This window comes from Humulus lupulus, chromosome 1 (assembly GCF_963169125.1).
Source record: "Humulus lupulus chromosome 1, drHumLupu1.1, whole genome shotgun sequence".
Taxonomy (NCBI): domain Eukaryota; kingdom Viridiplantae; phylum Streptophyta; class Magnoliopsida; order Rosales; family Cannabaceae; genus Humulus; species Humulus lupulus.
In genome coordinates, this window is record NC_084793.1 from 277,781,149 (window position 1) to 277,853,237 (window position 72,089).

At 39.3% G+C, this 72,089-nt stretch overlaps 2 protein-coding genes across 2 annotated transcripts; one reads left to right on the forward strand and one right to left on the reverse strand.

Annotated features, from left to right (window-relative positions):
• Positions 1-34,154: 34,154 nt before the first annotated feature.
• Positions 34,155-38,328, forward strand: LOC133807067 (leucine-rich repeat receptor-like serine/threonine-protein kinase BAM1). The gene is made up of 2 exons (XM_062245213.1): positions 34,155-36,882; positions 37,324-38,328. Exons 1-2 carry the CDS (start codon positions 34,299-34,301, stop codon positions 37,812-37,814), a joined length of 3,075 nt encoding a protein of 1,024 aa, XP_062101197.1. The 5' UTR covers positions 34,155-34,298; the 3' UTR covers positions 37,815-38,328.
• A 30,015-nt stretch (positions 38,329-68,343) lies between these two features.
• Positions 68,344-69,336, reverse strand: LOC133777679 (uncharacterized). Its single transcript, XM_062217369.1, has one exon. It carries the CDS (start codon positions 69,334-69,336, stop codon positions 68,344-68,346), a length of 993 nt encoding a protein of 330 aa, XP_062073353.1.
• Positions 69,337-72,089: the final 2,753 nt, after the last annotated feature.

The following is a 72,089-nucleotide window of genomic DNA, read 5'->3' on the forward strand; positions in this document are numbered from 1 at the left end:
GTTGTGCCATATGTGCTTTCAAGGCCTGAAAAGCTTGCTCGCAGTCTTCTGTCCATTAAAATTTCTTATTGCCCCTAAGTAGATTGAAGAAAGGGACACACTTATCCGTTGACTTTGAAGTAAATCTACTTAGGGCTGCAATCCTCCCAGTTAAACTTTGTACGTCTTTAATCTTCTCTGGCGATTTCATGTCGATCAGGGCTCTTATCTTGTCAGGGTTGGCCTCGATTCCTCTTGAATTAACAATGAATCCCAAAAACTTCCCTGATCCGACTCCGAAGGAACATTTGAGAGGATTTAGTTTCATCTGGTACTTGTTCAATACATCGAACACTCTTGCAAATCCTTCACATGTCCTTCCGCTTTTTTCGACTTTACCAGCATGTCGTCCACGTACACCTCCATGTTTACACCGATCAATTCTTTAAACATGTGGTTAACTAGTCGCTGGTAAGTCGCACCTGCATTTTTCAATCCGAAGGGCATTACTTTATAACAGTATAATCCCGTATCAGTCCGAAAGCTGGTGTGATCCTCGTCAGGGGGATGCATACTGATTTGATTGTAGCCTGAGTATGCATCCATGAAGGAGAGGATCTCGTGTCCTGCAGTAGCATCAACCAACTGATCGATCCTTGGGAGTGGGAAGCAATCCTTTAGGCAGGCTTTATTGAGATCTGTAAAATCCACACAGGTTCGCCATTTGCCGTTAGGCTTGGGAACCAATACTGGATTAGAGATCCACGATGGATAAAACGCCACCCTGATAAACCCATTCTCCTTTAATCTCTTAACTTCTTCTTTTAAGGCTCTCGACCGATCCTTATCGAGCAGCCTTATTTTTTGTTACACGGATGGAAAATTCTTGTCTATGTTCAGGACATGGCTGATGCCTGCAGGATCTATTCCAGCCATGTCTTTGTGCAACCAGGCAAAGACTTCCTGGTTTTTCCGCAAAAACTCCACCAGTGCATGCTTCGTGATTGGTTCTAAGTTTTTCCCGACCTTTACGACTCTATTCGGGTCTTTCTCGTCAAGTTGGACCTCTTCCAGGTCCTCAACGGGTCCAACGTTTTCTTCAAAATCCCCAAAGCGAGGATCTAAATCTCTATCCTCACTTTGGGCAACGCCCTATTTGGTGACTTCTTCACCGGATTTGGCTTGTGTATCAATTGTCATCTGCAATCTATCCGGGAGGGTGCTCTTTGACGTTCCCTTCTTCGCCTTCGTGACTGAGGCGTTGTAGCACTCCCTAGCCTCCCTCTAGTTCCCCAACATGCGTCCTACCCCTGCGTCTGTTGGGAATTTCATGGTTAAGTGCCACATAGAGGTGACGGCCCGTAGATCAACCAGTATAGGCCTTCCAATGACTGCATTGTACGCCGAAGGATAATCGACTACTATGAAAGTAGCGAGTAATGTCCTAGTAGCAGGCGCTGTACCTGCTGTCACTGGCAGTTTGATTGACCCTGCGGGAGCGAGTCCCTCACCAGAGAAGCCGTATATTGTTTAGTTGCAGGGCTCCAAGTCCTTAACGGACAACTTCATGCATTCCAGCGAAGACTTATACGGGATATTCACTTAACTTCCTGTATCAACCAGCACTCTCTTTACCATCATGTTGGCCATTTGGATATCCACGACCAGCGGATCGGAATGTGGGAACCGGACATGTTGGGCATCGCTATCAGAGAAGGTTATTTCGCCCTCTTCTGACCGAGCCTTTTTTGGCGCGCGGTCATCCACAGTCATCATCTCGATGTCCTGGTCGTGGCGCAGAGTCTGAGCATATCATTCTCTGGCCTTTCCACTATTTCCCGCGAGGTACGAGCCTCCACAGATGGTTAATAATGTGCCAGTCACGGGGTCAGGCTGCAAAGGTGGCGAGCATTGGCGCGTGGGCGCTTGCTCGTTGCCACCTGGAGCTTCTCGTTGGGAATTTCCCGAGGCCCGTATATATCTTCTCAAGTGTCCTTGTCTAATAAGGAACTCGATCTCATCCTTCAGCTGGTTGCATTCGTTGGTATCATGTCCGTAGTCGTTATGATAACGACAGAACTTGGTGGTGTCTCTTCTCGAAATATCCTTTCGAATGGGGGCAGGCTTCTTATAAGGCACGCTGGAACTCGTGGCCTAATAAACTTCTCCCCGAAACTCAACTAGGGCAGTATAGTTAGTGAACTGAGGTTCATAACGGTTACCCTTGGATCGTTTATTGTCAGAGGCGGAAGGCTCGTTGTGTGGCCTTTTCCCCCCATTCTTGCCATTGTCGTTGCCGTTCCCATTGCCTTTGCCGTTGCCATTGGGCTTGGACCCATTGGCGGCTTTGGCAGGCTCGGCGAACCCCTTGTCCTTGCCTAGGGGCTTTCCTTCGTCGGTGATGGCATCTTCGAGCTTGATGTAGCGATCAGCCCAATCCAAGAATTCATGGGTAGTTCTAACCCCATGTTTTCGGAGGCTTTCCCAGAGAGGCGTGCGGCGCTTAACCCCTGCGGTTATGGCCATCATTTTGCCTTCGTCTCCCACTGTTTTTGCTCCAGCAGCTGCTCGCATGAAGCGCTGGACGTAGTCTTTCAGTGGTTCTCCATCTTGCTGGCGTATTTCAACCAGCTGGTTCGCCTCAGTCGGGTGCACACGACCCGCGTAGAACTGTCCGTAAAACTCCTTTACAAACATTTCCTAGGAAACTACTTGCATGAGGGAATTTAAAAAACAACTCCTGTGCGGCATCAGAAAGTGTTGCAGGGAAGATCCTGCACCGAGCGTCTTCGGACACTTTCTGAATGTCCATTTGTATCTCAAATTTGTTGACGTGAGATACTGGGTCACCATACCCGTCAAAGTTCGGAAGCGTAGGCATCTTAAACTTGCTAGGATTTTCTGCCATAGCTATCCTTTGGACGAAAGGAGTGCCTTTCCTCCTATCGTGGTCAATGTACGATGTTCTTCCCCCGACCAACTGCTGCACTGCCTAGTTGAGGGCATCTATCTGGGCCTGCACAGCCCTAGGAATCGCCGTGGCCTCCGGTGCTGGGGGGACGTACTCGCCGTGCCGCTCGCGGCGATCATTGAGTACATCTCTCAAGTCCTCGTCTCTCCTCCACTGCTCGCTAGCTCTGAGTCGGTTGAAAACGTTATTTTGTCTGGGCTACCCGTCTGTCGGGCTGGTCATTCTGAGGTAGCTGGCTCCTGCCTCCACCTCTTTCTTCATTTCTCCAACCGGCATTCCCTCTACCTGAGTCGGCCTCATTATAACCATGGCCATCTCTGAATCTTGATTGGCTATGGTGGGATCGACTATTCCCTCGATTGCCTTCTCGGGCTGGAACCTCCCGAGCGTTAGAGGGTGGTCTGCATTGGTCGTTAGGTCCCCGTGCATTATCATTCCATGGGGGGCCTCGAACCAAAGAGCCTAACTCTGAGTTCCTCCTGTTACCAGGAGGATGTTGTCCTCTGTTCGAAAGGTTTGACTCATCGCCCATATGGCGTTTAGGACTATGAGGAGGAGGCGGGTTAGATGGTGCAGCGCCGGCCGCCTGTCCAGTTTTCCTGGTAGTTTTCGCTATTGATCTCCTCAACGATGTTGTATCAAGCTCTCAATGAAAGCACTTGAATGTTGACCCAGATTGTAATGCCCCAAATTTCCTAATAAGGTTTAGGACTTTGATTAGGAGGCCGGGAGGGCCATAATTGATCTATTATGCTATTTAATAATCATATGCATGTTCATGTGAATTATATTATTATATGATGGTAAATGCATGCATATGGGTGTATTTATAATCATAAGGGCATTTTGGTAATTTGGCCTATTGAGGGCATATTTGTAAATTGGGTGCATATTGTAATTTGTGAATGATATTTTATTATTATGGAGATATATTCGAGTTATTCGGCATGAGACGATCCTAGATTATGAGTTAGCGGTTTTGTCATAACGGGGTCAATTTTGGGGTAATAGAAATGTTTATTTGATGATAAATTGGGAATATTTGAGATCAGGATGGAATTCTGGAAGTTTTGACTATAATGTCCCCGGGGGTGTTTTCGGGACCCCGAGCTTTAGGTTTTGTTTGAGGTTACTTAAGCTTGAAGTAGCTTGTCAGATAAGAACGTACGTTAGAAAATCTCTCTCTTCCTTCCCGATAGCTTATTTACCGTTCAAAGCCTTTTTGAAGGAATCTCGAGTTCTAGGAGTCAGAATCAAGCGAGGGTCGAGGCATAGCGATCCTAGGAAAGATTAGAAGCTTCTTAACCGAAGGATTTAATGGAAAACAACCCAATCAAAGGTAATCTAAGTTTGAAGTTTTTAGTTTCTAAAGTTTTTAAGCTTAGAATTGGACTTTGTGAATTGTTGAGTTTTTGGTTGGTTTGAGCTTCAGGTTTTAGTGGTTTTGGACCATTGGGAAGTTTGGGAACTTTGATTTGATGATTTGGAGATGTTTGGATGGGTTTTTGGAAGGTTTTAGAAGTGGAAAAACGAAGAAAAATGGCTGGTGCGAAGTTGGGCCGCGGCCCTGTTCTTGGGCGCCGCAGCCCTAGCTTGAGGAAAGTGGAGGAGACTCTGCCAGGGAGGCGGGCCGCGGCATGGTCCATGTAGGGCCACGGCCCTTAAGGGAAAAATTTCCCAAAAGTGTGTTTTTGTAATGGAAACTTAACTCTAAGGGCCTAGGATCGATCCTACTACTTAGTTTAGTGGGATTCGATGTTCCGGAGGCTTGGGTTGGGTTTGGAAGTATTTAATTACTCATTTTGATGAGGTTTTATATTTGGTTATGACTAGGTGACCGCTAAGGGCTTAAAGGTTGATCGTTCTCAAGGGTCGTTCTTTAAATCGTTCTAGCTCGAATCTGAGGTAAGAAAACTGCACCATGTGTATATGTGACATGCATGGCTATTAATGATGCATGTTGGTTGATTATTGAGTATGACATGCATGGCTATTATTGATGCATGTTGGTTGATTATTGAGTATGACATGCATGGCTATTATTGATGCATGTTGGTTGATTATTGAGTATGACATGCATGGCTATTATTGATGCATGTTGGTTGATTATTGAGTATGACATGCATGGTTATTATTGATGCATGTCGGTTGATTATTATGTGTGACATGCATGGCTACTCTTGATGCATGTTGGTTGACTATTAAACGTGACATGCATGGCTGTTATTGGTGCATGTTGGATTGCTAGATATATTGCATATGATGCATGACAAACTTGTGACTGGGACATGCTTTGTATACTGGGTATGATATTGTTCAGAGCTTGTGCCTCTGTGGTTGTGCATGGTCCTAATTGTACTAGTATCTGTTTAGTAAGCATGCTGAACACCTTGTTTACGAGTATTGGGCATGTGATATATAATTGGTGGCATGACTTACTTGTGTATGGCATTAATGCTAGACCGACCCTAAGGTCGATGAACAAGCATTGAATGGCTCTATGGCATTAATGCTAGACCGACACTAAGGTCGATGAACAAGCATTGAATGGCTCTATGGCATTAATGCTAGACTGACCCTAAAGTCGAGAATCATGCATTGAATGGCTCTATGGCATTAATGCTAGACCGACCCTAAGGTCGATGATCACGCATTGAATAGCTCCATGGCATTAGTGCGGGACCGACCCTAAGGTCGAAGAACTTATAAGCGCTTGCCTAGTCTATGACCAGATGTTTATAGCCAAGGTATATGACCCCGGTGACTGTTTGTCACATGGCTAGGGGACGATGTCCATAGCACGACTTTAGAGTCGGGAGGAAGGTTATGTTAGTGACCATTCACCATGCACCTGTCCTAATCAAACTTATGAAAGAATCACTTATCAGTTAAGCCCTGGTGACCCTATCATCACATGGCTAGAGGGAGCTATGCTCATTATTGTGACTTTTAGCTATTGTCACCTATTTGCTTGGAGTGATAGTCCTGAATGGTTATTATGATTATTGTTGATATTATATCATGCTTTATTGTGTTTTCTTGCTGGGCTTTGGCTCACGGGTGCTACGTGGTGCTGGTAAAGGCAAGAGGAAGCTGGACCATCCTTGAGTTGAAGAGCTTAGGTGATGATGTGTACATATGCAGCTGCTCGTCCTCCACGGCCGAGGTTTAAAGTGGAACTAGGGTTGAACCCTGTTTTGCCGCTTAGAACGGCCTGTTGTAAATATTTTCTGTAATAGACTCTGAAATTATATTTTTGGGATCCCAATGTATATGTTAAACGTTCTAGTGAAACGTTACATCTTAACCAAAGTTTTTAATCCCTAAACTGCTAATCACACTTAGTTCACGATTTTGGCCAAATGACTCGATTAGCGAGTTTAGCACTATTTGCAAGGCACACTATAATGGTCCCTGGAGTTGGGGCGTTACACAGATTTTGGCCAACTGACGCAGAGTCAAATTTGCCTGATGTGGACAAACACGTTAGAAAGAATGTGATGGCGAAATGATAAAGAACATAAAGGTTTATAGTGGTTCGGCCCCAGAATCTGGTAATAACCTACGTCCACTTGAATTGTTATTGATATAGGATTCAAGAAAGTGATCAAAGAACTAGGGTTCAATAAGTTTCACTCCCTTCTGAAGAACAAGACAATGTATCAAATAGAATCACTCTAGTCTCAAATAATTCGAAAGCCAAAAATCCCTTCCTTGAGCTATCTTTCTCTATTTATAGGCTCAAGGGGGATTACATTAATTTGTTACAGATATTCTTTCCTAAATAATCGGATACTCAGGAAATCATGGGAGTCAATTTCGGGATTGACTAAGATCTTTATAAAAGTATCATGAGGCACGCGAAACCTGCGACAACACTGGTCGCGGGTAAGCTTCGACTGCCTTTTACTTGTAATATCTCTTTTGGTCGATACCCTAGCATAATGCCGCCAAGTATCAGCCACGTGTCCGCGAATCACCTGCCACGTCATCCGTGCCTGTTTTTTGGATAACAATAACATATATTTTTTTTAAAAAAACTAAGTATTTAGAATAATATTACAAATTTCTCAAATTTATGCATATTGACTAATCATCATTAATGTTGATTTGCTTATAAAATATCCTCTGTGTAATATCCGCCTTTTCATTTTATAGATATTTTGGTAGTTTGGTCTGTGATGGCAAATCGATAATTTATAATTGATGCATATGTGAATTGTTTTCTTTTAAATTTCATGATAATATGTGATTTGTTTTATAATTATGAAAGACATATGTATGACAGCAACAACACTGGTTCCTTCAAGTATCAAGGGTCTTAAGTGCCAAAGATATTGAAAACAATGGGCCAATGTCGAAATATGAGTTTTGTAACGCCTTACTTCCTTAGAGCCGTTACTAAGTAAGTTTGAAACGTGCTAACCACTCCCTAATCGAGGTTTTAGGTTAAAATGTGTAGCTAATTAAAATGCAACTTGCTTAAATAAGATTTTGGTATAAAAATTCGGTCGTTCTTTTAGATCATGAAAATGGTTACATTGGGATCCCATATATATTATCTAAAAACATATTTACAACTCAAAAGGTTACTTAACAGTCGGCCTAAGCGACAAAATCAATGTTCATGACCAGTTCCTCAAAATACCCCAGCTGTGGCGGCCAGATAGGCCAAACATGTACGCACTACTCCATACCCTCTAACTCATGGTTGATTAATCTTTTCCTTGCCCTTAACTGCACCACAGAGCACCCGTGAGCCGAGGCCCAGCAAGAGAACCTTATAGCACAACATACTATATTTTATCCTAGCAGATAAACATTTATTTAAACCGTTATTAGAATACGAAATGGCACAGTAGCACAGCAACATCATATCATAGCAGAACAACAACACATAGGAACATAAACATAGCATCATAACAACATATTAACACATAAGCACAATAGCACAACATCTTAGCTGCACAATATCATAGCAGTTCAGTAATACAACAACATATAACGAAGCAGCCAACAAGCTAAACACATAGCGACCATGCCATCCCAAGCACTTTACCAAGCCCAGGGTCCGCAGTCCACACCGTGAGGATATCCCAGGTATTTTTTAGGGTCTCGCCCTGGCAACTCGCACTTCGCGTGCTAACGTTGCTCCCGGCCCCTTGCCGTACTCGGCTCTTGCCTCTCTCAGCTTCTGCCACTCCCGGCTTTTGCCACTCCCGGCTCTTGCCGATTAGTCACATTCACATATATGACATGGCAAACCACAAGCAATACACACAGTACAACACACCACATAGCTCTACGGGTACAAACAGCTCTCTTACCTTTGTCCCGAGCTTCCAAGTATCGATATCCCGACACAGTCCCTAGTCCGAGCCTCGCCGAAACCCTAGTCACAACGCATCAACAAAAACCATCCATCAAGGTCTAATCCATTAAATAACTTTGGGTTACCACTCTAATCCCCGGTACCTTGAATTATATCAATCCGAATGATAAAATTCATCCCGAGCCTTAGCAATTAGGTTCCCAAGCCAAGAACCCTCAAGACACCTAGCATTTTGAACTAGGGTCGCGGCCCAACCCCTTAAGGGTCGCGGCTTGCCTCAAAACAGAGGCAAAACACCTCCCTGGAAAGAGACACGGGCTGCGACATGCTTAGCCAAGCGCCGCGCCGCACCCCAAAATTAGAGGCTTCCCTAGGCCTTGCGTGCACACGGGTCGCGGCATGCCCCTCCTAGGGCCACGGCTCGACCTGCAAACCCAGAAAACCAGCCTTTCCTTCAAGTTTTCCCCGAGCTTAACCCCATATCTCACACCCCAAACTTCACCCAACCTCAGAAATAAGCCCAGAATTCATACTCATACAGCCTAAACATTCTAACAAACTCATGAACCAATTCTTATACCCATCAAACATTCAAAATCAATCCTAGAAACCAATCCATGCATGCCTAAGTTCTAACACCCAACACCAGCAGAATTTCAGCTTGTTCATTAAGTTTAAAACTTACCTTTGAGTTTGATTAAATCCCTGAATTAGTCCTCTGAGTTCCAGCTTTGAATTCCTCCTTTGCTTCCAAGAAAATCAACTTTCTTCCTCCTCTTCTTCTCTTAGCTTTTCTTTTCTTCTAGAGCTTCCTAAGGTGGTTCCAGCATATGTCTAGGTAAGGAAAACATAAAGGATTTTACCTCTGCCAGCTCCAGCTATCTTAAAGCCAAATTCCCTTTTTTGCCCCTTAAACCTATCCTTAACCCTTAAGTAATCCCAAGGGCAATTTAGTCATTTTCCCAAATCTCGTTAAGTCCCCGAGGGCAAAGTAATAATTTCCCCAGTGTTCCCTCCTAAACATTCTAACCTCAAATATATCTCCAAATATTTATTTCCATAACCCGGTAACCCCATAAAACGTCCAATACCCGAATTACCCCTCGACTCGCCTCGAGTCAAGTATTCGACCCAGTTGTGACTTTCTAGCTAACCGCTCCCTAGGACTGTCTCGGATCGTGCAACATAGATACATCACAAGTATACCACTATTATTACAACTATCACATTTATGCCCTCAACGAGCTAAAATTACAAACATGCCCCTAATAACCAAACGGGGCCCACATACATATTTAATTCACATAAACATGCATCTCTAATCACATACTCATAAATATTAACATATTATAATAATAAATCACTTATTGCCCTCCAGGCACGCTAATCAAGGCTCTAAGCCTTATTAGAAAATTTGGGTCGTTACAAGTTTTATGGTAGAAAGTGTAATTAAGGAAAGTCAAAACTATTAGCATTGATAGAAAATACAAAAATGGGCTTAAATAATTACTGAGGAAAATTAGAGAATGAGGATAGTATGGTAAATTATTTTTATACGATTAATTATCAAAAATAAAAGTAATAATGGGAATTAGGTTTAGAATTCTTACGATAGGCAAACACTTTCATTTTACATTACGCGATAGAGTGTCAGACCAAAATCATCCTTCATGTTCTTGATTTGGAATTCTTAAGTCTATGAGATCCAAAGGAGAGCAGGGATTTTGTAAGTGTTTGAACTAAGGATCACACTAGGGAGCAAGGCATTGAAGATCTAACCTCATAATTTGTACGGTGAACTCTTTAAACTTTGTTACTCAAGTTATGACAAATCTAGGTTTTGATGTTGTAAGATTGATTTAATTATTTTTGGGAATATGAATGTTTATTAGAGGTTTAGGATTGTTTATATTTGGGTTCCAAGGGTTAGAAACATGTTAGGAGAGCTGGTTTGGTGATTTGACGTCAAAATTTTGCGATTTCGGTCGATCCCTAGGTTTAAAAATCGTATCTACGATTTCCAAAAATAGGAGCCTAGCGCAACTGGGCCCAGCCCTAGCGCGACCGCACTACTCAGCTAGATAGCCCTAGAGCTCTGTGGGCGTGATCGCGCCCAAGCATTGGCGTAACTGCACTAACTTCCCAGAAATGCATAGTTTTGATATTTTGATGCACCCATTTGATACAATTGGTACCTTTTTCGATTGGGGTTTATTGTAGTAAAGTTTTAAGACCTTCTTAAGAATATTTTGAGTATTAATTAGCCTTAAGAGGGTCATGGGTGTATTTTTAATATGGTTTTGGTTTGGCTTGAGTTAAAGGTTTTGATGTTATATGATATGATAGGCTCGCCAAGGATACTTGAAGGCACATGTTTATGTGTGCGGAGCGCTGCTAGACCTGAGGTAAGAATAGTGGACACCTGCACACAGGGTGTACGCTCGACGTACTTCAGTGTGGTAAATTTTTTATGTTACATTATAAATTATGTTATAAGTTATGCTATGAGTTGTATTAGGAATTATGAATTATGTTATTAGTTATGTTAGGAGCTATGTTATGAGTGATGCATGTTGTGTGTGAATGAAATATGTAAGAATATGTGGTATGTTTGCGTGTCATACTTACAATATGAAAATGCATTTCACTGTACAATAAATTGCATGCTTATGTTACAAAAAAAAGGCATGCTTATGTTAATTCGTGATTGATTGCACAACTGACTAAATCAACACTGGTTTACGGCCGAAACAACACCAGTAGTACGTGTTATGAACTGAACATGTTATGCTAGTATAAGTTATTTTATGCCATGTTTACATTACGCTATGGTTAGGTTAGAATAGATTACATTATACTATGATTATGTTACTTGCAATATAATTGATTATGGAACTTTGTATGATACGGTATTGTTTATGGGTAGTTATGTTCTAGGTTGTGATGATAAGAATTAGTTTATGTTTCTGTTTTATGTTTTATGCTTTATGTATTATGTCTTATAGTGTTGGGTTTGGGGGATAGTGTCATATATAGCTCTTCTTGATAGGCGTTAACTCACGGTTACTCTGTATTGCAGATAAAACAAAAGCGTAGTTGACGAGACGATGAGTTAGAGCAAGCTCGGTCAGATGTGTGCATGTCGTGATTGTCAACCTGAGGGTCAAAGGGGTTGCTACTTATTTATGATTTTAAAAGTCTTCAAGCCATGGTTTTATGTTGAGTTTTAATAATTTGTGTCTTTACCAACGATATGTATGTAAGATATGGTTTATTTTTTTAATAGCGAGATCTCGAGTTGCATGTTTTGTAAATGATATTTATTTCATGTTTGTTTTCAAATAAATTTTGATAAATATTTTATAATAAATTATTTAGTTTATGTCGGGTCGTTACACTCTAGAATTATTCAAAGAATCAGTTTCATTCTAATTGTCTTCTTTAAATATCCTAGGAGCCTGCTCATTGTCACTTTGTGTCGATCACCCTTCTGGATGGTGCCTGCGCTTGAAGGTTTTCGTTGAAACTCCATTCCTCGAGTTGACTAGGCTTTTGTTTTGTTTTGTTTTGAGTAGAGATCTTTCATATGCACATTGACAATATATTTTGGTGGTGTTTTGGTTGTGCATAAAGCATGTACGACTAGTAAAACAAAAGTAAAAATGTTTTGTTTTTCAATAAGATATTTTTATTTTTATTTTATTATAATTAATATAATTTTTAAAAATCTCATATGAATATTTTTTTTTAAGTAATATTAATATTATTTTATTTTTAGTTTCAAAAATAAAAAATATGTAATAAAGTAATTTAATTATATTTATTGTAATAAAGTAAAAGTACAGGTGTTGTTTGGTAACACTTAAAAATTAGTTTTTTATTTAATTAATTAAAAATTTGACAATTAAACATAAAGTGTGTTTGGTAATTCTATTTTTATTTTTAATTAAAATTTATTAAATTTTAAAAATAGAATTTTTTTCACTTACAATTTTTTTAAACAGTTTTCAAATTTTCCTTTCTTTTTTTATTTCTCTTCTTCAAATCAACACTCCATATTGTTAAACAAAAAATAAAAATAAAAATTATCAAACACGTTTATTATTTTTTATTTTTAAAAACAATAAACAAAAATAGTTACCAAATATATTTTTATTTTTTAAAAATAAAGAAATAAAAATAAAATAATATTTCTATTTTTGTGTTTAAAAAATTCAAAAACAAAAATTTTACCAAAATGGCCCAAAATGTCTTATATTTAAAAAAAATTGTGTGCCGTAGGATTAAATTTTGATATATTTTATTTTATAAAATAAAAAATGATCATTTAAATATTGAAAACAAAATGAATGATTAATATTAAAGCTGATCAGATAACCATGTTGACAATACACACTATTGTGATTTAATTTATATATATTTATAACAAAAACACACACCAAATAAAGAAAAACACAAATCGATGATGAGTCCTTTTCTGTCACATTATGTTGGGATAGTATTGGTAACCAATCATATGTTATTATCATTATTATTTTTATTTATTCCTCAACATCAATAACATGCTAAATGTTGTATTTCATTGCATTGCATTTCTTCAAGGAAGGGGTATGTAAGTGGGAAATTGATGAAAAAAATGGTGGGTATGGTGTGGTGTGGGGCTCAGCAACACACCAAAATTATTAACCCACAAAACAAATAACAAGTGTATTGATCATACAATTCAAGGCAGGCACTATCATACTTATTTTTCAAAAATTCATAACATGGGTTTGTTTTGCAGGCTTTGATGTTTTAGTGCTTGTAATCATTTTGTTTAAAAAATTAATTATCTATTACCAATTTCATCATTCACTTCTTCTAATGGGTCTTCAAGGCCCAGAAGGCCCATTAAAGCATTTCTTTTGTATTTTTATTTCAATATCTATAAACATTATCGACTCAAAACTCATTAACGGGACTGCCTTCCCTAATTTTGTTTTCTTATAGTTGTTGTAGCTCACTATTATTACAAGCCACTAAATCCAAAAAGGATTGGTATGAATGAAGTGAGGTGGAGGAGGAGGAGGCACTCAACTAAAACAGTAAAACGTATCAGATTCTATGCACATAAACCGAGTTTTATTTACTGTAACTAAACAGGATTACAGTAGGAGTTAATTTTAAAAAAACACTTCGAAATGATTTTCAGGTAAGAGAAAAAAAAGAAGAAGAAGATAATGGAGTTAAACGTGAGGGGACAAAAGGAACACAATCCAACACATAATAAGTAAAATTGATCAAAACAACGTGTTTTCAGGGATGAAAGAAGCTTTGGGCTTTGAACTTTTTCAACTTAGCCCAAAGTTATTATTTATTTATTTATTTACTTATTAGAGGTTTTTGAGTAAAGCGAATCTTTCCACACCCACTTCCCATTTCAATTTTCAACTACACTCCCCCAACGACACAATAATAAAATACAACCCACTCTTTTTTGTTCTAACTTCTAAGCTCTTTCCTCATCCCATACCAAATTTTCATGCTACTTTTCTAATATATACAAAATATATATATATACATTTATGTGTGTTTTCAACAACTACGAAGCTTGGGTCCACTTATGTTAAACTTAGCCAAATTCATCCACATGGGTGAGATTTGGGAAAAAGCTATAGAAAGTAATAGGATAAAAGCATAAAAAGAAGTTTAAAAAGCTAAAGTGACACCAAACAAAAAATTGATCCTTTTACTCTAATTTTTTTTAAACCCAAAAGAGACTAACTTTCCCTAACTAAGGTCACATGAAAAATACACAGACCGAAAAGAATACTATGCCAAGAACGAACGTTTTAATACACAGTTCTCAGCTTTCTATAACCCAAAAAGAAGATTATGCTTCACTAATGAGGCACCCCTATAATTTTTATTTATTTTGGGATTAAAGTTTGTTCTTAATAAGAACAAACGGTGCCAAAATCATTGCCTATTTGAATTTTTATTGGTTTTTAAAAGTTCAAACATGCCAAAAATGTTGGTAGCTAGACTTGACAGCCCAATTTACCAACATACCCTCGGAATCACATGACCTGCTTGTTACCCCCGAAAGAGACATCTTACTCCAATGACTCAAAGTAAATAAATTGCCGACGATGCAGAGGGGCATTACAGTCATTTCACGGTAAACAAGCCATCTTCTTCTATACTCCTAAAGAAACGATGAGATTGAGAACAACATATAGTGTCCCTTTCTTTGGCGCGAAAGGGGATTGTGAAAGGAGGAGTGATCCGTCATTTCGCTTTCTAGGCCCTTATTTATGGGTCCACTCGTCTCGGTGGGTTTGAAAATGGGGACCATCTGACTGAGCCGTTCTTCTCTTTGTGGGTGTCCTTTGAGACTCACCGTCAGCCCTCCCTGTCTGACCCTCCTCAAACTCCAGCCCGTACTAGGCTCAGAGATTCAACACTTTGCGGGAGGGTAATTATGTAATTTCACTACCTGGGCCTATTATGTAAGTAAGTAATAATAATCAACAATGATAGTTTTTCGTATAAAAGAAAAAGATAAGAGAGGAATAAACGGGCGAGGTTCTACTATAACAACACCCACAACTTGTGTGTCCCTCCATGTCAGTCAACTTTCTTTGACCAGCTTTATCCAAAGTAACCAAATTATTACTATTTAATAATTACTTATAATTATCATAATTTTATTTTTCATACTTTATTTTTCCTAATGAAGGAAAGGCTTGGTTTCGACTCGAACCAAATGGGGCCCAAACATTGTGATCCATTTATTTGTCTCTTGGATTTGCATACTTGATAATTCCATAGTAAAAAGTGGGTTCCAAAATTTTCCACTCAGAAGAATATTTTCACCGTCTGATTATCATTAATCAAAAAAGTGAGAATTGTGTAGTATATACTTTTCTTCCAGAGCAAAAAAAATGACACGTTTATTGGATTTTTTTGTCCTTAGCGTAGTTATGATATGTTACATAAATTTAAATGAATAATGTGGCCAATAGTTTATATGTTTTTGAGGCTTTGACTGGGGAATCAAAATCTCACACCCAACCCCGAAAGCCCAATATTTATCACAAAATTGTTCTTTTGTAGAGAAAATTGTTCACATAAACATTATGTACACAATATCGCAATTATTTCGGGGAAAAAAGAGTAATTATTTGAGAAGAGAATCCGAGGCTTGAATTCCAAATTCCAGGGAAGAAGTACATTTTTTATTTAATTTAATAAACCAATATACTATATATTTATTTTTTTCTAAAACAAAACTTAGGGAATTGTATGATTATTAATAAATGTTTAGTGGGATCGAAGAAACGAAAATTCGGGTGGAGAGTGACGTATTGAGAGAAAAATAGCAGACCACGTTCTAAAACATAATATAAAGTAAATACGTAACCCAAGGAATATTCTTAAAGTTTTTATACATACTTCTATATTCACATATCTTACTCGTTTAAAACAAATAAAATTAATTACACCCCCTCGTTTCGATTCAATATCAATAAATTAATAGCTTTTATTTTTTTCGAGGAGCTTGACTTATTTGTATTATAAATGAAAGCAAGTGCATTTACATTAATTGTTAATAAATAATTATAAATGCGTATTTTTATGGAGAAATAGAGAGCAACAAGTGTTTAATTTTAATTAAGAAAACAATAATGAGTGAGACAACATTTACTGTCTTAATTTTTAACTTACTTAATACTGTATATTTTTTTTTTTGGTCCATATCATTTTATATGTTTTAACTAAAAACAAAGTATTCTCTCTAACAAAATTATAACAAATTTTGTGAATAGACCAAAGATTGCTTTTGATATAATTCTAGTCAATTTTTTTTATAAGATTTTGATAAAAACCTCAAAATTAGCATTTAATTAAATTAAAAATATATTTATTTATATTTTAATTTAATTTTGGTTTTTTTTTAAATTTATTTTGTTATTTTGCTTCATTTTAAATTTATTTAATTTAATTTTAACTAATTAATTAATATATTTTAAATAAAAGTATTTCGAAGTATTTTTTTAATCAACATATTATCAATAAATTTGGTAAAATTAGATGAAACGTTATCTATAGTTTGTTTTGACAATGAATGCATATTTTCCCCGCAAGGACCCGCCCCTAATGGGGCAGGGAATCCTCGTCTAAATGAGGAACGGGGCGGGGACGGGATAATTTTCAATCCCCGAATGTTAAATCAAGCAGAGACGAGGATAGCATTCCCCACCCCGACGGGTCCCCGTTTAAATTTTTATATATTTTTGTAATATTTTATATGTATTTTATATATTTCTTTATGTGTTATTGTAGTATAGTAGTAACTTTTTTAATATTTTAAATTTTATTTAGGATAATGTTTAATATTTTAAATAATTAATATTGTAAAATATTTTAATTTACATATAATTTATGACTTTTATTTTAAAATTTAAATTTTATTTTTTAAATAAATGGGTTTCTCGTAGGGATTCCCCGCCCCAATAGGGGATTCTCTACCCCGCCCCCGACTGGGAATAAGCAGAGATGGGGTGGGGACGGGGATTAAAAATATAAATGGGGACAGGGACAGGGGAACACTCTCCACCAATTCCCCTGTGTGCATCACTAATCATATGATTTGTTGTAGAATCTAAAAAGCATAGGGTTAAGGCACTCTCGATAGGGAATGAAAATTACCGTTTTCTTTAAAATATAAACGTGGTTCTACATTTACATAACACTATTCGTTCTCTAAAAAAAATTTATCTTTTAAAATCATTACATCTTACAACAATTGGTACACATTATAGCATATAATATGTGAATCAACAATCCTAATACATATTGAGATCTCAAACTTAATATTAACCCACCAAAAGTAGTGTTACACCCAGATTTTGGGATTGAGGAATTACGATCCTGAAATCTAGGCTCGTTAGGTGTAAGCTTGAAGTAAGTACGGTCGTCATATGATCCTTCAGTCGGACCGTTTTGCTGTAAATGATGATCTCGAAAGCTTAAGGAGTGTGTAGCCTCGAATATGCTGTGAGCTCGCAATAGCCATGGTTCAACATTTGTATATATTTCTTGATGCTTCTTTTGCCTTCAGACAAGATGGTTCGAGCTTGAGAAGTGTAAGCTCAAATGCGATGACTTCGTCAATGGTTAATTGTTATAAGCTCAGGCGAAGTAAAATGACGAGCTCGTGATAAGCGAATAGTCTCGGAGATGTAATGGATTATGTATCTGAGCTAATTAGTTACATATGATGTATTTATTGTAAAATCCCTATGTTTAAGGGATATTATATAATTTGTTAACCAATCCCACATTCTATGAGATGTTTCTGTGTACGTAGCAAATAATGCATTAAATGACATTATATTATTTGATTTACAAAATATCTTTCCGAAATATGTGGGAACGAATTCTGAAACATTCTCTATAAATAGAGAAGGAAACTCCATTTGTAAGAGACCGAAATCTTGAGATCTTGAGGGAAAACTCTGGGCAACTATTCTCTGAAAAATTTCCAGAAGACTCTTAAACGCTAATAATACAGACTCATGGACTAGGCAGATTTAACTGCTGAACCACGTAAAAAAAGATATTGCTTTCATCTTCTTTCATTTCCTCTGATATATTCTTGTTTAATTACTCTCTTTTTTAAGTTGACGAAAAACAACGTCAACAGTTTGGTGCTTTCATTGAGAGGCATTAAACAATGTGTGAATCTGTTTAGTCAAAGAGCCTCTCAAATTAGCAATGGCTGCAAATGATCCCAATATACATGAGGAGGAAATTCTAGATGAAGATGAGTACCCCCGGCGCCCTGGAAAGCAGCCTATGGTGAATTCTGATCCCGATGAGAGGAGTGACTTGTCTAACTCTCGGGGACCACATGCTCCCAGGGCCGACGAGGACATGTACTACAATCCCGAGAGATATGTCCCAATCGTGGAACTCAAGAATTGCCAACTGCGTAAACAGTTGGCAAAAGCTAAAAAATGCAATGAAGAGCTAGCCAGACTAGCTGCTGAAGCACAGGCGGCTTAGGCCCCGCCACCGCAAGATGCCCAGGCTCCACCTCCGCGGGACGCTCATGTCCCACCTCGAAGGCCTCAGGGGTGACCGCATAAGAATGCGACCACCAGAAGAGGAGCAACCTCCGCCTCCAGCAACGCAGCCTATCCCACCAAGACCCCGGAGAAGTAACCGGGCTGAAGGTGCTGCTAACCCAACTGCCGAGGCACCAACAGGAATAAGGAATAACTGAGCCCCCTCAGAGGCTCGGACCTGAAATCCTGGTGCCACGCAGAATGTACCAGAGCCTGATCGGGCGAATTTAGGACCATCTAGGCCCCACAATGGACGACAGCCACCTTCTCCAATAAGGCACCCGCCGTCACCAATAAGGCACCCCTCGCCAGATCTGAGGGATGCGCAACCGGCCCGCCATGATAGGGAAAGACGAGCTGGGCGTAGACATGGGAATGAAGAAACTACTCGGGAGCGTAGGGGTCCCCATCCTACGAGAAGCCAGATGTCCCGATCTCAAACTATTGAGACAAGGGGACCAGCAGGAAACCCATCTTGTAATAATCATGCAACGAGCCATGTTAGTGAAAGCTTGGGTGACACTAGGTCCGTAAGCATTTATGATGTTGAGCCAAGGAATGTCGGGAATCAAGGAGATCACCCTGACCTACAGGAGCACTTAAACCATAATCTGGGGCGTGATAATCCCCCAAATCCAGATCTACGATATCATCTGAACGGTCGCAAGCAGCTGATGTACAATCCTGCACCGAGACGGGGAACTGGAGTTGTAATCAACGATAACCAGCTCCCTCTAATTCAGGCCAGGCATCCTATAGATCCAGTTCAAGAAAGGATTGAGCAGTTGGAGAGAGCATTCAGGCTCTTACAGAACGAACGTAGTCGGGAACGAGACAAAGAGTTCGATGAGGAACTCGAGCCCTTTGCCCCACATATCTCTAACACCCTGTTTCCTCAAGGATTTAGAATTCCTCATGTCCTGCCATTCGATGGAAATTCGAATCCATGCAGCCACTTGAGCACGTTCAACACTATTATGCGAGCCATCAATGTGGGCTACGAGCTCAGGTGTATGCTGTTCCCAGCCTCTCTCACGGGACTAGCAAAAAACTGGTATGAAAAATACAAGAGGCATTTGATTGCCTCCTAGGATCAATTGTCGAGATATTTTAAGAAATAATTCAAAGCCATGGTCGACATTAGACCCGAGGCTTCAGCCTTGACCAATGTTCGATAGCAGCCAAATGAGTCACTAAAAGGTTATCTCACAAGGTTTAACTTGGAAGTCGTTCGAGCTCGTGATGTCGACGACAATGGCCATTTAATGGTCGTTCGAGCCGGAGTAATGCCTGGGAGTCCTCTCTGGGAAGACTTGCAAAGAAATCCTGTAAGGTCCTTAACCTAGTTCAATCGAAGAACTCAGAGGTTTGTTAATGAAGAGGAGGTGAGGTCAGCATTGAATATGACCTCTCAGCCCATAACTACAACAACGAACGCTAACTCTGCCTCGACCTCGGCGGATCCTACAACTTCAAAACCCCCCGGGGACAATCCTTCCAAGAGAAAGAAAAATGAAGGGAATAACCCCGAGGCATATGGGGGAAAGAAGAAGAAAGGAGAAAGATACTTCTCCGTATACAAGGTGTATACCGAGCTCAATGAGTCTTGGGAGAATATCTACCTGGCTAATGAAAACCAAGTTCCTTTTAGGCGACCTGATCCCATGAGAAACCAAAAGGCAAAAAGAGATTCTAGCAAATATTGTAGATTCCACAGAGATATCGGGCATACAACCGATGAGTGCAGACAATTAAAGGATGAGATCGAATGTTTGATCTCAAGGGGGTATTTCGGACACTATGTAAGAAACCGGAACCCCAATCAGGCTTCTACCAGCCAGAGGCCAGCAGCTGCACCGCCTGCCCAGAATAATAACTCCCGACCTCGAGAAGATGAACGACCCCCTCCAATTGATGGAGAAGATGTTATAACCATCTCGAGGGGACCCCATATAGCAGGATCAGGCAGGAATGCCCAAAAAAGATATGTGAATGAGTTAAAGACTGGTGACGAGTCCCCCTACAAACCCGAACCCAAAGCTCCAAAACAACAAAGGGTTGAAACTCAACCCATAACTTTCACTGAAGACGACGCCTCTCACGTACAGTTCCCTCATAATGACCCTCTGGTCATCACCCTTCAGCTCGCGAACAAGAGGGTACACCGAGTCCTAATTGACAACGGGAGCTCGGTGAATATCCTTTATAAGGCTACTTTAGAAAAGATAGGACTCGCGCTTCGCGACCTAAAAACCTGTGCAACTACATTGTACGACTTTTCAGGAGAAGGGATTACCTGTATGGGGTCCATTGAACTCCCTATAACCTTGGGAGATTACCCAGACTCTGCAACCAAGATGATGGAGTTCGTCATAGTGGATCTCCCATCAGCCTATAACGTACTGCTCGGGAGACCCGCCCTAGTAGGGTTGGGGCAGTTTCGTCCGTTAGGCACCTGGCCATCAAGTTCCCGACTTCTAGTGGTATCGGGACTCTGAAAGGGGACCAGCTCGCGGGGAGGGAATGCTATATCAGAGGGATAAAGCAAACAAGTGCACAGGCACTTGTCATAATTTGGAATGAGGACGGGACGATCTTCGAAATCGACGAGGAAATCGACCCTAGAATAGAGGAAAGAGCTGACCTTGAGCCATTGGAGGAGCTCGAAGAGGTCAAGCTCGAAGAATTCGATCCCCTAAAGACCGTGAAGGTAGGGAAAAATCTTTCTGAAAAATCAAAGTAGCAATTAATTTGCTTCTTAAAGAAAAACCAGGATGTTTTCGCATGGTCTCATTCGAACATGGTAGGGATAAGTCCAAATGTAATGAGCCATGCACTCAATATTGACAAGAGCTTCCCCCCGAAGCAGCAGAAACGTAGACTCCTGGATGATGATAGAAAGAAATCCTTAAAGGAAGAGGTCGACAGGTTAAAGGCAAATCGGTTTATACGAGATGTCTTTTATTCTGATTGGATCGCCAATCCGGTATTGGTCCTGAAACCCACCGGAACATGGAAAACTTGCATCGACTACTCCGACCTCAACAAGGCATGCCCAAAGGATTGTTTCCCCATACCTCGGATTGATCAGCTCGTAGATGCCACAACTGGGCACGATCTTATGTCATTTATGGATGCTTATTCTGGATATAACCAAATCGCCATGCACGCACCGGACCAAGAGCATACGAGCTTTGTAACTGATAAAGGGTTGTGCTACTACAATGTTATACCCTTCGAACTTAAAAATGTTGGAGCAACGTACCAAAGGCTTGTGAACAGAATGTTCTCCGAGAAAATAGGTAATAACATGGAAGTTTATGTTGATGATATGTTAGTCAAATCAAAATATAACGATAACCATGTAGACGACCTCGAAGAATGCTTTGCCGTGTTACGAAAGTACATCATGAAACTCAACCCCCAAAAATGCTTTTTTGGAGTGTCGTCGGGGAAGTTTCTAGGCTTCATCGTAAACGCGCGAGGAATAGAGGTTAATCCTGACAAAATCCAGGCGTTAATCAATATGCTCTCGCCTCGATAACATAAATATGCTCAGAGTTTAACTGGACGGATGGCGGCATTAAGCAGGTTTGTTTCTAAATCTACAGACCGTTGTCTTCCATTCTTCAACCTTTTGAGGGGAGGCAAAAAATTCGAGTGGACGGAGGAATGCGAGCTCGCATTCTAGGACCTAAAGAAACACCTCGCGGAACCTCCGATCTTGTCAAAACCTATGACGGGAGAAGTCTTATACCTGTATCTCGCTACAACCGAACATGCTATCAGTGATGTGCTCGTCTGAGAAGACAAGAAGAGACAAAAACCAGTATACTATGTCAGCAAGAGGTTACTGGGGGCATAATCGAGATACTTGTTAATGGAAAAACTGCTCTTAGCCTGATTCATTCATCTCGAAAGCTCCGACCTTACTTCCAAGCACACCCCATCCATATGTTGACTGACCAACCACTACGGAAAGTCTTGTCCAAACCAGAGGCCTCGAGCAGATTGTTAAAATGGGTTGTTGAGCTTGGACAGTTCGAGATTACTTATCATCTGAGAACGACCATAAAGGGCCAGGCCCTGGCAGACTTCATCGTGGAGTGTACATGAGTGTCTGACGTGAAGTTATAACCTCAGCCCGCGAGCTGTGGAAACTTTATGTCGATGGATCTTCCAATGAAAATGGATCGAGGGCAGGAATCATATTAATCACTCCAATTGGAAAACAATTTCACTCCGCCTTAAGGTTCAGCTTCGAAGCATCTAACAATGAGGCTGAGTATGAAGCTCTATTGGTAGGACTCTGAATAGCCAAGGAGCTCAAGGCCAAAGCAATACATTGTTACAGTGACTCGCAATCGGTGGTCAACCAAATCCTAGGGGAATATCAGGCTCGTGGCACAAGGATGGCCGCATATTTAGAGAAAGCTAAAGCAGCGCTCGAACATTTCGAGTTCTATACCATAGAGCAGGTTCCCCAAGAACAAAACTTAAATACAGACGCCTTAGCCAGGCTCGCCACGTCCAACGAAGTCGACACGCTAAATGTAGTACCAATAGAGCACTTGTCGACTCCCAGTATCAACGAGCCTGAAAAGGAAGATGTATGCATGATTGACTTCGAACCGACCTGGATGACCCCAATAGTTGATTACCTCGAAACCGACATCCTCCCAGCAAAACAGAACAAGGCTCGGAAACTGATGTATCAGATTCCAAGATATACTATTGTGGAAGGAAGATTATATCAAAGAGGATATTCTATGCCATTACTCCGATGTGTGACTCCACCCGAGGCAAAGAAAATCCTAGAAGAAATTCATGAAGGATTTTGTGGAGACCACACTGAGGGGCATAGCCTATCGAAGAAAATCATAAGACAAAGATACTTATGGCCCACTATCAAAGCAGATGCATTCGAGTATGTAAGGAAATGTGATAAACACCAGTGTTTCGCTACAATTCCACGAGCTCCTCCATCCGAGCTAACCATGATGACCTCCCCATGGCCATTTGCGGTGTGGGGAATCGATCTCGTAGGCTCGTTGCCAACTGGCAAAGGTGGAGTAAAGTATGCAATGGTCGCGGTCGATTATTTTACAAAATGGACCGATGCCGAACCTCTGGCAACAATTACCTTGAAAAAAGTCCTGGACTTTGTGATAAAAAACATCATCTACCGATATGGAATGCTAAGGAAAATAGTATCAGATAACGGTACTCAATTCGACAGTGAATTATTCACCCATTTTTGTGAAAAAAAATGAAATAATAAAAAGCTTATCCTCCGTTGCCCATCCCCAAGCAAATGGCCAAGTCGAAGCAGTAAATAAGACTCTTAAGAATTCTATGAAAAAGAAGTTAGAAGAAGCTAAGGGAAAATGGCCCGAGGAGTTACCCCAAGTTTTGTGGGCATATCGAACTACAGCTCGCACTTCAACAGGGCATACCCCTTTTTCCCTGGCATATGGGTGTGAGGCCATGTTACCAATCGAGGTCGAAATACCCACTATTCGTAGCCATGCTTATGATCAAGCCTCGAACCAATCCCAACTCGAAGTAAGTCTGGACCTTATTGAAGAAAGGCGAGATGAGGCTCAACTAAGAAATGCAGCATATCAGCAGCGAGCTACCCAATATTTCAATAAAAAGGTTCGGGATAGGAAGTTCAGATTGGGAGACTTGGTGTTAAGGCATGTGTTCCTAGCTACAAGGGACCCGGCTGCTGGCGTACTTGGCCCTAATTGGGAAGTACCTTACCAAATCGAGTTAGTTATCTGACCTGGAGTCTATAAATTGGCAAGATTAAACAGAGAATTGATACCGCGAGCTTGGAATGGCGAACATCTACGACCTTACTATCAATAGTGTAGGAATGATGTCTCATTGTAACCCAGCATGTTTGTTTTTACAAAAAAATTTGTTAATAAAGTGTTCGATTTTGATCAAAAGTCATTCTTGTTTTTATATGTTGTATTTTTTGGCAGACTCTCTTAATTTTATAACCTATGGTCACACTCATAGGATATTAAGGGGGCACCAGTGGCATACATATCATAAGTTCGAAAAACTAAACAACATAAAAGAAAAGTGTCTGGACCATTAACCCGACATAGAAGTTAAAAGTGTAAGCTCGAAATAAGTATCTAGATATAACCAGATGCGCGAGCTAAGATAATTTGGACGTAACCAGATTATTAAAAATAAAGTATCTGGATATAACCAGATGCGCGAGCTAAGATAATTTGGTCGTAACCGAATTATTAAAAATAAAGTGTCTGGATATAACCAGATGCGCGAGCTAAGATAATAAAGTGTCTAGATACGACTAGATATACGTACTAGTGTGATCTGGATATAACTAGATAAAAAATATATAAGTGTATGGATTACGAACCAAACACGACCTAAATAGGTTTGGAACAAAGCAGCTAAAACTGATCGACGCAAGTGGGAAAAAGATAAACCTATTTCGAACTAAGTTGATACTGAGCCTGGAGTATTTTGCAACAAACGCTTCGACCTCATAACCTTAAGGAACTATATGAGGAAAAGGAAAAGTGTCTATACAAATCAAGATACAACTAAACTACTTAGCTTACATATCACTTAAGTACTTTCGAGTGCGTGGTAAAAGTAAGATCCGACCTTGACACAAAACGAGATCGGATGTGGATACATCGAGCAAACTATGCATGAATGCATTGAAACGCGAGCTGAAATCCAGCAGATGTTTGTATGAATAAATAAACATAAAAGGCAAAAATTTAATATAAATTGCTTAAAATATTTCGATCTGAGAAATGGAAGGAAAAAATATTAAAATAAATACCAAGCGTAAGCTTGAATAAACAAAAATAGCTCTTTTACGAGCTGTAAATTGTTTTCGCCCCAAGGGCATAAAAAAGAAAGGCCCTAAAATAATACAATTTTTTTTTAAATGGGGTGCAGCCCATGATCGAGCTCTAGGAAGCAGAAGCATCCCCCTTGGCAACACTTAACCCCTCCTTAGCCTTCTCAGCTTCCTCCTCAGCTACCTCTGCCTCCAGCCGAGCTTGCCATTTAGCCAGAGGCTCGTCCTCAAGGGTGCCCAAGAAGCTCGTGTCGAGATCGGCATTGTTGGCCCAAATCCTGTACATGGTCATGTTAACTGCTCAATCCTTCCTCTGCTTGAACTCTTCGAGGAGGCGAGCCTTTTCACCCTCCCTTATCTCGAAGGTGGCTTTTTTCTCCTCCTCGAGCTTGGCATTCAGCTTCTCAAGCTCCTCAGCCCTGGAGCTCTTATCTTTGAGCTCGACATTCAGCTTCTCAAGCTCCTCAACCCTGAAGCTTTTCTCTTTGAGCTCAGCCTCCAGCTTCAACTTTGCAGCTTTGAACTCGTCAGCGAGCTTAAGCTGGAGATCCTTCGACTCCTGAGCATAGGACATGCTCGCATGAACCTCGTTGTTTAGCTTGTAATTTAGCTAAGCAATTGTAGCAAGAGCCTAACATACAAACAAATCAAGTTAGAACATGTTCCAGGTAAAACTCCAAGTAAGGAAAGTCTGAGGAGATGAGCTCAGTACTTTTGTCATAAAGGGCATTGGAGTCCCGAGCGTTGACCAGGAATAGTCATTGAGGAGCCCCAAAATTGCTGAAGCTTTGGCCCACTCGAGACAGGACATCGGAGCCTAGAGTGGCTCCATGAGTCCCCGCAGCGCTGTCGATGACATACTCATCGGAATGATTCGAAATCGACAGCAAGCGCTCTCGAGTAGGAACCAGCTTCTTCGGAGCTAGGACGGTTGTTTGAAGGGTCTGGACAGCTGGAGGCAGGGAGGGAGCAACTTCTATAGGAACCTCAATATGGGGGTTGGAGGTCGCAACTGGGCTCGAAACTGGAGGGGCCGGAGGAGGAGGAGTCACCTCGGTCCTTTTAGGGACTTTGGCAGATCGACCACTTTTTTGTGACGCTCTCGGACGCTTGCTTTGCTTGGCCCCCGAGCGGCTGTTGAGCATGGTTTTAAGGTCGAAGTCCATAGTGCCTACATAGTCAAATCACATTAGAAAATGAGCTTAAAATGCTAAAATAAGCGTGAAGTAGACAGTTAAAGGAAATAAAGACAAGTGACAAGAAAACTAACTGGAACTCTCCCCCGAGCTCGTGCTCGGCGACTAGGTAATCCCCCTATCTTCAGAGGAGGCTGGGGGAGTTCCTTCCCTATACGTGGAAGTTAACCTCGAAAGGTCCCTATAGTCGTTTGTTCCGTATTAGACGGCTATCCCATCCCAAACTTCATTTAGACTATACATTGTTTGGTATTTCCCCAGCCAACTATCAAACCTTTGGACCCTATCATCTACCCAAGACCATACATGGAAGTTATCCCTAGAATCCGGGAATAGGATCAAGGTGTCAGGTCTATGTTTAAGAAAGGATGGAGACCATAAGGCCGAGCTAAGAATGACCTTACCTCTGTCACTCGAGCTCGAGGATGAATTCCTTGTGCTCCTTCATTGCGTCCGTGGGGGTAGGACGGTGATAATTGGCTGAAGAGTCGAATACATTATTGTTGACGCGGTTCTTCACCAACAGGTAATTAAGAAAATAAGAGGAAGGGATTAGTGCTTAACAATGAACCGAAATAGATGAATGATCTTTTAATGGACTGGTGACACAATCACATTTTTTAGGTGGTTCAAAGGTTAAAATCCTTCTACTCTACCTGCCAATATTATTGCTGTATGCCTGGTATTCTTTACAGGGTATTTCCTTACACAATAGAATCCAACCCTTTGCAACTCCCAGGGTCTCCATATTTATAGGAGAGGGCACCTAGGAGTTGGTAAGGAAGATCATCCCGTGACCTTCTTACCTATCATGTCACTTCTGTGACATTCATGATTAATTCCTAAAACCTGACACATGAAGTGTGGTCTAATCAATAGGTAAGGGGGATAATGGGCCGCACGGCCCAACCCAATCGTGGGGGCCTGAACACACACGTTCATGCTGCGTGTCCGAGAAGTCAGGGATATATCAGACACGTGATGTCTGATATATGCACGTTTACCTTGCGTGGTTGGCTTTAAAAAAGGTCATAGCCTCCAACTCTAGCTCGTACCACGAGCTGGATGCTTCCTCGACTTGTGGCCTTCACAATCCAGACTCAGTCCTTAAGTAATCTTGGTGAACCTTTGGATACCCCGAGCTAACGAGGTAGGACCTGACGGCAACAACTCCGGTCATGGGGGATCCATGTGGCTGATATAATTTAGGCCGTATCTCAGCTCGCTAATAGCCCGTTGGAAAATTAGGGCGTACAATTATAATTAGTTCGAGCCTAAGCGAAAGTCGAGCATGAAAGGAAAGGGGGTCATATACTTACGAATTCGTCTGAATGAATAAAACTTTGATGGAGCTAGGCCGTCTGTCCAAAAGAATGCCAGCTTAAAGTTGGGAGGATGGTTGGGCATGTCCTCAAAGATCTTCTTCTCCTTGGGATAGCTCGACAGGTAATAGAAGCCATCCCCTCCCCGAGCTCAGGAGGGGTTACTTTTCAAGCAAAATAGGTACAAGATATTCTTTGGCAAAGGTCCTTCCCACTTCAGTTCGTGGTATAGCGACCTTAGGGTTGACAAGACCCTGTATGAATTGGTCTGAAGTTGGAAGGGTGCGAGCCCAAAAAAATCCAGAAAGTCCTTAAAAAAGGACTTCAAAGGGCAATAAAGCCCCTGCCTTCATATGCTCGCGACTCCAGGCCGCGAGCTTCAATTTATTGTCAAGACGACCATCTCCCGAGGCATAGCAGCTTCGTTCATTGGAGGTAGGAGCTCAGCACCTCAACGAGTCTGACAATCCTAGGCTGTGGCGAGCCAGGATGTTGGTGATTTGTCCTAACGAAGAAACCGAGCTCCAATAATTCTTGACCTCGAAAAATTCCTCCCTTGAGGTAGGGATGGTAGCTGGTTGCGAGGTGGATGGGCGATTTGATGTCTCCATCAGTGAGAATATGAGATCACCCGGCTTGAAGACAACCGTTACTTTGAGCTTGGGGTTGAGAAGGACCAGTCTAAGTTCGGGGTCTAGGTCTGGATAGATTGCGACCCGATTTTTTTCCTTTTTCTCTCCTCAACCTCATCGATTTGACGCCAGAAGTGAGCTCGAATATATTCTTTCTCACACCTCACTTTGTGCTCGTGAATCAGCCGCTGATTTCGGGTGAAGGGCGATTTAGGGCTTGGAGTTGTCGGAGAATAGAGAATTGTGAGCACTGACCCCCACCATTTTTCAAAATTCTGCGACATCTAGCAAGAAAGGAAAGGGTGAGGGCCATGCATACAAGAAATAACGGATAAAATTCAAGATAGTTCGAGCTCGAATGCTCGAAACCACGGAATAAGCTCGATTAAAATCTCGAAAGAACGGGGTCGAATTTGGGAGAAACCCGAGCTATTGAAAAGGTCGGACTGCAAGCGTGTATTTGACGCGAAGGGGGGAAAATGGATTTATTTTAAAAGAATATCGGATTTTCAGGGAAAAAGTTGACGGTTACTCAAAAAGGTGATAATTTTGGGAAACGTGCAGTTTAAAACCCTAATTTAGTACCCCATTTCTTGGTCTACACGATATGTTACCCGTAGTCTAAAAAATAACAACAAAAGAAAAACCATATCTGCATCCTCTACACAAAATCTGGGTTTCAAAACCATGATATTAGAAGAACCCAAAATCTACGTAGTATCGGCTAAAAACATTCTAGTGCGAAACTGGTAAATATGCCTACGGTGCAACAGAAACACAAAAATACACGAAGAAAAAATACGTATAACCATATGGAATCAAGAACAGAGACTTACACACTGTGGTCAGTGGATACAGAGAAATTGACGATCGAAGGAGTGGTAGCAGGAAAGCTTTCACGGAGTCGTAGACGCCAAGAGATTTTTTGTTTTCTCGGTTTGGAGAACATGCAAGGACAAGACAATATTTGGGTTCTGATTTTTCCTTTTTCTCTCTGAAAGCTTGAAAATGAAAGTGAAGAAGGAGAGGATATGAGAGGCTATATATATGTAAATCCCAAAAGGAGGCCAAAGGTCGGGCTAATCTGGGCCATTGGCCTGATTTCGTATCTGATCTGACGGTCGGGTACAAATGTAGTGATGGCGGCATAAAGTTGGCAGGCGAATAGACGTGGGTATGGTACAAAAGCACTCAAGTACTCTGATTAAGCAATCCCTGACTGACGCGTGTCCACTCTTGAGTACATTTAATGATACAGTTTCCAAGGAGGGTAGTTCAAAAGTTTCATTCTCATAGGATTCGAACTGATACTTTTGAGGGGGCAAAATATTACACCCAGATTTCAGGATTGAGGAATTACGATCTTGAAATCTAAGCTCGTTAGGTGTAAGCTCGAAGTAAGTACGATCGTCATATGATCCTTTAGTTAGACCGTTTTGCTGTAAATGACGACCTCGAAAACTCAAGGAGTGTGTAGCCTCGAATATGCTCTGAGCTCGCAATAGCCATGGTTCAACATTTGTATATATTTCCTGATGCTTCTTTTGCCTTCAGACAAGATGGTTCGAGCTCGAGAAGTGTAAGCTCGAATGCAATGACTTCGTCAATGGTTACTTGTTATAAGCTCAGGCGAAGTAAAATGACGAGCTCGTGATAAGCGAATAGTCTCGAAGATGTAATTGATTCCGTATCTGAGCTAATCGGTTACATATAAATGTATTTATTGTTGTAAAATCCCTATGTTTAAGGGATATTATATAATTTGTTAACCAATCCCATATTCTATGAGATGTTTCTGTGTACGTAGCAAATAATGCATTAAATGACATTATATTATTTGATTTATAGAATATCTTCTCGAAATATGTGAGAACGAATTTTGAAACATTCTTTATAAATAGAGAAGGAAACTCCATTTGTAAGGGACCGAAATCTTGAGAACTTGAGGGAAAACTCTGGACACTTATTCTCTGAAAAGTTTCCAGAAGACTCTCAAACGCTAATAATACAGACTCGTGGACTAGGTGGATTTAACTGCCGAACCACGTAAAAAAGATCCTGCTTTCATCTTCTTTCATTTCTTCTAATATATTTTTGTTTAATTGCTCTCCTTTTAAGTTGATAAAAAACGGCGTCAACAAATAGCACACTTAGGTATCAACTTGGGGAAGATGTGTCGAGTCTGGAGATAACTTCAAATGAATGAAGACACAAATAAATATATATTTATATAAAGTTTGGAGGTTCATTTGGTATGAAGCCCAATGTCCACCCACACAAATCTTTTCAAATTAATGTATTGGAAAATATTACATATTAATTTTTTTTTGAAAATATTATTAATAGGTTAAGAAAATATTTGAAAGGAATAAAAAATATTAAAAATATTACAATATTTAAATGATAAGAAGAAAAATAGAGAATTTAGTGTACTGTATATTGTAAAATTTAAATAGAATATAGAAAATGAAGATTTTGGTGATGTATTTTTATACATGATAGCCTTACCGGTGGGGCTCTTTTGTATTCTCAACCTGTGAACAGTTTTCAGCGCGATTTTTTTTATGACCGTGTATATTGTAGTTATTTAGAGCATCCTGCAAATTTTCAGAAAATTCCGAATAATTTACAGTATCGAAAACTAAGTTCAAACATGCTATTTTCCACTCGCATAAAAAAATTAGTCACGCGTGCAACAACCTGTTTCTATACTAGTTTTCGGCACTGTAAATTATTCAGAATTTTCTGAAAATTTGCAGGATACTCTAAATAACTACAATATACATGGTCATAAAAAAAAACCGCGCCGAAAACTATTCACAGATTAAGAACACTAAAGAACCCTACCGATAAGACTCTTTTTGAAGTCCCTACCATATAATTATCCCTTAAGGAAATTTATGAACGTATAAATTCTTTACTTAAAACTGATGAGTATAAAATTGTATAAATTCTAATATTTTTTTTTATATACGAGTGGATTTTATTAGAACACTTTTTTTTATTTCCTTTTATTTACACTTTTTGATTAATTATTATCATATATATTATTTTGATAAATTGACATAAATAATATCAAAATTATGAAATTAAAAATTAATTTTTAAATCAAAATTTTTAATTAAATTTATGAATGTGCTTAAAATTACATATTTATATTATGTATTCTAAAAAACATATTTATATTGTGATGTATAATTGTTATCTTTCAAATTTCTAAGCATAGAAAAGAAAAATAAACAAAAAGAGTCAGATGCTAGAAACATACACAACTATATTTAAAACTTACACTCAGATTAATTGTGGGTAGAAAATGAATTTTCTATCTCAATTATGAATGAGCTTAAAATTATGAATGTGCTTAAAATTACATATTTATATTATGTATTTTAAAAAAACATATTTATATTGTGATGCATTATTGTTATCTTTTCAAATTTCTAAGCAAAGAAAAGAAAAATAAACAAAAAAAGTCAGAAGTTAGAAACATAAACAACTATATTTAAAACTTACACTCAGATTAATTGTGGGTAGAAAATGAATTTTCTATCTCAATTATTACAATAAATAAATAATATTAACAACATAATTCAAACACAGCAAGATTATTAAATGCACGTGGCAAAAAATATAGACACAGACTACACCATTAGTAAATTTACAATAGGACATATGTAACATTTTTAATAAATATATTATGTATTTGATAATGATATCTATTATTATATTTATACGAATGATTGAATTTAATACTATTAAACACTAATTAGTTAACATAAAAATACATGTAAACACATTAATAAATGCATCGTATTTCTATAATGAAGTAGAAGGTGTCACAATTATTATTTATAATAATCTCATAATATAAATAAAATGTTAATATAAAATTAAAATATGTCACCTCAATAATTCATTGCTTACTTGACATATATTTTTTTTGAGAGTAAATGACAGCAAAAATACATAAAATTTTTAATTTTAACTGTTTAATACTTAAGTTTTCTTTTACGGTATAAATACATTCAATCAACATATTTTGATATGATCGTTAGGTGTCACATAATTACCTACGTGTCAATTTTTTATTAGTCTAAATTAATATTTTTTATTTTTCAAAATATAATATAATTAAAATATAAATTAAACTTTAAAAATTATTTTAAATTTCATATATTTTTTTCCTCCTTCTCTCTCTTCCTGATTCCTCTTCTTCTCATTCTTCTTTCTTTCTTTGTTTTCCCTGTTGATGTTGTGGAGCTTTGATTCACTGTGAAGTCGTGAATGGCTTGTGGTTTCGACTGGGCGCAACATGCTTGAGGGTGGAGATTGACTGGGTGTGGCAAGTCTAAGGCCGGAGACGATGGAAGATGGTGATGTTAAGGTTGGGCTTGGGTCAGGGTCGGACAAGACGAGATATGGGGACGGGAGACTTCACGACATAGTGTTAGGGAACATGGTCCTTTTCACGAATGGTTCTGGTATCTCTTAGATTGAGATGGACGAGACTTGGGTCAGGGCTGGAATTTGGCGAAGCTTCCTGCAATGGATTTGTGTTTTGTTCGGCCTAGCAAATATTATTTCATTGCTGCATGTGAAGCAAGTCGAGATTTCAGGGTATATTGATTTTTGTTGTTGGGTATTTTTTATATTTTGAGAATATGAAATTTTCCGTTGTGGACTAATTCGGGTATATTGATTTGAATTTGTTCATGAAATTTCTAGGTTATTGTATTTGAGATAAGCAAGAAGTCCAGGTTCTTTGGGATAGTGAGAAATTTTTTGTGTGGTTAAGTATTTTGTAATGAAAGTTTGATTGATAGGGTAAGGCCGATGAACAATTTCATTAGGGAAGAGGGTGAACAACAATAAAGAACACCAATTTTGTTTTGTTTTGTTTTGGTACAACTAATTTTAATTCTAATTATTGGCGATGTTAATTTTAATATAATTAGTTTATAATTAATTTTTAATTGTTTATTGGATTTTTAATGAATTTTTATTTAATTGTTTAATGATTTTTTAGATGAAAAATCAAATTTATTTACCTGGACCATTCACGTATTGCCACATAGGTGCTTATTTAGCACTTGGCAGAAAATTTAACATCAAATATCTCATTTGTCAAAAAGTATTGACGGAAAGTATTTATAAAAAAAATATTAGGCATTAAGCGACTAAAATTAAAAATTTTAGGTATTTTCATCCTAAATTATTATTATTTTTTTACAGAACAGTAAGATTCTAAAAACAATGAATTTCATTTATTAAAATGTTTGTCCGGAATTTATTTATTTTATTTCTTATATGTACAAATGTTTATTCAGTTTTGATAAATAAATTTCAGTATATTATTTATTTATTTATTTGTATAACTAAAACTTCAAACATAATAGTATGACTGAAATTTCTCACGCCGTTTATTAATTTTTTTTTTTTGTCAAAAGTGAATATTCTTATTTACTTCGGCGTAAAAAAAAAAAGCAAGTTGTAAAGTAAGTAAATACACAGTTCTTTTTTTTCAGCCAAAAAAAAATACACAGTTCTTTTTATAATTTTTGTTTATTTAATTTTCTTTTTTTACTTCAAGTTTAAAAGAGCAAGGCCAACAACAATAGTCCAGCTCCCAAAAAAATAAACAAAAAAGGCCATTAATTTAGTAAATTACAGCTCACCAATTAGATTTAAAAAATAAAAGAAAAAATAGTAAAAACAATTAAAAAATAAAAAACGAGAATAAAAATCACACTTTCCCACCCTCCTTTCTGAACTCTTTCTTCTTCATCGTTTTCCCTCTGCTCATCTCACTCACTCTCCCTCTCTCTCTCCTCCTTCTCCTCCGGCGTCTTTTCTGCCGGTACGGTCGACCCTAACAAGTCGCCTAGAAGAAAAATGCGACTCATACTTCTCTTGCTTCTTCTTCTCCATCTCTATCTCTACGACTCCATTGCTGCCCGCATACCGGAGTACCGTGCCCTTCTCTCCTTTCGAGCCTCCATCTCCGAAGACCCACAATCCGTTCTCGCCAACTGGAATGCCTCCACCAGTCACTGCACCTGGTCTGGCGTTACGTGCGACTCTCATCGTCATGTGACTGCTCTCGACCTCTCGGGGCTTAACCTCTCCGGTACACTGTCGCCAGACCTCGCTCATCTCCGTTTCCTCTCTAACATCTCTGTTGCCGCGAACCAGTTCTTTGGTTCCATTCCTCCTGAGATCTCGGTGGTTACTGGGTTAAGGCTTCTCAACTTGTCTAACAATGTATTCAACGGCACGTTTCCTACGCAGCTCGCGCAACTCAAGAACCTTCAAATTCTGGACCTTTATAACAACAATATGACCGGAGATTTGCCTCTCGACGTCGTTCAGCTTCCGAATCTTCGCCATTTGCATTTGGGCGGTAACTATTTCAGTGGTAGCATTCCGAAGGAGTACGGTCAGTGGGAGTTTCTCGAGTACTTGGCGGTTTCGGGCAATGAGCTCAGTGGTGCGATACCGCCGGAGATCGGAAACTTAACCAGTCTCCGGGAACTCTACATTGGCTATTACAACAGCTACGAAGGTGGTTTGCCTGCCGAGATCGGAAACTTATCTTCCTTGGTTCGTTTCGATGGGGCAAACTGTGGATTATCCGGCGAGATCCCACCCGAAGTGGGAAGGCTTCAGAATCTCGATACTCTATTTCTTCAGGTGAATGCTCTATCTGGGTCATTGACGACAGAGCTTGGAACCTTGAAGAGCTTGAAATCCATGGACTTGTCGAACAACATGCTTTCCGGAGAGATTCCACCGTCATTTGCGGACCTTAAGAACTTGACACTATTGAATCTCTTCCGAAACAAGCTCCACGGAGCCATTCCTGAATTTATTGGAGAGTTGCCAGAACTTGAAGTTTTGCAGCTGTGGGAGAACAACTTCACCGGGAGTATTCCCCAGGGTCTGGGGAAGAACGGGAAGCTTCAGCTTCTCGACCTTTCGTCCAACAAGTTGACTGGAACTCTTCCTCCTTATATGTGCTCTGGGAACAGGCTTCAGACTCTAATTACTTTGGGAAATTTCCTCTTTGGTCCGATCCCGGAGTCCCTGGGTAGGTGCGAATCGTTGAGCCGGATAAGAATGGGCGAGAACTTTCTCAATGGGTCTATTCCGAAGGGGCTTTTAGGCTTGCCCAAGCTCACCCAGGTGGAGTTGCAGGACAACCTTCTCTCCGGAGACTTTCCTGAGACCCATACCGTCGCTGGTAGTCTGGGCCAAATTAGTCTCTCTAACAACCAGCTTTCTGGGTCTTTACCGCCAACTATCGGAAACTTCTCTGGCGTTCAGAAGCTTCTTCTCGATGGCAACAAGTTTTCAGGTCGAATCCCACCTGAAATTGGGAGACTACAGCAAGTTTCTAAGATAGATTTCAGTCATAACAAGTTCTCAGGTACTATTGCACCACAGATTAGCCATTGTAAACTGTTGACATTTGTTGATCTTAGTAGGAATGAGCTCTCGGGTGAAATTCCTAATGAGATTACTGGTATGAGGATACTAAATTACCTCAACCTTTCGAGAAATCATCTAGTTGGAAGTATCCCATCGTCGATAGCCAGTATGCAAAGCTTAACTTCGGTTGATTTTTCGTATAACAATCTCTCTGGTTTGGTTCCGGGCACTGGCCAATTCAGTTACTTCAACTACACTTCATTTGTTGGCAACCCTGATCTTTGCGGCCCATATTTGGGGGCTTGCAAAGATGGGATTGCTGATGGAACCCATCAACCACATGTCAAAGGCTCACTCTCTGCCTCATTGAAGCTACTTTTAGTCATTGGATTGCTTGTTTGTTCGATTGCTTTCGCAGTTGCGGCTATCATTAAGGCCCGGTCTTTGAAGAAGGCGAGTGAGTCTCGGGCTTGGAAACTCACTGCGTTTCAGCGCTTAGATTTTACCGTTGATGACGTTTTGGATTGCTTAAAAGAAGACAACATCATAGGCAAAGGAGGAGCTGGGATAGTCTACAAGGGAGCTATGCCTAATGGTGATAATGTGGCTGTGAAAAGGCTCCCGGCAATGAGCCGAGGGTCTTCCCACGACCATGGTTTCAATGCTGAGATTCAAACTCTCGGCAGAATTAGACACCGCCACATTGTTAGATTATTGGGATTTTGTTCAAATCATGAAACCAATCTTTTGGTTTACGAGTACATGCCTAATGGAAGCTTAGGTGAGGTTCTTCATGGGAAGAAAGGAGGTCACTTGCATTGGGACACAAGGTATAAGATTGCCATAGAAGCTGCTAAAGGTCTTTGCTATCTACATCATGATTGCTCGCCCCTAATTGTCCACAGAGACGTCAAATCAAACAATATCCTTTTGGATACCAGTTTTGAAGCTCATGTCGCTGATTTTGGCCTTGCCAAGTTTCTTCAGGACTCGGGAACATCTGAGTGCATGTCTGCCATTGCTGGTTCCTACGGATATATTGCCCCTGGTATGATTACGTTCTTAATTTTTATTAGTTTTGTTTTCTGTAACATGTACTTATTAATCCGTGCCTCCCAATTTTTAATTATGTGAAGAATCTTTAAAGCCAAGACTGAATTTTGACCCACTTACACATTGATTTAGTGTAGATAACATTAATGTTGTTTCTGAATTTTCTTAGTCCTGTGCTTCAATTTGACTTTGGGGTTTTCGAAAATAAGGTTTTTTATTCACTCAATTAATGATTTGAAACTGTTACTTGTTTTGGCATGAAAGTAAAATGGTAGGCATAATACTTTGAAAGTAGAATTTTTGACCAAGTACCTACCAAATCATAGCACAATCAAGCACTCTTATCCTTGAAATGAAAATCCAGCACTGTTAATGTTTTCGTATTACAAATTTAGTTGTTGACTGAAAATTTAATTATTATTACTTTTGACTGTAGAATATGCATACACGTTGAAGGTTGACGAGAAGAGTGATGTATACAGCTTTGGTGTAGTCCTTTTAGAACTAGTTAGTGGCAGGAAACCTGTCGGAGAATTTGGAGATGGGGTGGACATAGTTCAATGGGTTAGAAAAATGACAGACTCAAACAAGGAAGGCGTCCTCAAAATCCTTGACCCGAGACTCCCTTCAGTTCCCATCCATGAAGTAATGCATGTTTTCTACGTAGCAATGCTCTGTGTTGAAGAACAGGCTGTTGAGCGCCCAACAATGAGAGAAGTTGTTCAAATTCTAACAGAGATTCCAAAGACACCTAGCTCAAAACAGGGAGACTCAACGATCACAGAGTCGTCGCCCCCTCCTCCTCCTCCTCCCCCTCCTCTTCCTCATCACTCTGCCGGCGGGTACGATTCTTCATCTCCTACCAACACAACAAAAGACAATCAACAGCCGCCTCAATCACCACCGCCGGATCTTCTCAGCATTTGATGATAAGGGATTGGAATGTTTGTTCTATATATTCCATGGATGCCCTTAGTTTTTTTAGTATCTGCTTTCCTTAGTTTATATTTTGGGGTTGGGGGATATGTTTGCTCTAACTGTTAAGGTGTTAATCTTTTCAAGTTTTCTTTTTTGGGGGGGGATGTACAGTAGGATTGGTTGGGGTACTTTTATTTCTTTGTTTAATTTTTCCTCGTGTAGTAGTACTCTGGCTGCTGGTTGCTGCTTCACCTTCCGGTTTCTGTTTATGGCTCTTCTCTGTCACTGTTAACAGGCCTGGCTTGTAATGCAAAGATGAGTCCCAGTGAAAACATTAAAGGGAAAGAAGTCTGTTTTTAAGGAGTGCTTTTATGACTTTTGAGAGGCAAAAGTTTAGAAGAGACAAATGGCTTTGAGGGGTGTAGTATAGAAAACTGTGTTTGTGGTTTATTATAAAAAAAAATATATATGTATTGATGAACAGACACAGATAGAGAGTAGTTGCTTTCATTTACCGAGACTATTGGGTTTTCACTGAATTTTCTCATTGATACTGGTAAACTCCTTGGCTGTGCACTATCGTGATTCAGGTTCAGGGGTCAGGACTCTGTTTCAAAACACAGTAATATAACTACATCATAAGAGTCAAACAAAACCTGGTTTTTTCCTCCAAACAAAAGTTCAAATTCATAAGAGAAAAAGAAAAAAAAAATCACTTGGGGATGCTCATTTTTAACTTTAAAAGACCATAGTCAGTCTTGTTAAGTCGGACCCACAAAAGAGTTTTGCTTGTATAGGGATACCCACTTGGTTCACATGCATTACAAACTGTTGGTATGATGAAGTATAAAGTGATTTGGTCAAATTTCTAATTTTCTCGTATGGGACAATAGGTGAGATTGCCTTTCCGGTTGTTCAACTTGTGAATCTCAACTAATTTTGCATGAGCTGAGATTCAAATTCCTCTAATAGTATACAAAAAAAAAATACTCTTTCAAAAAGTGTCACAACTTTGTGGTGCTTTTGCAAGCAATCTTTGATAATGTGGCAAGTTATTCTGATCCTTATTTGTTTTATTGTTGAGTAGTAACATTTATCTACCACTATTTATAGATATCAAAAGCATTAAATTAAAATATTAAATTCTGGGCAACCCAACTTGCACTGTTACAATATTTTTTAAAGATGCCGTGACAAGGCCGGTGTTCTGTTTGGTAAAGTTTGTTGTATCCTCTGTTTTGTATGATATAAATATATATATATATATATTACTGAATGAAATGAATGATGTTTCAGCTGTTGAGTTATGGATATATCTATATATTTCTTCAGCTTTTAGGTTGTAAAGAGTTAGCTAAAATTGGGTAAGGCCACAAGAAGTGATTGATAATTGCATGGAGTAAGCTGAGAGATGGGTATTGTCCCATCATTGTAAGAGTGTGGACCTGAAAATGCCATATTTTTGGCTTTAGTGCTTGATTGATGATTAGTCATTTACGAGTTAGATTGAACCACTTTCAATATTAAATGGAGCTACACATTGAGCAAGGAATCTTCAATGCCTTTTATTCATGTACCACCCTACCATTTGAATGCCCCCAAATCAATGTTTCAAAATAAAATAATATTACATAAAAATCTCAATATTTTCCCTCTTTTAAACATTTTAAAAGGGCATATGTAATATTAGGAATAGAAATCAAGTGTAACAAATTCTAGGTATTATGCATTCATTTAAACTAGAAAGTTGGTATAGCACAAAAATCCCATCAAGTTTTTTTTAAAATATTTTTATTTTATAAAATATGTGCAAAAAAAAAACTGAATGGTGGTGTGACAAGGATGCATGTTTAAAGCTTCACTGGATTGATATTTTTTTTTAATTTTGTTAGTTTTTTAGTTTTTCTTTGGCTAAGTTCAACATTCATATTCATTGATGAGTTGATAGATAGCACCAAAAAAGTTATGCACAACAAAATATTGACTTATTTTGCACCATCTCGTGGCTCATTTTGGCTTGGGATTGTAATATAAATATGTTATTTTGAATCCGACTAGACTAGTAGTATAAATGTCTTTTTTCATAACAAGACAAAAACTATTAAATGTGTCATTGATTTCATCCCAAATAGCTCAGTCCTTGAGAGGTTGAATTTAAGTACTGTTTGAGATCAGCCTAAGCCGTGGATTAGGGTCCAGCCTCTCATATAAAGATATAATTGTTAAATTATTGGTAGGTTAAAAGGAAAAAGATGACCTATTCCATTACCTAACCACACTAACTAATTAAAACAAAATCTCACTAATCCATACTTATAATCTATTACATATGCAATAAAAGAAAATGACCACTTCCCAAAATTTAGTATCCCAATTGAACACTAAGATTTTAATTTGCCAATGACATGTTATAATTAACAAGCATTTTTATGAAAGAAAAATACACACAATTTTAACATGGGATAACTTTACAATATCATGACTATTTCAAATATAAAAAAAAAAAAAATTTCATAATGTTGTCAAATTCAATAAATGCTCATTTGTATAGAATGAGTAATTAAATTGGTAAATGTGGTTAGTTTTTATTTTGAGTAGTTGAATGTTACATACAAAATAATAGTTATAAAAACATTATAGAGAAATAACTTTTAAATACAATAATATTTGTTTTAGCATTTATATTGAAGCACAACACAAAAAGTGTGTTAAATTTAAATTTCATGCTAAACTTAGAATAAGCACACTCTTCTAGCATGCATGAATTTTTAATTGAAACTATTTAATTAAGAGTTACTTTGAATTAGTCTGCAGTCAAAAGATAATAAGCAACGACAAAAACCAAAATACAATCAAAATCAGAAACCAAATGATACTTGCTTATGAGTAGTAAAACCATAAGAAAACAAGAAATCCAAGTATCATTGCAAAATGATTTTGAGCAACTATATATAGATCATTGAACTAAATAATCTATAAGACCAAATAAAAGAGGACAAAAGATCTTATAACGGAAAAAACAACAGATAAAAAAAATGTAATATCAAGATTAAAAAAAGAAAAGGGTTAGTTTAGTGATCCTATGAAAATAATGACAGTGCTTGGAAATTCATTAAAAACTAAATGAGGAAAAAAATGACCCCAAAATGACAAACAACTTTAATACAAATCTATCAAATTTGGGAAGCTAACTTTTTCCTAGCTTGATTAAGCAATTGGCTGCCCATTTTTTCAGCTGCAAAACTGTATGACGTTCTATCAATTTTTTTCCTCATATTACCGACTTTTTCCTTTTCAGTTTCACCATTTTTTTGCTTTTTTTTTTGTCTTTTACTAACCATTTTTCTCAATGATAAGACAAGAGAAGAGAGAATATAGTAAAATGCATATTTAAGAGTGCATGAAAATATTAAATTTCTTGTTTTACTTGTTTTTTTCACTAGCAATATGGCCTATGCATGGCCCCATTTCCTTATCGTTTTTCATAAGATAAGGATATACATCTATAAAAAAGATTTCATTTGTAATTAAAATATATATCTCTAAAATAAACTCACCATTGGCATCGTTTTTAACAAAATTAGTGGTTAACACCGTATATTTTACAAAGAGATAAATATTAGTTCTTAGAGAAAAAAAGTTTAAAATTTTAAGGGGAAAGATTAAAGAAGAAGGTAGATTTAGTTATAGAATTATAGAGCAAATTTGTTCCATAGAAGAAGAAAAAATTAAAAAAAGAAAAAAGAACAGAGAAGTATCATACCAAACTCATAAAATTCAATTTTTTTCTTTCAAGACAATGAAAATGAACCGAACAAAAATTAAATTTTATAATCCTTCAAAAACTTTATATATTTTAAAAATAATTATAAAATAATAATTTTAAGCTCTCAATCATTTTTACTTTTTCATTTTCCCTTATCAAATATAATAACCTTATTTTAACTAATATATATATATATATTTGAGAATAAATGGATAATTACTAAAATAGTTTATATATTTTTTTATCACGTGTTTTGTCTCATTACATGTTTTGACAAATTACTTTATGGAGCATGTGTTTTATAAAATAATTCATATTGATCCTTAAACCCAATTTTAGTTTTTTTAACTAAAATCACAAATAATTCACCAAATTAACAACTCAGAACAAAAACACAATCATTCTGTCTAACAATTATGTTGTTATATTTAATTTTGTTTCTATCAAAATCTAGTTTAGAAATCTATTTGAATCATTTTATAAAATACATGCTCCAAAAAGTAATTTGTCAAAACAAAATGTCCAAATAGGTAATGTGACAAAACACATGGTCCAAAAATATATAAACTCTTACTAAAATAATAACTAAAAGATTTATTACAACAAAAAATGCAGTTAATATAAAAATAAACAGACTTTTTGACGATATATATGTGTTGTTGTGCATAGAACACACTATCAAGAACTCAAGCTTTTTCAAAACACGAGATATTACTAAACCAGTTAAGATCAACAAACACAGAATCGAAAAAAAATAGAAAAACAGTACACCAAGATATACGTGGTTTGTACACAGAGAAAATGTGTCTCTGGCCTACTCCACGGGTAGTCAATCTTATTGCTCAATAATCACTCTTTCTTACAACTTACAAACTTTCTTCTCAAGTTACAGTCTGTACAAAAGAATAGAATGAATTTTTCTGATAGTCTCAACATTACAACATGAGACTATTTATAGTTACATTTAAAAAGTGCAAAACCGAAACTACTAATAACAGAAATGGTTAAGTCAAATAAGTTGACATAACCAATAATCAACAAATCTCCACCTTGGTTATAAAATTAATGAATGAAACAACAAGACTGACTGCACTTATTAGTCTCGGAGGGCTTTGTTTTACTTCGGCTGAATCAGATCCAAGTAGTAATAGAATTTACTGCTTGGAAGCACCTTTGTTATCATGTCTGAGGGATTGTCATCACTTGAGACCTTCTTCACAATTATAGATCCTTCTGATATTACTTCTCTAACAAAGTGTAGTTTGATGTCTATATGCTTTGTCCTCTCGTGATAGACTTGATTCTTAGAAAGGTGTATTGCACTTTGGTAGTCTCACTGTACTGTGATGACCTTATCTTGTAGCTTTAACGCTCTGCTATGCCTTCTAGCCATAGAGCCTCCTTAACAGCTTTAGTAAGTGCAATATATTCAGTTTCGGTAGTTGATAATGCAACTAACTTTTGTAGACTAGCTTTCCAGCTAATGGCCGTCCCAAATGTAGTGAAGATGTATCCAGTAAAAGACTTTCTAGTATCCAAACATCCAGTATAATCTAAATCCACAAACCCTTCAATAGCAGTTGTGCTTAACTGTTCTTGATCAACTCCACCATACATAAGAACCTTTCATAGAGAACCCTTAATGTACCTAAGAATCCACTTTAAAGCATGCCAGTGAGCTTTACCAGGATTCGCCATGAACTTACTTACTAAACTTACTGAGTATGCTATATCAGGTCGTGTACAGACCATAGCATACATGAGGGATCCTACTGCATTTGCATAGGGAATATCTGCCATGAACTCCAGTTCCGCATCAGTTTTAGGTGCTTGATCAATGCTTAATTTGAACTGCTGAGATAGGGGTGTAGTAACTGGCTTAGCATCAACCATTCCGAATCTCTCAAGGATCTTCTTAAGGTATGCTTCTTGAGACAAGTACAACAACTTTTTGCTTCTTCTCCTTCTGATTTCCATACCCAAAATCCTACTAGCAGCACCTAAATCTTTCATTTCAAACTCATTGCTCAGTTATGCTTTGACTCTTGCAATCTCACTCTTATGGTTGCTTGTTATCAAAATGTCATCCATGTACAGCAGTAAGAAAACAAACGACTGATCAATAATGAATTTGAAATATACACAGTTATCAAACTTACTTCTTTTGAAACCTATTCGAGTCATGAATTCATCGAACCTCCTATTCCATTATTTAGGAGATTGTTTTAATTCGTATAAAGACTTTTTTAACTTGAAAACATAATCTTTTTTACCACTGATTTCGAATCCTCAGGCTGTCTCATCAAAATCGTTTCATCAAGTTCACCATACAAGAAAGTTGTTTTAACGTCCATCTGTTCAAGCTCTAGATCAAACCTTGCAACCATGGCTAATAGAGTTCTGATTGACCTATGCTTCACAACAGGAGAAAACACATCATTAAAGTCAATCTCTTCCCTTTGAGTGAAACCACAAGCAACTCGCCTAGCCTTGTACATGCCTTGTTCAACTCCTAGAATTCAATATTTCCTTTTGAAAATCCATTTACAGCTGACAATTCTCGAACCAACAAGCTTCTTAACCAAATCCCATGTGTTATTTACCTTCAGAGACCTCATCTCTTCATTCATAGCAGTTAACCATCTTTGTTTGTCTTTGCTTGCCAAGGCCGCTCTGTAGCTTTTTGGTTCATCTTCCATGACTTCACTAGCAGCTACAAAAGAATAAGCTAGCAAATCTGCATAACCATACCGTTCAGGGGCTTTAGTTCGTCTTCTGGTTCTTTCTCGTGCAAGTAGATAGTTGTCATCTACAAGTTGTTCTTCCTCGTGTTCTTCTTTCTCAAGTAACCATGTTCCAACTTGTCTATTTTTCAGTTTGATCACTGGACTCCACCTCAATCTTGTCACTTTTCTGAACTTGTGTTTCCCTTTTGATTATTATCAAAACCTTCTATCTTTGACCTGCTTTTATATGCCATTTCTGATTCATTCAAGACCACATTACGTCTTATAATACACTTTTTATGACCAGGTTCTAGACACCACAACTTGTACCCCTTAACTCCTTCTGGATACCCTATGAACATACACTTGAGAGCTCTTGGTTCTAATTTGTCTTGCCTAATATGTGCATAGGAAATACAACCAAATACCTTTAGTATGTCATAGCTAACCGTATGACCACACCAAACTTCTTCAGGAGTTTTCATGTTCAAAGTTGTAGATGGGCACCTGTTAATTAAAAAACAAGTTATTACCATTGTTTCGGCCCATAAAATCTTTGAAAGTCTAGCACTTAATAACATGCCCTTGACCCTTTCAAGTATTGTTCTATTGAACCTTTCAGCCAAGCCATTTTGCTGAGGAGTACAAGCCATTGTTCAATGTCTAGCTATTCCAGCCTTTTTACAGTAATCATCAAAAAATTCAGAGCAGAACTCCAGTCCATTGTCTGTCCTAAACCTCTTCATTTTCCTTTTAGTTTGATTCTCTATAATTGCTTTCCAGTTTTTAAACTTCTCATAAACTTCATCTTTAGTTTTCAGGATATGTATCCATAGTTTCCTTGAATAGTCATCGACTATTGACAGGAAATATCTAGCACACGAATGAGAAGGAGTTCTGGAGGGTCCCCATAAATCAACATGTATGTAGTCTAAGGTGCCTTTGGCTCATTGCTGACCAGTACTGCACTTTACTCTGCAAGACTTGCCGTAAACACAGTGTTCACAAAATCTCAGTTTTTCCACTTTATCTCCACACAACAGTTCTTATTTCCCAAGTTCAAACAGGCCCCTTTCACTAACATGCCCCAACCTCATGTGCCATAGTTCAGTCTTCGACAAGATTCTCTCAGAAACTGTAGCTACTAAGCCATTTATCACCTCACCTTCCAGAGAATAAAGACCATTTTACCTTGTACCTTTCACAACAACCATGGAGCCTGTAAGCACTTTCACGATTCCATTTTCTCCTTTGAAAAGAAACCCTTTTCGATCAAGATCACCAAGAGAAATTAGATTCCTCCTTAATTCTGGAACATATTTGACATCTTGTATAAGTCTCTCGATTCCATCATGAATCTAAACCTGATAGAATCTATACCTGCAATTTTGCAAGGTTTATTGTTACCAAGTAAGATTGGACCTCTTTCTTACTAATCAAGGTTCACAGACCATGAATTATTTGGTGTCATGTGAAATGAACACCCCGAGTCCATGATCCATTCATTTTCTGAATTTTCATAAGACCCCATTAAGGCTTCTGCAGATTCATATCCATCTTGAACTATAGCTGCATTTCCAGAATCTTTTGATCCATCACCACTTCTACTATTTGTTATTTCTGGACAGAACCAACGAGTATGACCGTCCTTGTGACAGTGATAACATTTTATGTTAGGGACATTTCCACCATGCCCACTATTACCACCATTTCTTGACTGCGACTTTGATCACTTTTTGTTATTCTTGCTTTCTTTCTTTTGAGACCTACCTCTTACTGACAACCCTTCACCATTAACAGAATGCTTTGGCTCATTTCTTTCATTTAACTCTTTAGAATTCAGAGCAGACTGAACCTCATCAAGAGATAGAGACTCTCTTCCATAAAGTAAGGTTTCTTTAAAATGAGCATAAGACTTAGGCAAAGAACACAGTAATAACAAAGCTTGAACCTCATCCTCAATCGAAACATCAATATTTTCCAAATCAAGAATTAGTTTGTTAAACACATCTAATTATTCTTCAACAAGTTTATCATCCTGCATTTTAAAAGAATACAAAGCTTGTTTCAGATAAAGGCGATTTACCAGGGATTTAGTCATATACAGACCTTCGAGCTTGGTCCAGACTCCTGCAACTGATTTTTCTTTGGAGACTTGTCTTAGAACCTTGTCACCAAGACTCAAGATAATAACATTATGAGCCTTATCCAACAATACTTTTCTATCTTTTCCTTCCATCGAACTATCAGGATTTTTCTCCCCTTTCAGTGCATCTTCCAATCCCTGTTGAACAAGAAGAGCTCTCATCTTCAATCTCCACAATCCAAAATAATTATGACCAGTATACTTCTCCACCTCATATTTTGCCGAAGCCATTGTCGCGTGTTCGATCCACGCTCACTGCACCAGTTTTTTGTGCAAAGAACACACTGTCAAGAACTCAAGCTTTTTCAAAACACAAGATATTACTAAACCAATTATGATCAACAAACACATAATCGAAAACATAGAAAAACAGGAAACCAAGATATACGTGGTTCGTACGCAGAGACAATGTATCTCTAGCCTACTCCACGGGCAGTCAATCTTATTGCTTAATAATCACTCTTTCTTACAACTTACAAACTCTCTTCTCAAGTTACAGTCTATACCAAAGAATAGAATGAATTTTTCTGATAGTTTCGACATTACAATAAGAGACTATTTATAGTTACTTTTTAAAAGAGCAACACCGAAACTACTAATAACAGAAACGATTAATTCAAATAAGTTGATAGAACAAATAATCAACATGTGTTTATTTCATAAATTCAACACTTTTAATTATAAATTTTGTTAATGAGAATAAGATTAATTTAGAGCGAATAATTTATATATATTTATATGAATCTAAGGTTACCAACATGCGTTAATAAGAAATTTGCGAAAAAAATATAGTTTGGTATCTGGCAACACTAGGTTTTTCTAACTAAAATATGTGATTGGAACTTGAGAGCATGGAATATGAATTGAATGATCCTAAGGTTGTGAGTAAGATGATAGCCAAAGAATCAGAGGAAAGTCTATATATTGATATCTTTTTTAAATACAAGTTTTGAATATCTTTTGAGATCCATTCTTCAACCTTTTTATAGGGTTATTGAGTATACATTCAAGTACAAAAGTATCCTTAACGTTCATCATGGGAAAGGTCAAGTAAGGATAGGTGTCAGCCACTTTCCACAATTGACACCACGATTTAGTGGCATACTGCCAACTATGGTACTTGTCAAGTTATGCACCTGTACTGTTTATGTGGAGCGGTGGTGGCTGAGTGTAATGCCAACATACATTGTCTTATCAGGAAACATGGTAGCCAGGTACATAATAGTGTACCAACAAGATTTTTGAGATTCGCTAAGGCTATGTTTGGTAGGAGGGAGACATGGGTGGATCGAGAGGGAATGAGGGAGAGTGGTGGTGGGAGACGTAAAATCCATTTGTTTGGCAAAGAAGATTGTGGGAGAGAGAGGAGAGGTGGAAGGATTAAAAATCCTCATGAGCCCACCATTTACAATCCTTCCACAAATGGAAGGATTTTGACTCTCTTTTCTATTTGATTTAAATTACATATGTAGCCTCATAAAAAATTACTAAAAAAATAATTATAAGGATAATAAAGTAATTTCAAAATTAATTAATAATCTATCATTCCAACTCTCCATCCTCCTCACCAAGCAATTCAAATGGATTACTACTACTCTCTCCCTCCTTCATGTTCTCCATCCCCCTTCAACTCTCCATCCTTCCTATTCTTCATCCATCCTACCAAACATAGTGTAAGTCTTCCACAACTGTCTCCTACCTCGAGAATACTTCGGATCTTGCAATATCTACTTTGTAGAGGGTGTGGCTCGTTCATGGTTTCACAGATTCTTGAGGCACATTCCTTATTGCCTCCTCATGTCTCTTGTGATGTTGTTTATGGCGCAGATGACGTCCTGACATTCGTGACGTTGACAGTCTTTGTCTACCACATGGACTTCACTAAGAAACCTTACAACAATATCCAACGCTTTATGTTTTTGCTCCTCACAATACAAACTTTGAGGATAATTAAATTGACTATATAAAACAATTTTTAGGTTATGCTAGGTGGAGCAAATTATTTGTTCAAAGTTTATATTAAGGTTGTTGGTAGTGGTGTTTTTTCCACCAAAGCATTTGAGCCTGTGATGGGATCTTAGGCCTAGGTTCACTCCAAGTCCATTTGGGCTTCACAGTCTTGGGTCGAGCCTTGGTAGCTATCCTAGCATGCATCATCTGACTTTGAGGCTCTAAGGGCAACTTCAACCATGAAATGCATTTTGGTGTTGAACCAGCATCAAAATGGTGGAATTTTAACACCATTTTTTTTCCAATTCCAACCACAACACTAAAAGTTACACTAAAAAATATATTTTTTATTATTATATTATTTTATTAATGAAATAGGATACTCTCTTCATTATTATATTATTTTACTAAATCAAAATAATTAGGGATATTTGCTGCAAAAGTACCCAATATTTGAGGTTTGTAACTGGTAAGACCCAATTTTTCTTAACGGGTAAAGTACCCAAAGTCAGTAAGATAGTAATTTCACCAGTCTCTTTCCGTTACACTCTGTTAAGTGTTTACTGGACCAACACGTGTCACTTTGTGATTGGTTCAACTTGTAACTATTTTTAAAAGTTAATTTAATTGATTTTAAAATTTAAAAAATAATTAAAAATGAATTTAAAATAGTATAAAAATTAATATGAAAAAGAAAATTAAAAAATTAAAACTAATTAACAAATCTAAACTATTAAATATCTAAATATTTACTTGTTAAAAAACTAAATTAAAATAAAAACTTAATCCAAAATCTAATTCTAAATTAAAACAAAAATCATAATTAATTAAAAAAAACTAAAATCTTAACTCTAATTAAAAAAAAACATCATCAACATTATCATCATCGTTCTCTATCTCACTTTCTATCTCACTTTCTCCATTTTTCTCACTAACCGAATACATATACTATCATTTTTCCAAAAAAAGAAAAAAATCTTGATTAATCTCATACTTCACCATCAACATATTTCATCACCATCATCAAAACAAGTAAAAAAATCCAGACATCAAAATAGAATTCAAACAATGAAATTCAATATTGTGTTTGAATCTGAAATAGAAAAGAGAAAAAGAAGCAAACATAGAAAAAAAAAAACACCACCACAGATTTGAATCTAAGTCACAAATTTGAATCTAAATCAATTACAAAAATAGAAATGAGGGTATTAACACCATAGACAAATTTGAATTTTTTTTAAAGCTGCCATTACAGATCAAACAACTACAACATATTATTTAGGGCGATACAAAACTCTTGGTTTCCAGAAGATATGGGTTGAAGGCTTCAACGAAAGTAGAGCTCACGAGACTAGAAGATTTGAAGGCTTCAACAAAGGCAAAGCTCACGAGCTCGACAAGGTAGATATGTGACAAACTTGCAGGCAGGGTGGGGTTGCAGACTACTGGGCATGGCAGATCAGTGATCGATGATGGAGCTTAGCAAACTACTGGGCACGTGGACTCTTGATCATGGTTGAGAAGAAGAAGAATAATTTTTTAATATTCTTTTTTTATTTTTAAATCAACTTTTATTATTTTTGATAGACAACAATATTTTTGTAAATATTTTTGTAATCGTAATCTTCTATTTTAGGATAGCATAGATTGTGATGTAATCAATTATTGACTTTCCTAGTTTCTAGCCTTAAACTAAGCTTGTACAACATGTATATTAACCATCTTGAGCAATGAGAATCATCACGGATTAATCTCTAATATGGTATCAGATTTCTAAGGTTTTCCTTCTTCTTCTTCTTGGGAACCCCATCTCTGTTCTTCACGCAGCCCTGCTCCCTTCTTATCCCACCTTATTTCTTCTACACCATGTCCGACAACAAGGAAAAGTTCCACCCCGCCTTCTCGATTACCAACGTGAAATCCGTCATCCCAATCACGTTGGATAACGAAACTAGCCAATATCATTCATGGGATGCTTTTTTCACGGTTCAACTCCGTGTCCACAACCTCCTTGACCACATCTTTCCTCCCACTGAGGAAGCAGCAAAGGCCGCCTATGAGAAGGAGAAAGCTGCTGACCCAGCTCTTTGGAAACGTCTCGACGCCGCCATACTGCAATGGATTTATGCCACCATATCCTCCGACCTTCTCCATGCCATATTGTTCAAGGATGACTCAGTCCAGGCCGCATGGAGCCGCCTTGAAACTCTATTCCGTGACAATAAAGGATCTCGTGCTACTCAGCTTGAACAGGAATTGGCTGCCGTGAATTTTGAGAATTTCTTCAGCATCGATGCTTATTGCAACCATGTCAAGTCATTGGCCGATAGACTAGCCGACGTGGATGCTCTGATGACGAATAGTCGCCTTGTTCTCAAACTTACAAGAGGACTGCCAGATTCGTACTCCGGCGTGGTCGACTACATTCAGAACCAAGACCAACTACCCCCGTTCGAAAATTGTCGATCTCATCTCAAGCTTTGAGAACGTACCATCAAACCGCTGCTGCTAAAGAAAGTGGTGGTGGTGCTGCCCTTGTCACCACTACAAATGGGTCACATTATAATCCTCCCATCGATGGCCACAATAACTCTCATGGTCAAAACAACAACAAAGAAAAAAATAGGAGGAAGAATAATAGAGGCGGTAATGGTCAAAACAACCGCTCTCGCAATAAAAATGGCGGCTCCGGCGGTGGTGGCTCCTCTTCCGGCACAGGCAACGGCATCTACAACCCCCAGCAGCGATGGCAGTCGCCTCCTGGCCTCAGCCCATGGGCAGCGTGGCAGCAGCCTTGGGGTGCCCCTTGGACAGTTCCTCCTTGTCCTTACCCATCAAGTTATGGGCAGCCTAGACCCAATTCTGCTCAACGGGCTCCTGGAGTGCTTGGCCCAAGACCACAACAGGCATATGCAGCTTCTTATGCCCTCTCCACCGTAGGCTACACCCCGACGGACATCGAGGCAGCCATGCACACTATGACTCTCTCTCAACCGGATGGAAACTACTACATGGACACAGGTGCGACATCTCATATGACGGCGGATCAAGGTATATTTTCTTCCTATTTTAATTCGAGCAATATTAATCATCACATTGTTGTTGGCAATGGAAATTTGATTCCAATTGTAGGTCATGGGAACACTACCCTACCATCCCCCCACCCTCCATTAACCTTCAACAACATGTTACATGCTCCTAAACTCATCAAAAACCTTATTTCAGTTCGAAAATTTACCACTGATAATTCTGTTTCCGTTGAGTTTGATCCATTTGGGTTTTCTGTGAATGATCTACAGACGGGGACCAAAATCATGAGATGTGACAGCACTGGTGATCTTTATCCTATCTTCTCCACAAATCGAGCCATTTCTACTCAATCTCCTTCAGCTCTCACTGCTTTGTCAACCCAGTTGTGGCATAGTCGCCTAGGGCATCCGGGAGATAATATTTTGCATCATCTTAGTAATAATCAGTTTATTGCTTGTAATAAGGCTTGTAAACACTCTTGTTTCTCTTGTCCTCTGGGAAAACTTACCAAGTTACCTTTTTGTGACTCTTTGTCTTTTACTATTTTGCCTTTTGAAATAATTCATAGTGATTTGTGGACTTCCCCCATTGCAAGTTCGCTTGGGCATCGTTATTATGTTTTGTTTCTTGATGATATTATTCTCACAGCCTCCTCAGATAATCTTCGCCGGTCTATCATGGCTCTTTTGGCCTCGGAGTTTGCTATGAAGGATCTTGGCCCGTTAAGTTATTTTTTGGGGATTGGTATCACCAGACATGAGAATGGCCTCTTCCTTTCCCAGAAACGGTATGCCGAGGAGATGCTTGAACGGGCAGGCATGTCCAATTGCAGCACATGCCCTACACTGGTGACATTAAGTCCAAACTTAGTGCCACTACAGATGCTCCTTATGATGATCCCACAAAGTACAGACAACTTGCAGGTGCATTACAGTATCTCACGTTCACTCGCCCTGATATCTCTTATGTAGTGCAACAAGTCTGCCTTCATATGCATGATCCTCAAAATTCCCACATGCATGCCCTTAAGCGCATCTTGTGCTACATTCATTGTACTCTTTTGTTCGGCCTACATCTCTATAAGTCTCCCATTGGCAAGTTGGTCTCTTATACAGATGCAGACTGGGGAGGGTGTCCTAACACTCGCCGATCTACTTCGGGTTATTGTGTATTTCTTGGTGATAACCTCATTTCATGGTCCTCAAGACGTCAACCGACTCTTTCTAAGTCTAGTGCTGAGGCCGAGTACAGGGGTGTTGCTAATGTTGTTTCAGAGACCTGCTGGATCAGAAACTTACTTCTTGAGCTTCATTGTCCTATCCGACAAGCTACACTCGTCTATTGTGATAATGTTAGTGCAATATATTTATCCAGTAATCCAGTACAACACCAGCGCACCAAACATATAGAAATGGATATTGACTTCGTCCGTGAAAAAGTTGCACGTGGCGAAGTATGTGTCCTACATTTCCCGTCTCGATACCAGATTGCAGATATTTTCACCAAAGGTCTTCTGCGCGTTTTATTTGATGACTTTCGGGACAGTCTAAGCGTTCGTTTACCTCCCGCTTCGACTGCGGGGGTGTGTTAGACAACAATATTTTTGTAAATATTTTTGTAATTGTAATCTTCTATTTTAGGATAACATAGATTGTGATGTAATCAGTTATTGACTTTCCTAGTTTCTAGCCTTAAGCTAAGCTGGTACAACATGTATATTAACCATCTTGAGCAATGAGAATCATCACAGATTAATCTCTAATAATTTTAATATTTTAAATTAATTTATAATTATTTTTTAAATTTGAAAATTAATTAAATGAACTCGTGGAATGATAGATGAGGTGGTCTATTGGCGCCATTGGCAAGGTAAAGGATCCACTCCTTCCAGCCTGAAATGCTAATACGATTTGCATTTAATCCCCAACAATTCAAGAACCACAGCTTGACACTCACTGAACAAGACCACAGTAGGTGGAAAGAGTCTTCCTTGGCTTGGTTACTCAGAGTACAATATGTTTCATTTATATTCATGAAGGAAGCCAATTTGGCTTTGCAAGGAAGGGCATTTGTTAATATCTGCTAGGGGTGTTCATAAAACCGCCCACACCGCACCGCAATTTACAGTTTAGAACCCTTCGCGGTGCGGTTGCGGTTTGTATTTTTGCCAAACCGCGCGGTGCGGTGCGGTTTTAAATTTTATAAATGCAGTTCAAACCATACCGCACCGCATCATTATATATATTAACTTTTTTATATATTTTTTTTTCAATTTTACTACAATTAAAGTTAATGTATAAATATTTATATAGTATAATATAATATACACATAATCTAGAAAAAAAATATAATGTTTCATAAGATGCTAACACATATTCTATTTCAATCTAAATATATTCCTCCTTAATTAAAATAATATTTACTTTTATATTACATTTTTTCTTTGTTATTAGTTTGTTATATTTTTATTGTTTTGCTTAAAGTTTATTAGCTTGTTGTACATTTAATTATTTTGTTAAACACTCTATGGTTATGAGATTTATTATGAATCTTTCTTAATTATAATATTTAATTGTTAAATTATTTGGCGATAGGTATAAACCGCCCACACCGTATTTTTGCGGTGCAGTTTATGCGGTTTGAGGTCTATGCGGTGCGGGTTGCGGTTTAGAAAATTGTTCAAACCGCATATGCAGTGCGGTCCAAAAAATTAGAGAAAAACCGCACCACCCGCACCACGAACACCCCTAATATCTGACACCAGAGAATCTTGTGTCTTTCGTGAATTTTTCTTTTCCAAATGAATGGCCACAACTCATTGTTATCTCCTCCCTTGGTCGAAATATGCATAGTAGAGCGGATTGAATAAACTCTTGAATTGTTTGTGTCCCATATCCATGAATCCTCTCTGTCTTGTTGAGGGAGGGCTATATTGAGGATACGGCTGGCATCGCCAGATTGAAACCAAAGCTTGAGCTTTCTCACATCCCAAGAGTAGTTGACTATAAATTCACACACCCAATTTACTCACGTTGTGGCATCAAGGATCGGGGTTGGGCATCTAAATCCTCTCGGAACCCACTCATCAAATCAAATAGAGGTAGTTTTGCCATTTCCTATCTTTTGGCATAATCCCTTTCCTAGGAGCTGCCTTGACCTCACAATAGCTTTCCATAAAGTAGTCCGACTTCCTCGACTCATAAGATAGGACACACCCCTTTTCAAGTATTTGGCCTCCATGAGACTATGCCATAGTGAGTGTTTGTTCATCACCAACTCCCAACTCTCTTAGCTAAGAGAGCTTGACTTACCTTGAGCACTAACCTGAAGCCTAAGCCTCCCATAGGCTTTGGGCAACAAAGTGTTTTCCATGCTACTGTATGGAGGCCTCGTCTTTTGTTGGTATCACCCCACCGAAATCCCATCAGAATTTTGTCCACGTTCCTTGCTGTAGTAACTGGAATAGGGCCTGAAGCCTTGACATAAGACACTAACGATGAGCCTACCGATTGAATCAAGGTCGCTCTTCCTGCTTTGGAAAGAAATTTAGCCTTGTACCCTTGGACTTTTTCTGCCACCTTATCAAGAATAAAATTCAGGTCCTTTATTGGAGCTCTTGAGGACATCAAAGAGAGACCCAAGCACTTGCTGTCTTTCCTTATCCTCTTCATATCTAGACATTCCGCTATCATAAAAGCTTTAGTTTTCTCTACTTTCGACAAAGGAATTTGCATTGTTAACTTTCCACCAGACCAATTGCAGTACTTATTGACACATTCCATAAAAGTTTCAGCTTTGCCCCTTATTGCTTTTCCGAAAAGGATTAGATCATCAGCAAACAGAAGATGACTAAGAGTTGGTGAGTTGCGAGTGACCCTTATTCCTTTCATCTTTTTTTTTCCTCTTGCCGAGTCAGGAGTCTTGAAAGCACATCTGCCACTATGATAAATAGGCTCGAAGATAGAGGGTCACCTTGTCGAAGACCTCTAGATAGTTGAATACCATCAATAGGTCTACCATTGAGAAGCAGGGAATGTGAGATGTGGACACGCAAAGCATAACCCATCTAATAAAAGTGTTCGAGAATCCACAACATGTAGGAACCTGTTGCAGAAATCCCCAATCCACTCTTTCATAGGCTTTCTCCATATCGAGCTCCATTAGCATGAATCCATCTTTGCCCTTTTCCTATTCATCGAATGAATTATCTCCTTCGCAATCATTGTGTTGTCATGAATGATTCTTCCTTTAACAAACACTTATTGCATGGAAGATATGACATCGGGAAGAATGAGCCGAAGACGATTAGCCAAGATCTTGGAAATGATTTTGTAAGCGACATTACATAGAGCTTTGGGCTGATAGTCATTCACTGAGCACAGATTCTCCTTCTTAGGGAGGAGCATGATGTTAGCACAATTCAAGTGGCTTGGAAGAATCGATCACTGAAAAAATCCCTGATCATATCGATGACATCTCTATGAACAGTACTCCAATGATGCTTGTAGAAAGAACCAGACATTCCATCCGGCCCTGGAGCCTTATTGGGGTCAATCTGTTGAAAGGCCTCCAAAATCCCTGAATCATCTGGTATTGCCGAGAGAATTTCGTTGGTTGACTCCAAAATCTGAGTAGGGAATAGATTTTCCAAATGCAGTGGGTAGACTGTAGGCGACGCTTGGAAAGTTTCCCAGAATTTATGAATGAAACTTTCACCAATTACTTTTCTATCATAAATCCACTCTCCCTCAATTTTCAAAGTCGTGATTGCATTTTTTTCTTCTTCGAATAATGGTGAAGGCATGGAAGAGTTTTGTACTCCTGTACCCTTCCTTCAACCATTGAACTCTAGATTTTTATCTCCAATGAACTTCCGCCCTCCTTAGAGCCTCATTGAGTTCTCCCTTAGTTTTTTCTTCGAACTGGGGTCGGGATCACTAGCTTCTTCCAATTTGAGCAACTTGCTTTTAGCCTCTGCAATCTGGTTCCTATCATTTCTGAATTGTTCTCTATTCCATTTAGACAACTGCTTCCGAGTTACCCCAACTTTGCTTTGAAGGTCTTCATAGGACTATCCAAGTGAATCGAATTCAATGCCTTCGGAACAATCCACAGGCATCTCAGATCCCTGAACCACATATTCTCATACTTAAACATTCTATTATCCATTTATTTATCTGTAAATTAATTAATTATTGCTAACCAGAAGACAGCCCTCCAGTAGTAATTGGCAACTTAATTAAGACCGGTGGTGCCAACAAAAAGCCAAAATCATCAAAACAAGCCTCAACATTTTTTTCCTCTTTTGGGTTCATAAACAAAATCACAAAAATTCACGAAGAATTAATTCCAGTTGAAAATAACGCCAAGAACATGTCTCTATCGATGAGAGAGAGAAGATCAGCAAGACATATTAAATAAATATTGATGAGAAAATTATGATATGTTCTGAACAGAAAAAAAATTGGTCATTGCAATAAAGGCTTGTAAAAGAAAAAGAGGGTGTACTACTACTAAGTGTCCGCAAACGTAGGTAATTTCAACTTGCTTTTATACTCTGTATCATTCACATACACACACATTAATGTATGACACCCCACATGAAATCTCTAATTTAATGTTGTTGTCTTCTTCTTGTTTCTTTGACTTCATTCATTGTTTTGGAACAATGATCAAAACCCCCATCTGTCATTATGAAATTTATAATTTATTATGATATGAATAATTGAAACTTGGGATTCTTCTTTGAATTCCAACATAATATAGTTCTGTCCAAGTTGTATACATGAAGATGGACCTATGTATATATATAATCATGAAAAATTATTTAAGCACTTTCATAACTAACACCAAAATCTCAATTACTTTTATTATAAATAACAAAAATAAATAAAATAATGAATATATTCCTCTTTCTACCCCCACTACTACTAGTTTATTCTATCCCTTGTGTCCTTTAAATAAAAATTCAATTATTTATATTGATGGAAAATCTAGTTTGGCATTATTTTGTATTGTGAAAAGATACACACGTACTTGACTTTTCCTTGGAAAGTTTGATAAGGAAAAATATGAAAAGGAGACATAATAGTCCAAAAAACTTGAAAATTATTTCCAACAAAAAAACAGTAAAAAGGAAAAAGAGATAGATGGAATGGGGGGTTGGGATTGACATTCACCCACTCCTCCACTACACTACACTGCACTCCACTCACGACGACGACTACTACAATCTACGCTTTATTGCTTTTGGCTCTCTTGTTACCTCTTTTTACAAAATCCACATCTGATCGGAAAATATTACTGATCTATCTCGATCTTGACATTGACATGTCATTTGCATTGCATAACGTACCTACCATTATTGCTCACCACAGCTCAACTCATTCTATGACGACATGGATGATATTGTTTCCTCCATTATTATTTGATGAGGCTCTTTTTTCTTTTTTGGTTCCTAGGAGAATTAATTAATTACACGGACTTATGAGATTTTGATGATCTTGTTTTATTTATTTATAAGATATAATTGATCTAATATTCCACTTAATTTGATTAAAACTGTTGATGCAGCAACTTTGCCTTTCTATATCTGGAGGTATTTGCCGATGAATTCTAACTCTTCGATCCTTCTCCGATGATGAAGATAACTTTGCCAATTGTTGAACTGTCGGGGGTACCTGCAAGAAATACACTGCAATGCCTAAGTCAGATTTTTGATGCCTTCATTTGGATAAGAGTTTAGTATTTATAGACAAAAATGTGAGGTGATTAGTTGGTTAAACTGACTCCCTGATTGGTGGGGGAAATAATTGAATTCTCCCCCAAAATGTATTTGGTTCAATTAAATACACAGAGGTCAGAGGGGCGCATATCGCCTCTGACCCACAGTTTCTGATTCGGAGCCTCTGCAGGACCAAAACGACTCGTTTTAATTTATTTAAAACGGAAAGGCCTTTTGGGCCCAACAGATGCCCCCGGCCCAAGCTTCGAACGGACGATGCACGCCTATTCACTCGAACCTTGGGCCGACTCTTCAACGCCAAAAATTTCGCCCAAAGCCGCCACTTCCCGTTAATCGAGGCGGGCCGCAGGCACACGATCACATAGACCCCTGACATGTATCATTTAGAATTCAATGCAAGCACAATTACCGAGTATTGTACTCGATTAAGGCATTTTGTTTCCCATTTAGTTGGTCCAGTTCAAATAATTTAATTTCAAACTTCATTTTAGCTTTTCAGAGAAGAACTCAGAGAGAAAAACCCTAAGATCGTTCGTCCTTCTATCTTCATAGCCAACCTCCCAATTCTCCTAACCATGTCTTCACGTTCATCCCCTGAGCCTGTGGATCGTGAAGGATACAAAGCTGCATATGAACGCATACGCAAGTAGTTTGACATTCCAGATAATGTCACAGTCCGAATGCTCACGTATTCTGAGCTAAAGGAATGGCGATTCAAAGATGTGGTCAAGCCCAGCGAGATCATCATGAGTCTGAGGCACATAGAATGGCTTCGTTTTCCTCTCCCTGCTCTGCTAGTGCAGATAATTTCAAATTCCGGAGCTCACATTTCTCAATTTCTCCCAAATGCTATTCAATCCATAGTTGGTGCTCAGATGATTGGAGCTCTTAGGAATGTTGACATTCAATTGGATGACATCTATGCATGCTTTACTAAGTCGACTAACAAAGCGATAGAAGGTAAACCCTGGAAGACCTTCTATCTTTCCCCCAAAAAAGACCGAACAATCTTCACTGATTTCGCAGCTCCCATAGGAATTGGGACAAATATTTCTTTGCAATTGGAGGTGCGTGGTACCCTGAATTTATGCCCGAAGAAATTTTCCCCTTGGCCAGGGTTTTCATAAAATGTGAGTTCTATCTTTACTTTGTTCTCTCTCTTCTTTCGTGTAAGCATATTGCGTTTGAATGATTGTCCATTAATCTGGTCCTATGTGTCGCCATTTTATTTTATGTCCTAGATTTCGCGTGGCCTCAGGTCAACATGAGTCTCGAGAGACAAAGCCTGCTGACAGAGAAAGGGCTCCTTCATGAGTCCAAAGAAAACGCCATCAGCATCAGAGGGGTCATGAACCCTTACTGTATGCAAATCATGACTCGGCTCTGCTTCATGGATCGCACCGATCTTGGGGCTATGCGGGTCAGGACACAGAAGGGCGACATGTCCCTCGCCAAAATCACTACTACGTGTGCGAAGCAGTTGGGAGTGTTCTTGAAAAGGTCCCCCTGCTTCTTCGACTCTGTCATTATCAAAGACTGAGTATGAGAGGGCGTGCTCCGAGACCTTCGCTGCATGTGCCAAGCGCCAAGGGATCCCTGAGAGCAAGAATAGAGATGGCTCTGACTTAGCTTCTGCCGCAGAATCCTCCCCTGACAAATCTGCTTTGGCACACAGGTTTTCTCGTATACACAGGCGGTCCTCTATACCTTCTGATGCTCTGTAGGTCCAACCTCTCCAACAGGTGCCTCTGCCAAAGGATGCCCTGGGAAAGAGGAAGTCCCGAGAGGAATCTTCTGACAAAGACACGGACGATGGAAAAGGCATTTCGTCCAAGCTTCGGATTTCAAGAGGCTCTGCTTCTGCCGCTAGAGGCTCTTCTATGACAATCCCCAAGCTTACACCAGGGAAGTTACCAATTGGGCAAGCTCTGTCCTTACCCAAGAAGCCTCTGGGGTCTACCTCTGTTGATCCTTTACCTCCATCATCCTCTTCCTCTTCTGCACCGGGGTCCTCCCTAGGGGAGGGTCCGAAAGGCATTGTGCCCCCTGCGGCTCTGCCTCTTGCAGTGGTCAAATCGTCAAAGGCGGCGATTGTTACTGGGGTGCATGGTGACTTGCTAGTTGAGGCGAGATCTCTTAGCACCTGAGCGAGATCATCAGAGGCGTTGCCCTCTGTCTCTGCCTTGGATAGGGGGTCTGACGCTGGCCATAGGCAAGGATCAGAGCGGAGACGCCCTTCTTCTGCCTCCTGTAAGAACCATCTTTTAGAGGATGCTTTCGAGGGTGGCTCTGAGTCTATGAGCAGTCCTTCTCGGCCAGTCGATGCAGGCCAAGTCATTACTCCGGAGACCCTCTTCGTGTGTCGAAAATCAGGAGCTACCGAGGTTGCAGGTGGCCATAACTTGGGTGTTGATGTTCACGTGACATCTCTTGCAGCTTCTGGGTGTCATTTAGGAGAGGTCATCATTGTATCCCCGGAGGGTACAAGTAATTTTGATTCGCCAAGTACCTTCCTAGAGCAACTGACGTCTTCTGCAGTACAGACGCCAGTGTATCTGCCAAGTGACTTGGGTGACGATGCTGGAGAAGGGTTGCTTGTGCATCCCTCCATGCCACATCTTTCTAGAATTGGAACGGCTGCTTTGACATCTGATAGCATTATGGTGTCATCACTAGCAAGAGGCGGGGGACCGGTTGCCCCGGTTGCTTCTGTTGCTGCGCTAATACGGAGAGAAGCAAATGACGGAGTAGTGGGTGTGCCAGAATATGTGTCTTCTGCATCAACAGAGGTGATGGAGGAGATGCTGCGCATCAGTAGACCTTATCTTCCTATGGAAGCTGTTGGGTCGTTGAGTGGTCAAGGTGACTTGCTTCAACAAGTGTCTGACCACATATGGATGGTAAGTTTGTGTAATATGAGCATAGGTGCCATGTATGTATGAGAGTGAGTATCGTGTGGTGTCTGTCCTGTTTGATGCGTGACGTGTATTTATTGTTTTGCAGAGCTATGTATGCACTTCTGCTGCTAGAAGGGAGTATACAGCGGCCGTTCAGAATAGCACTAAGATGGTTGAGCAGGCGACCATGCTTGAAGAGGAGCATGCGGGGAGAAGGATGGTTGAAGTGAACTGTGATGTGATCGTGGAGGCCATAAAGAAGTTAGAAACGCAACTAGCAAAGGTGAAAGAGAAGGTAGTGGCCACAGAGGAGAAGCTAGTAGGTTCTGTTGGGCTAGAGCTAGAGCGTGACAAATTGAAAGCTGACCTAGTGGCTATGACTAATAAATGGATGGAAAAGAGCCAGTTCTGCACGCGGCACGAAGCCCGAATGGAGAAGCTTGATAACATGATAAACGATTTGCAGAGTGTCGTTGCAGACAGATAAAGAGATATTAGAGAAAGAGAAGAAAGAGCTGCAACAGAAAGTGGGGTGTTGGAAATGAATGTTGCAGATACGCGGAAGCAGAAGCTGGAGGTAGAACTCCATTTAAAAGATAAATTAAAGGAGAAAGAGGTAGTCGTTGCTAAAATTGAGGGACAGTTAAGGGAAATGGCAGAGGTATGCTTTATATATTGGTATGATGATATTATGGTTGAGCGTTATGTTGCATGTTTTGATTAGGTGATGGGTTTATTTTGCATAAGGCAGAAGAGACGGCAGTTGAAGCCATGAGGCAGCGCATCCGAGATCGTGAGATTACCGAGGTAGACACTACAAAATACCTGGATCTTGCACTTCGTAACAAGAAGCAAACTCTAGAGGAGAAATGGGCTAAACTGGAGATTTACTGTAAAAGCATCGATGTTAAAGTTGGAGAGTATAATGTCGATCAGTACCTTAATGAGCTCGACGATCTGCAAATCACCTACCCAGCACATCATCTTGAAAAATTGAAGCTGAAGGGGGACGCCTTGGGCTCAATTTATACTGCAAGTGGGGAGCCTGTTGAAGAAGGTGATATCGCAGGGCAGGTATCCTCTGTTGTCGTGTCAGAGGCCGCCAGATAGATGGTGATGGAGCTTGCTCCAGTGACAGAGACAAGGCCAGCTGGTGAAAGAGATGCCATAGAATGATCGACACCGTTTTTTATGCTTGTATATGCATGCTTAGTCTTCTTTGTTTGTTACTACTTGGACAATTGTAGATGTAATGTGCAAATTATTAATACAAATTACAGAAATCCGTACATGTTCTTTACCTGGTTGTTAGTGAATGTGTTTTTCTTAAAATATTGTAGCAGGTGAGGGTTAGTTAATGTATTTTGATAAGAGGCTTCATAGACCCTTTAGGTCGTTGCACGTGAGATACAGTAAGAACTCGTATAGATGGTGGGAGAGAATGCCCATTTAAGTGTTGCGTGAGTGATTTGGCATAATGTTGAGGTGATTGTTCGGTGTTGATGACATTTCTGTTTCACGTGAACATCGTGAATGGGTAAATATGCCGTTTTTGAGGCGGATCTTTGATAAGCCATTGTGGCTGTACTCGACGTGGGCGTTGAACGAGTTAATGAGAAGTGGAATCCCGTATTACATATCGTGCGAGCGTTATGGATTATGTCATCCGAAGCTAGAGAGTGCGATGGCAGGTATATGCGTTGTATTGAATGGGATTATACACTCCTAAGATGTGCATTTTGTAAATTATGTTATTTGCGTCTCAAGAGGGAGTATAGTAAATAAAGTCATATTTTGTAAACAACTGGGAATCATTATTAATAAAACATATTTTGTAAATAACAACTATTGATTACTTGTGTTTATTGACAATCTGTGTACATTTGACTGTCTGATTTACAAGATTGACATTGATTTCGTGCGTTTATTGCTAAGAGAGTCGAGTGCGTAGGTAGTTTCTCTCTTATCATCTGCTGAAGATCATAATCGTGGTAGTTTTGTGCTCTATGAAGTCTTTTCTGTTGTTTTGCGTCGAACCCTTTGCTTTGAGAGATAGTTGTGTCGCGTTCTTATTAGAACTAAGTCGTCCCCGTAGGTGCATGAAAAAGCAATGTAGATGCTTTACCATTTGCGAGAGGGAGTGACGTGGCTCAGCTCAGATGCAGAACGCAGCATGCGAGGCTGGGCGTCGAGGCAAAACCCTGAATCAGAAATCTTTCCAGTGCACCCATACCGAGATGTATGTGGCAAGGCTTGCTTGGGTAGGCTCCCAATCCGATAGAGGCAGTCGTTGTACAGGACTTGGGTGCGACTGCGGGAAAAGTTCCTCCCAGCCTTGGATTGCTAAACTAGTTAGTGTGCACTGGGGGCAGACTCGAAGTGGGGTGTCTGATGGTTCTACTGTAGTAGTCAGGGTAGATTAAATTGCATGGCGAAGCTTCTCGCAGCAAAGTCAGAGGGCCGGGTAGATGGTGAAGTGTACCCTGGATGGTCAGCCAAATTCGCATAGTCAGGCCAGATTAGACTGCGAAATGGCTGGCCTTAGCTCCCCATTAGCTTAGCCAAGTCAGATTAGAATGCCTTTAGGTGAAACCCAAAATGTTGTGGGCAAGATATCGAGTGGAGTGGCAGAGGCAACATGCCTCTGTATGTATCTTGCGTGTTCGAAGTTACCTCATGCTTCTTACCATGCACCACTTTCCACATGCTAACAAACATTCCCTTTTTACTAAGGGACTCTTAAGTTTAGGAAATGGCTACATGGGAATTAAAAATTCTTGCTGTGTCTCAGCTAAATGTTTAAATGGATGAAAAACTTATAATCACAAGTGTCCCGATGGTTGCTATTTATAGCGGGAGTGGTAGGTAGATTTAAGTGCACGTGAATAATGTTGTTTCTCATATGGGTAGGTAAGGATATATTAAAATATGTATTTAATAGTAGCTCTTAGTGCGGAGTAAGTAAACTGATAGTTGTCACATGCGTGTTCTTTTTATGGCATGACAGGAAAGATTCCTCATGCAAAATTGTGTCAGCAAAAGCTGACTACGTAAAATTTATTAGATTAATGCAAAAAAGGAAAGTTGCTTTATTACTTTCGAATTATAGAGTACAACTATCAACAATAATATTGTTTCAAAGACATTGAATTCCAAGTACAAGGTACATTTTTTCCACTGCGTACATTTTTAAGAGTATAAGATCCTCGCCCGAGCACTTCTGTGTATTCAAAGGATCCGTCCCAGTTCGGCTCCAGCTTCTTTGGGTTGCCAGTAAATTTACGCAGAACCCAGTCTCCCTTCTTAAACGTGCGTGAGTGGACCCTTTTATTGTAATAGCGTTCTGCTGCCTTTTGGTATTTTCCGTGTCTTACTTGTGTTGTTGTGCGTAACTTATCCAGGAGGTCGAGGTTGTGTGTTAACTGTATGTTGTTTGTGGTCAGATCAGAAGCTATGTCCGTCCGAAGCGTCGGTAGGCCCACTTCTGTTGGGATGATAGCTTCTGTTCCATACACCATGGCGTAAGGAGACTCGCCTGTAGAGGACCTTTTTGTCGTTCTGTACGCCCATAGCACCTTTGGTAACTCTTCTACCCACGCGCCTTTTTTATCTTCCAAGTTTTTCTTGATGTTGGAAAAAATGACTTTGTTGGAAGCCTCTGCTTGGCCGTTGCCTTGGGGATAGGTGATAGAAGTAAAACTCAATTTTATCTTGTATGTGTCACACAGCTCCTGTACTTTGGAGTTTTGGAACGGGGTTTCGTTGTCCACGACTATTTCCCATGGTATCCTAAATTGGCAGATGATGTGCTTCCATACGAAGTTCATGGTGTCTATTTTGCAGACCGTGACGTACGCCTCTGCTACGACCCATTTAGTGAAGTAATCGGTGGCTAACAAGCGTACCGCTTTCCTCCAGCAGCTCTGAGCAGTTCCCCTACTACGTCCATCCCTCACTTTGCAAAAGGCCAAGGTGCGATGGTGGAGTGTAGAACTTGAGCGGGTTGATGGAAGGTGGGTGCAAATCGCTGGCATTTGTCACACTTCTTTGGATAGTTGTGCGCTTCTATCATCATGTATGGCCAGTAGTGTACCCTGCTATGAGTGCTTTGTGTGCCAAGCTTTGTCCCCCTGTGTGGTTCCCACATGCTCCTTCATTGATCTCCTCTAGTAATTTTATAGCTTCTGACGGACGTAAACATCGAAGATAGGGGCCATTATAGGATCAGCGGTACAACGTTCCATGTATGATGGAGTAGCGTTGAGCTCGAAGGTGCAGAAGCTTCACGTCTTTTCCATGGGCTGGCAATTCAGACTTGGTCAAGTAGCGGATGATTGGATCCATCCAGCACTCTAGTTCTGATGAGATTGAGAATACTTCCAAAGCTCTTGGTGATTGGCTTGCGGAAATTGTGGAGTGCCGAGAACACTCTCTCGCAGAGGCTAGTTTGGTGAGGGCATCGACCTTCTGATTTTGTTCCCTCAGTACTTGTACGAGCTCAAACTGATGGAATTGTGACTTCAATTCAGATACTTTTGGTGAGGGCATCGGCCTTCTGATTTTGTTCCCTCGGTACTTGCGAGCTCAAACTAATGGAATTGTGACTTCAATTCAATAGGCTGGTCAGGTAGGGTGCCTTGGTGTCAAAATTTCCGACCACTTGCTCTATCATTAGTTTTGAATCTCCTCTGACTTTCAGCTGTCTGATGCCCATGTCTCGTTCTAATTCTAAGCCGTAAATCAGAGCCTCATACTCGGCCTTGTTATTTGTGGAAAATTGCTCCAAACATATGGCTTCCTCAAATTTTAGTCCAGAGGGTGCCTCCAATACGATGCCGATTCCAGCTCCTTGAGAATTGGAGGCTCCGTCTGTATGCATCGTCCACATCCATTCAGCTTCTGATTCCAACAGTTCAGGTAAGGTGTCCGGGGTAAAAGATTGTATCTCAACTAGGAAATCAGCTAGTACTTGGCCTTTCTTTGCTTTTCGTGGCAAGAGCCGTATATCATATGTCCCAAGTTCAATTGCCCAATTGGATAATCTACCAGAGAGATCAGGTTTGCTCAAAACCTGCTTCAGTGGGTAGTCTGTATATACAATGATGGTATGGCCTTCAAAATACTATCGTAGCTTCTTCTTTGCCGTAATTAGTGCGAGTACCAGTTTTTCCATCATGCTGTAGCGCGTTTCAGCGTCTAGTAGCATCTTACTGCAGTAGAACACTGGCTTCTGTCGGCTTGCGTCTTCCCGAAAGAGCACAGAACTCACGGCAAAGTGCGAAACAGACAGGTACAGGAAGGGATATTCATTGGGGACGAGGGATCTTAGTATGGGAGGAGAGCTCAGATAGGCTTTCAATTCTTCGAGTGCTTTATTTTGTTTTGTCCCCCAGGTGGTGTTGGTAGATTTCTTGATGCATTGGGGGAAAGGCTGGCAACGATCGGACATGCGGGATATAAACTTGCTTAGTGCTACGATTTTGCCTATCAGAGCTTGGATGTCTCAGATGGTTCTAGGTTCCTTGACCTCAAAGAGCGAGGAAATCTAGGTTGGATTGGCCTCGATGCCTCTCTGGCTAACCACATATCCTAAGAACTGGCCAGAGGACACCCTAAAAGCACACTTGGTTGGATTCAATTTCATTTTATCGGCGTCGAAGGATGTTGAAGCATTCAGTTAGATCTTCCACATGTGTAACTCCTTGTCGAGATTTGACGACCATGTCATCAATATATACTTCCATGTTCCGCCCAAGTAATGAGGAAAAAAGTTTGTACATCAGCCTCTGGTATGTTGCCCCTGCATTTTTTTAGTCCGAAGGGCATAACTTTGTAACAGTATAGGCCGCACTCTGTGATGAAGGCCGTGTGGATTCGGTCTTCTGCCTTCATTGGGATCTGATTGTATCCTGAGTAGGCATCAAGTAAGATCATTCTTTCAAACCCTGCCGTGGCATCTATCATCTGATCGATTTTCGGGAGAGGGTAGTTGTCCTTAGGACATGCTTTGTTTAAGTTGGTGTAGTCTATGCATACTCTTTTTTTTTTTTTTTTTCCATTTTTCTTTGGGACCACTACAGGGTTGGCCAGCCAACTGGGATACATGCATTATTCGATTGCCCCTATGCTCAGAAGCCGTTGTACTTCTTCTTGTATGGCCTGGTTGACTTCAGGAGCAAACCTCCTCTGCCTCTGTTTGACGAGCGGGAAGCTATTTGATATGTTGAGGCTGTGACTCATGACAGAAGGGTTTATTGCTGGTATATCATGCGAAGACCAGGCGAAGGTCCCAACTCTGGTTTTCAGGAACTGGACTAGGGTCTGCTTTTCTTCCTCAGGAAGCTTGGCACTTACCAGCACTATTTTGGATGGGTCATCATCATCTATACAAATTTCTTCTAGATCATGAAGGGTGGTCTGAGGCTTTTCACGATCTTCCTCTGCATCTATGCCATTGAGACATGCTAGTAAGCCGTTCTTTGATTGATATTTGGTGGGGTTGTCGTTAGGAGAGGAGGTGCTAGAATCATTTATCTCTTTCAGGGTGAGGAAGCATTTCTTGGCCTGCTTCTGACACCTTTTTATGTCGATTGTATAACGGCCGTTGGGTGAGTGGCACCGCATAACTTGATGCAAAGTGGAGACCACTCCCTGCATTCTGTGGATCCAACTCCTTCCCATGATGTCGTTGTAGCTTGTGATGGAGTCCACTATGAGGAAGTCCATTGGCAAGGTGCGTTCTGCGGCGACTACGTTTAATCGAACGACGCCTTTCGGGTATACCCTTTGGCTGTTAAATCCCAAGATTGGTGCAACAGAGGGTCTAATCTAACTTTCTTCGAGTCCTATCTTCTGAAAGGCTTCCCAGAAGAGGATATCAACAACACTGCCCCCATCGACCAAAACTCTTCCCAGCTGGCAATGGTTGACCTGTAATGAAATGACTAAAGGATCGTCATGGGGTAGGTGCACTCCCTGCAAGTCATCTTTTGTGAAGGTGATTGCAAAGGCTGGATAACATCTATCTTCTGAAGTAACAAGGTTGACTGTGTGGCCTAATGATCTGTATCACTTCACCCTTTCCTCCATTCTCCTATGATTTTTGGATGCCTGTTCTTGTTCCTCGGTGAGCTCCACGATCCCATGTATCATGGGGATTTGTTTGAGAGGCTCTTGTGAGCTCGTGGAGGCCATATTTAGGGAGTCTGCTACTGGTAGTGTCGGGGCAGAAGCGGTGTTGGGCTGTGAGACGCCGGGTCTGCTTGTCCCTTTAATATACTAGGTTAATCGTCCACTTCTCATGAGGGCCTGTATCTGATTGTGGAGGTTATGGCACTCGGAGATTGTATGGCCATGATCCTTGTGGAAGAGGCAGAACTTGTTTTTATCTCTTCTTTCAGGGGGAGTGGTGATTTTGTACGGTTCACGCCAGATGAGTCTGTCTTTGTTTTCTTCGTAGATGACCTCCTGAGGGACGGTATATTCGAAAGAGGGGTATCGTGGTGGATCTCGATTTGATTTTGGCCTTTTTCCTCCTTTCATGTGATCTGTTTCCTGTCTCTTCCTCTTGTCGTCCCTTGTAGGTGGGGGAGGAGGGTTATTTGCTGGTGGAGTGGAGATAAGTGCGGACTTCTTTTGTGCACGCTCTTGAAATTCCAGGACCCTAAAGACGCCCTCAGCGCGGATCTGGATTTCAGTCATGTCATACGGTGGTGTCATGGTGAGGTTTTCATGTAAGAGAGATCCCACCTGTAGACTTTTGACGAAGAGGTTAGCCGCGGTGACTGGTTCGACATCGTGGATCTGATGTACGAGGTCGATGAAACGTTGTAGGTATGACTTTGGGTGTTCATTTTTTCCTTGCTCGATTTGGTAGAGATGTGCCATCGTTCTTGGTGCTTCGCGGTTAGCATTATATTGTTGGAGAAAGACTATGCGAAGATCACGAAAACTGTTGACAGAATTAGGTTTCAACTGTCTGAACCATAGCAGGGCTGGCCCAGAAAAAGTTGTGGAGAAAACTTTGCATTGTATGGCTTCGTTGTTGGCTTCCAAGGCCATCTTCTGCTGGAGTTGGAATAGGTGATTGAGTGGGTCTCCTTTTCCATTAAATGTGGGTAATGGAGGGATTACGAAGTCCCGTGGTTTGGGCTTGTTTTGTATCCATTCTGCAAAAGGCGATCTTTTGGTGGTCCTTGAAACCAAATCCATATGTTCAGTAGCGTGAGCAGGCCTCCCATCTGAGAATTTCTGCATCACTTCTTGCAGCATCTCTTCTTTCCAACTGTCCAAGAACCGGATGGAGGGGGTACGGTCCTCGGCTGGTGTATCCTGCGTGATCTGTGCTTGGGTCTGCTGGGGCCCCTTCTTAGCGTCTGGTTGGGGTGGTCTCGTGGGCTCTACACTGGCTCGTGCATGTGCTTTGCAGCATACCGCTCGTTGCTCCTCAGCCCCCCTGGTGAAGACGAGTTGGAGAGGATGGCAGAGGACCTTGGGACCCTTCCCTGACGTGGTGTGTGCTTCTCCCAGGGGAGTCGACCTGGACGATCGGAGCTCCAGTCCCTTCAAGATGGAGATTCTCTTTGTCTTGGGCCCTTCTTATGGCTTCGTTTGCTTTTCGCAATTCAACGATCTCAGCTTCTAGCCTAGCTTGAGCTTCGGCCAGTGTCTTGATAGCTTCATCGGATCTCTGCTGACTAGTTTCCAGCAATCGACACATCCTATTGATTTGGTCGCCTACATCCGTTGGTGGGGCGACCTGGGCGACTGTACCTGACACTCCATTGTTCTTCAGCGGCATGGCTTTTGTGTTCGAGTGAATCTTGATTGCAAGGAAATATTTCTTGATTCTACGGTGTTATGAAAGAGGGAATAGTTTTCCCACAGATGGTGCCAATTTGTTGATGCAACAACTTTGCCTTTCTATATCTGGAGGTATTTGCCAATGAATTCTAACTCTCTGATCCTTCTCCAATGATGAAGATAACTTTGCCAATTGTTGAACCGTCAGGGGTACCGGCAAGAAAGACACTCTGATGCCTAAGTCAGTTTTTCGATGCCTTCGTTTGGATAAGAGTTCAGTATTTATAGAAAAAAAATGTGAGGTGGTTAGTTGGTTAAACTGACTCCCTGATTGGTGGGAGGAAATAACTGAATTTCCCCCCAAAATGTATTTGGTTCAATTAAATACACAGAGGTCAGAGGCGCAAATCGCCTCTGACCCACGACTTCTGATTTCGGAGCCTCTGCAGGACCAAAACGACCCTTTTTAATTTATTTAAAATGGAAAGGCATTTTGGGCCGAACATTTTGGGCACAACAAAAACCTTCATGTTTATCAAATATCAATTTAGAAAGAGTAATTAAATATTCAAATAAATATGTTATCTTGGAGTAGAATTCTCTATTATCTAATATTTTTGCAATTAAATCTCCAAATTAAATTTTTAATACAAAAGTTCTCATACAAATAACACTTTTTTTTTAGTCTCTCCTAAATTTCATTCATTCCACAATTTAAAAAAAAAAAAAAAAAATAATCGGTAGATTTTTATTGCTTTTGATATGATTGATAATATTTTTAGTTTATTTTTGCTCAAACTTATTATTGTCGAACTCATCGATCTCAGCCAAAAACATATAGGCAACAAAAAAAAAAAGGGAAAAATACTTATTCGATACCCTGTGTTTTATCAAAATACAAATTTGGTAACCCCTTTCTTTCTAATAATTATCAATCAATATCTCTTGTTTGCAAAAACTACATGGTTTGGTACCCTCTGTACGTTTAAATTTTTAATATTATCTTATTACCTCTCATTTTAGTAATTTATTTGATTTTCAATTGTTTTATTATTTTAAATAATTTAAATATATTTTTAGAATTCATAAAATAAAATAAATATTTAATTAAAAGTTTTAAAATAAACAAAATTATTTTTAAAATAAATTTAATTAATTAAAAAATTGGAATACAAAATTTAAAAACTAATTGAAATTTTATTAATTAACTTTACATAAACCTAAATTTCCATTTAATTAATGAAACAAACCAATATTTCACCTAATCTCATCCTCACCATCTCAGTTCTCTATCCTCACAATCTCACCCTCAATTTAGTGATTTATTTGATTTTCAATTGTTTTATTATTTTTAAAAGATTTAAATATATTTTCAGAATTCATAAAATAAAATAAATTTTTAATTAAAACTTTAAAATAATTTAAAATAAATTTAATTAGTTAAAAACAAACAAAAATTGGAATTAAAATATTAAAAAACTAATGAAAATCTTTTTAATTAATTTTAAATGAACCTAAATTTTAATTTAATTAATGAAGAAAACCCATATTTCACACAATCTCACCATCACCATCTCAGTTCCCCACCCTCCCAATCTCGCCCCACATTTCTTTTTTCTATTGACCTGTGAAATTGGCCAATGGTTGTATGTACGGTATACGCAATATTTTGAACGAGATAAATATAAATATATGATAGAGTACAAATATCTAAACAAACACACATAAATTTATAGTGGTTCAGCCCTGTTCTAATGAACAGTAATAACCTAATCCACTTCGTCTTTAGTATTGAATCACTCAATTGACAATTTACAAAGATGAATTGAAGAGTTCACTCGTCACATATTTGCCCAGAGTCTCTCCCAAAATCATCCCCCCTAAATGAAGCCCTGGGTCATTTGTTTATAGTACCCAGGGGCTGTTACATGATCAGCAAGACTGGGGATCGTGGTTTGGTACACGATCGTTGGGAGTGGAGATACGTGTCCACCTCCCCATGATTATGAGATCGTGGGTCTTCTCGTTGTTTATCTGGATCGTGGTTGACGATGCACGATTGAAACCTTCGGGAAAACGCTAAGTCTTGGTTATTCTATGAGACTTAGGTGCTAGGCCCGATGACTCTTTAGAGCTTGGGTGCTAGCCTGATGACCCTTTGGGTGCTAGGCTTGTTGATCTTTTGGGTACTAGGCCTGTTGATCTTCTGGGTGCTAGGCATG

Coding starts and splice junctions, on each gene's coding strand:
- LOC133807067 (XM_062245213.1), top strand. CDS start 34,299: ATGCGACTCATACTTCTCTTGCTTCTTCTTCTCCATCTCTATCTCTAC. Junction 36,883..37,323: donor CTACGGATATATTGCCCCTG/GTATGATTACGT, acceptor TTTTGACTGTAG/AATATGCATACACGTTGAAG.
- LOC133777679 (XM_062217369.1), bottom strand. CDS start 69,336: ATGCTGCAAGAAGTGATGCAGAAATTCTCAGATGGGAGGCCTGCTCAC.